This window comes from Pongo pygmaeus, chromosome 17 (assembly GCF_028885625.2).
Source record: "Pongo pygmaeus isolate AG05252 chromosome 17, NHGRI_mPonPyg2-v2.0_pri, whole genome shotgun sequence".
NCBI lineage: Eukaryota > Metazoa > Chordata > Mammalia > Primates > Hominidae > Pongo > Pongo pygmaeus.
The window spans coordinates 46,173,973-46,232,396 of record NC_072390.2 but is presented as its reverse complement, the minus strand read 5'-3'; the positions used below and the strand labels follow the sequence as shown (position 1 = coordinate 46,232,396).

The 58,424-nt window shown below is 42.4% G+C and overlaps 2 protein-coding genes and 1 pseudogene across 2 annotated transcripts; 1 reads left to right on the top strand and 2 right to left on the bottom strand.

The window, feature by feature from the left end:
- Positions 1-11,589: 11,589 nt before the first annotated feature.
- On the bottom strand, positions 11,590-33,969 carry LOC129018648 (putative uncharacterized protein FLJ43944). Its single transcript, XM_054460304.2, has 2 exons — positions 30,953-33,969; positions 11,590-12,339 (listed from the first exon to the last, which is right to left on the bottom strand). Exons 1-2 carry the CDS (start codon positions 31,438-31,440, stop codon positions 12,312-12,314), a joined length of 516 nt encoding a protein of 171 aa, XP_054316279.1. The 5' UTR covers positions 31,441-33,969; the 3' UTR covers positions 11,590-12,311.
- LOC129018646 (Golgi SNAP receptor complex member 2-like) lies at positions 29,670-31,483 on the top strand. The gene has a single exon (XM_054460303.2). The coding sequence runs from the start codon at positions 30,221-30,223 to the stop codon at positions 30,587-30,589; it is 369 nt and encodes a 122-aa protein (XP_054316278.2). The 5' UTR covers positions 29,670-30,220; the 3' UTR covers positions 30,590-31,483.
- On the bottom strand, positions 31,560-32,642 carry LOC129018771 (leucine-rich repeat-containing protein 37A3-like; annotated as a pseudogene).
- Positions 33,970-58,424: the final 24,455 nt, after the last annotated feature.

Genomic DNA, 58,424 nt, shown 5'->3' with positions numbered 1-58,424 from the left:
CTATTTGAGGTCTCTTTTCTTCTTGACTGGTTATACTGATAACTATGATCAAAGTTTCTAACTTTAGACATCAAATTTCATCTCAGGGTAATCTTAGAATCAGCCAGTTGACATGTTATTTATTGAAGAATGACTTGGAATGTACAGGCAACCTTTCCTGTTTTTAAAGAGCAACCTAAATGTCCCAGTTCCCCTGGAAGCCAATTTCTGAATGGTTACACATCTAAAAGAAGCACAAACTGGACTTTCATGCAAGTTTTTACCAAATGGTTCTTGAGGATTTGGAAGCAGGGAATTAATATTGCACAATGCACATACACCCACAAAAACTTCCTAGTACTCATATTTAGATAACTCTCCCTCTTCCCACAGTTCCAATCTTCACAGATGCTCTCATGTCCATTCTCTTTACTGTCTTATTGTCTCTTTTGTACATTCTCCTTTATACCACCGAACTAGTTCTCCTCTTCTCTCCCCGGTACTCACTTTGCCAAGCTCTTCTTACTTTCTCCAGTTCCCATATTTCTTATTTGAGTATCTCCACGCTTGCTCTTATGTGGAACAATTCAGGCATTCTTAGATTCTCCATGTCTTCTCTTCACCTTGTATACTCATTAATTCTAACACGGGCAAATACCTTACAAGTATGTCGATTCTTATAAAAGACTATAGGCCACTGCTACAGATTGAATATGTTCCCCCCAAATTTATGTGTTGTAAACTTAATCCTCATTGTAACAGTATTAAGAGGTAGAAACACCGGGAGCTAATTAGAATTAGATAAGGCCATCAGGATGAAGCCTCCGTGATGGGGCTGGTGGCTTTATAAGAAGAGGAAGAGAGACCTGAGCTGGCACACTCTTACTTCCTCACCATATGATGGCCTGTACCGCGTTGGGACTCTGCAGAGAGTTGCCATCAGCATGAAGGCCCTCACCAGATGCAATCCCTGAACCCTGGCCTTCCCAGCCTCCAGAACTGTAAGAAAGAAATATCTCTTCTTTATAATTTACCCAGTCTGTGGCATTCTGTTATAGCAAGAAAAAATGGACTAAGAAAACTACCCATGTCAACATGACTTTGTTTTTTTGTTCCTGAAAACACCTATTCAGAAAATATAAGGTTGCACACCAATAAGTAATTTTACTTTGTGCTTCAGGAAATCCCAAGACCAAGTAATTGGAGACAATACGTTGAATTCCAAAATTCACAGACCAATTTATTGGAGACAATGCATTGCTTATCTGGGCAAACCCTTGCTTTTTAACCACAGTTTATCTATTCAAGACCCTTGCTTTGCTATGACTGCCAACTTAAACTACTATATAAACATATATTTACATATAAACATTTTTATTTATCATTAAATATATAAACAATCATATGTATAATACATAAACAATTTTTATATATTATACATATAATTAACTTTGTATTGATACATTATAGAAATATATATATATATTTCCTTATATATATGTAACAGGTCTTTCAAGGCACAGAATATATATATTCCTTGAACAGCCTGTTTTAAAACACTTGAGCTCAGACCTCAGAGCCCTATAAGTATTCTATTTCTGATTCCCCTTGTGAAGTGCTGCCAAGATTGTCAAGGATGTATTCTTTCTTGGCAGAAAGAATTCTAATAAATTTAGCTTTGATTTATTAAATATTGATATTTTGGGGAGTTCAACAGAGCAAATAAATATTTCCTAATTTATTGTTATTTTTGGTAATTATGTGTATTTAAGGACTGCCTGTATTTATCATTTGCTTTTTGCAGAGAATCCTCCTCTTAAATGAGAAGAAATACTTAGCCCCATCTTACAGAATATCATTACTTGCTGAATGTGTTTAACTTCTTTTTTTAAATTTATTTTTACTTTTTTTACTTTACAAATAAAAATTATATACATTTATGATGTACAACATGATATTTTGATATATGTATACATTGTGAAATAATTAAATCAAACTAATTAATATATTCATCACCTCACATTTATCATTTTTTGTGGTGGGAATATTTATGTTCTCTCTTAGCAATTTCCAAGTATACAATACATTGTTATTACTACAGTTCACCCTTGAACAACACAGGTTTGAATTGCGTGGGTCCACTTACATGCATATTTTCTTCTGCCTGTGTCACCCCTGAGACAGCAAGACCAACCCCTCCTCTTCCTCCTCCTTCTCAGCCTTCTCAACGTGAAGATGAGGAAGATGAAGACCTTTATGATGATCCCCTTCCATTTCTTCCTTATAATATTGTTAATATTTTCTTTTCTCTAGCTTACTTTATTTAAGAATATAGTATACCACACATGTAACATACAAAATATGTGTTAATCAACTGCTTGTCATGGGCAAGGCTTCTGGTCAACAGTGAGATATTAGTAGTTACGTTTTTGAAGAGTCAAAAGTGCTACATGGATTTCTGACTGCACATGAGGTTGGTGCCCCAACTCCCAAGTTGTTCAATGGTCAACCGTATAATTGCCATGTTGTATGATAGTCTTCTGAACTTATTCCTCTTGTCTAACTTAAATTTCATGTCCTTAAGCCAACATCTCCCCCAAACCCTCAACCTAAACCTCAGTGGCCACTATTCTACTCTTTGTTTCTATGAGCTCAGCTTTTTAGATTCTACACGTAAGTGAGATCATGCAGAACTTGCTTTTCTGTGCTTGGCCTATTTCACTTAGCATAATGTCTTCTGGGGTCACTTATGTTGTCCCAAACGACAGAATTTGCTTCTTTTTTGAGGTTGAATAGTATTCCATTGTGTATATATACCACATTTTCTTTATCCATTCATCTGCCGATGGACACTTACGTTGATTCCATATCTTGGCTATTGTGAATAATGCTTCAGTGAACATGGGAGCGAAGATCTCTCTTTGACATACTGATTTCATTTACTTTGGATATACACCCAGAAATGGAATTGCTGGATCATGTGGCAGTTCTATTTTTACATTTTGAGGAAGCTCCATGCTATTTTCCATAATGGCTGTACCAGTTGAACATTCCCACCATCAGCGTGCAAGGGCTCCTGTTCCTCCATTTCCTCTCCAACACTTGCTATCTCTTATCTTTTTGATAATAGTCTTGGGATGTCCTTAACTTTGCATAGACATGAATGGATGTGATTACAGCTGGCTGTAGGAAAAGTCATGAAGTTCGTTAAGTTGAATTTCTATAAAATAACTTTGCTTTGTCTCCTAGTTCTCACTGAAGCTTTGGCAACCTGCCAGAGGTAACCAGTGCTCTCCTGCTTCCTAAGAATCTGCACTACAGTTCAGTCAAATTGTGTCCCAAGTTCGCATTTATCACCTTCCACCTTCCTCTTTACAACTCGTACCCCTCCTGCCATCATCCCATTAACAGTGATCATCACTCCCGGGCAAATTCTTGATTTTATAACAGTTATCTTAGGAATCAGAGCAGGAATTCTGGTCTGTTTCTCAGAGCTTATGCCCAGAAGAACTCAGCGCCCCTGTGGGTCTGTATTTAGCTTTATCCATTTTGGGAGTAGGGGAAAATGGGAAGAAAGGGCATGAGAGTGAAGGGTAAGAGGAAAAGGGAAGAGAAAGAGAGGACTAAGAAAGGTAGATGTGCATAGTACCTCCTGATATGTATCAAAATAATGTAAGGTGTAGCACATTAAAGCTTTAGGATTATGACCTTCCAGTTGAACCTTCTTGTTTAATATATGAAAACCAGAAAACTTGCCTAAAGCTCTATAATTACAGGCAGAACTGAAAAGACAGTGTACCTATGATTACTCAATGTCTAAAAAGGGGAGTTAACTAGGAAAAAATTTGGTAATCTGTTGGTCCTTGAAGAGTTAGTTTCAGCTCCAGAAAGAGAAGAGGCTCATAGTACTATTCTAGGAAGAATGAAATGATGGTAAGGCTAGCTAACATGAGGCTCGAGACATTATGTGAAAAATAATTATTTAGTGGCTACTCTGTACTAGGTAAGAGCAATGGAAGATGCTCTTGGAAGATGTTTCATTTCATTCTTTTTTCTCAAAGTTTATTAAGAAGTGAACATCATTAAGGATCACTGTAGTTTTCAACCTACTTGCAGTTTGTTTTCAATTGCATGTCATTTTAAGTTGTTATGATGGGGAATTGTAGTGTGCATGAGAATTTACATCTAATGTACTGACTCTGTATTATCATCATTCCATGTGCTACTTAATTATAGAATGTCATAGAGCAATTATTGTGGGATCTAATAATGAACTTCACTTATAATGAAGAAATTTCTTAATGACTTTTATGCTGCAGTCAATCTGCCTGATAATTTTGGAGTTTTATAACCCTTGAAAATTACTTGGGAAATAGCATTAATGTACTTTAGATAAAAATATGCTTCTCTTACTGCCTGTGCTCACAGAATTTATGCTGTATTTGCAACATTAAACTATGGTATGAAATCCTCTACAGTATGCTTAAATTATAACAGAACAAACTGTTCACTCTTCTCAATCCCTTGCTGACAGACTGTGTCATGTCAGCAGATGATGACTCTTCCTCCTATTATGTTAGAATGATAAAATGTGCTTCAATCATACAACTCTCATCAGCATAAGAAAGACTACTAGATTACATCTATTTTATTCTTACGCAGATTACTCTGCCAAGAGGAAGTAGTGAAGAAATTTGGGTGAGAATACAGATCAGAAAAGCATTAATGAGAAGATACGTGATGTGAAGGCTCTGTAGAGGCAAATGAGAGGAATAGGTGGCATTATAGAAGAGAAAATACAAGAATCACGCAAATTTGGAAAGTTCTATGTTGTAAAGGAAATGCGTGAAGGAGGCCACTACCTCAGGGAGTGAGACAATATAACCTGCCTTTTTCCTTCTAGCTTTTATTTTATGTTCAGGGGTGCATGTGCAGGTTTGTTATATAGATAAACTTGTGTCATGGGGGTTTGATGTACAGATTATTTTGTCACCCACGTACTAACATAGTACCCAGTAGGTATTTTTTCTGATCCTCCCCCTCTTCCCACCCTTCATTCTTAAGTAGGCCCCAATGTCTGTTGTTCCCCTCTTTGTGTCCATGAGTTCTCATTATTTAGCTCCCACTTACAAGTGAGAACACGCAGTATTTGGTTTTCTGTTCCTGTGTTAGTTTGCTAATGGTCTCCAGCTCCATCCATGTTGCTGCAAAAGACATGATCTTGTTCTTTTTTATGGCTGCATAGTATTCTGTGGTGTATATGTATCATATTTATGGTGTATATGTATTTTATATATATATATATTTTTATACAGAGTCTCTCCTGTTGTCCAGGCTGGAGTGCAGTGGCATGATCTCGGCTCACTGCAACCTCCACCTTGTGGGGTCAGCCTCCCAAGTAGCTGGAATTACAGGCACCCACCACCATGCCTGGCTAATTTTTGTATTTTTAGTAGAGATGGGGTTTCACCATGTTGGCCCGGCTAGTCTCGAACTCTTGACCTCAAGTGATCTGCCTGCCTTGGCCTCCCAAAGTGCTGGGATTACAGGCATGAACCACTGTGCCCGGCCTATGTATCATATTTTCTTTATTTAGTCTACTGTTGATGGACATTTAGGTTGATTCCATGTCTTTGCTATTTCTCTAATGTTTAGTAACGTTGAGCATTTTTCATATGCTTTTTGGCCACGTGTATGTCTTCCTTTAAAACCAACCACAGAATCGGACATAAAACAATCTTCAGCAAATTAAAAAAAAAAAAAAACTGAAATCATACCAACCACACTCTCAGACCACAGCACAATAAAAATAGAATTCAATGCAAAGAAAATTGCTCAAAACCATACAATTACAGGAAAATTAAAAAAAGGTCCTCAATAGCTTTTGGGTAAATAATAAAATTAAGGCAGAAATCAAGAAGTTCTTTGAAACTAATGAGAACAAAAGTACAATATCAGAATCTCTAGGACACTGCTAAGGCATTGTTAAGAGAAAAATTTGTAGCACTGAACACCCACATCAAAAAGTTAGAAAGATCTCAATTTAACAACTTAACATCACAGCTAAAAGAACTAAAGAAGCTAGAGCAAACCAACCCCAAAGCTAGCAGAAAGCAAGAAAAAACCAAAATCAGAGCAGAACTGAAGGAGAGTGAAACACGACAAACCATACAAAAGATCAACGAATCCAGGAGTTGGATACTTGAAAAAATTAATAAGATAGACCAGTAGCTAGACTAATAAAGGAAAGAGAGAAGATCCAAATAAACATACTTAGAAATGTCAAAGGGATGTTACTACTGACCCCACAGAAATACAAATAACCATCAGCAACTACTATGAACACCCTTATGCACACAAACTAGAAAATCTAGAAAAAACAGATAAATTCCTGGACACAGACATGCTTCCAAGACTAAATCAGGAAAAAATTGAATCCCTGAGCAGACCAATAACAAGCTCTGAAATTGAATCAGTAAGAAATAGCCTACCAACAAAAAAAGCCCAGGATCAGAGGGATTCACAGCCAAATTCTACCAGATGTACAAAGAAGAGCCGGTACCATTCCTACTGAAACTATTCCCAAACATTGAGGATAGACTCCTCCCCCAACTCATTTTATGAGGCCAGCATCATCCTGATACCAAAACCTGGCAGAGACACCACAAAAAAAGAAAACTTTAGGCCACTATCCTTGATGAACATAGATGCAAAAATCCTCAACCAAATACTGGCAAACCAAATCCAGCAGCACCTCAAAAAACTAATCCACCATGATCAAGTAGGCTTTATCTCTGGGATGCAAGTTTGGTTCAACATATGCAGATCAATAAATGTGATTCATCACATAAACAGAACTAAAGACAAAAACCACATGATTATCTCAATAGATGCAGAAATGCTTTTGATAAGATTCAACATCCTTCGTGTTAAAAACCCTCAATGAACTAGGCTATGAAGGAGCATACTTCGAAATAATAAGAGCCATCTATGACAAACCCACAGCTAACATTGTACTGAATGGGCAAAAGTTGGAAGCATTCCCCTTGAAAACTGCACAAGACAAGGATGCCTTCTCTCACTACTCCCATTCAATATGACCTAAAGGAAGTTTGCATGTGGTAGGGAGTGAGTCTGAGATGTAAACAGAGCCCGCAAAATTGTCAGGCTGCTGCAGGGGCTGAGGCTAATCCACAAGCGGCCAGGGCATTTGAGACATGGAGCAGCTGCCTCAGGGGCACCAGATGCTGCTCTTGCTGGACCAGAGAGTGAGGACCACAGGAACACAGGGCTCCCTGCAGTGAGAAGCCTGAGTGAGTCCTGTGCAAGCAGTTGGACTAAGCTATCACTTACACAGCTTTCTGCAGCAATGGTTGGCATCGTCATTGGCTTGAGTTCACATGCTCCCCGAGCTTCTCTCTTTTGAAAATGGCCTTTTCTACTTCTGTGACCAGACATCCCTCATCTATGGCTTGCTTTATCCCTCAAAGAATGGCAAGTGTTCCCCTGGAATTATTCCTTGGACCACAGGTGGCTTTGATAGGACATGTGGAGTCTGAACCTTGGATGGTGGTGGAAGAGGGGCTGTTGGTGTAATCTAGGGGGAAAATCACAAATGTTAGGCTTTTAGGTCACCGATAATCTGCAAAATATCAATCCTCACCCCATCCCTGAGCCTCACATGATTGTTGATTTGTATCCCTGGGGTGGTGGTCAGGGGCGAGAGTGGGGAATGAGGTGGCTCCAAATGGAATTAGGGAAGGAGTGATGGATCCGAGTGAGGAATAAGGGACAGAGCTGGGAGAAGACTCTGAGCCAAATTGTTGAAGGTTAGAAAGGGACTGGGGCAGGACTGCCTGGTAAAGTTCTGTAGTTAGTATTAAACTGTTTTGTAAAAAGTGACTTTATGCTTTGATAGGATCCTTTGATGTGGCACAGTGGCAAAATGAATCCTCTGTCAAAATATCTGCAGTAAAGTCACATTTTTGGAGCAAATCTTGTGGCAGCGTTCAAAAGGAGTTGAAGGAGGGAAAACACTGACTCATTAGAATAATCTAGATATGAAGAGATTGGGACTTAAATTGGAGATCCAAGAGAAGGTGTGATGACAGCATGTCTGAAAAGATCATGAAGGATAGATTAAAGTGGAAACCAGTCTGGTGACTCTTAAATGCTGAGGCATGTCTCAGTTGGATTATTTAAAAATATGGATTTCGGGGTTCATATTTTTAAAATTTCAGAAATTTTGATTGAGTGGGTGTGACATAATGAAAAATGGATATATTTGTTCTCTGCCCCAGTTACTGGCACAGAGCTCCTAAAGCACTTGTAATTTCCTGAGCAATAGTGGTGCTAAGTGTATCTTTTGTTCTAATAAGTCTTTGGCCCAGTTCCTGGCATAGAGCTTCTAATCTCTTGGAATTTCCTGGGTGATAGGAGTGTCTTTGCTCTAATGAGGTGCCTCTTGGTAGGCACCTGGATTGGGGCTGGTCTCCAGAAAGACCAAGCCGTGATTAGAGGCTTGAAACTTTCAGTCCCAACCCCATCCTCCAGGAAAGGGAGAGTGGCTGGAGATTTGAGGTAGTAATTGATTGTGCCCGTGTGATGAAGCCTCCATAAAACTTCCTGAACCATAGGGTTTGGAGAGTTTATGTGGCTGGCAAACACATCAATATGCTCAGAAGGTAGCACACCCCAACATTACTAGGACAGAAGCTGCTGTGCTTGGGACCCTTCTAGATTGGGCCCTTTGTGTCTCTTTTTCTGGCTGTTGATTTATATCATTTAAAATATCCTCTGTGGCTGGGTGTGGTGGCTCATACCTGTAATCTCAGCACTTTGGAAGACCAAAGTGGGAAGATCACTTGATCCCAGGAGTTCGAGACCAGTCTGGGCAACACTGTGAGACTGCGTCGCTACAAAAATAAAATAAAAAATTAGCTGGGCACAGCGGCATGCACCTGTAATCCTAGCCACTCAGGAGGCTGAGGGAAGAGGATTGCTTAAGCCTGGGAATTCAAGGCTGCAGTGAGCTATAGTCACACCAGTGCATTCCAGCCTAGGTGACGGAGCAAGACCCTGTCTCCCAAAAATAAGTAAATAACAAACATACAAAATTTCCTTGGTAATATATTGGCAGTTGTAGATAAACTATTTTCCTGGGTTCTGTGAGCCGCTCTAGCAAATTATTGAACCCAAGAAGGGGGTTGTGGGAACTTCTGATTTGTAGCCAAATCAGAGAGAAATTGTGGGTAACCTGGGGACCTACTACTTGGAACTGTCATCTGGACTGGGGGACAGTTGTGTGGGACTGGACCCTTAACCTGTGGGGTCTGCACAGATTCCAGTTAGTGTCAGAACTGAATTGCATTGTAGGACACCCAGTTGGTGTCAGAGAACTGATCAGTGTGGGAAAAACCCCACACATCTGGTCACAGAAGTGTATTGAGTGTGAGTGTAGTACAGGGAAAAACAGTGTTTGTTTTTCCAGTCTTATAGTAGGTCTGTTGAGGACCTCACTGGTGATTAGAATGTATAGTTAAGTTTAGAAGCCATTTACCACCAACTTTAAGGGTTTCAATCTTTGCTTCACATCAGAGCCACCCAATGAACTATGAACACAAAAGTACCTGAGATAGGTCTCAATCAATTTAGAAAGTTTATTTTGCCAAGGTTAAGGATACGCCCATGACAAGGCCTCAAGAGGTCCCGATGACATGTACCCAAGGTGGTTGGGGTACAGCTTGCTTTTATACTTTTTAGGGAGACATGCACATTAATATAACCTGTAATATTACAATGTAATATGTACATTGGTTCAATCTGGAAAGGCGGGGCACTTGAAGCAAGGTAGTGGGGGGCTTCCAGATTATAGGTAGATTTAAAAATTTTCTGGTTGGTGATTGTTTGAAAGAGTTCATTATTTTCTAACAACCTAGAATCAATAGAAAGGAATGTCTAGGTTGCGATAATCAGGATTTGTGGAGACCAAAGTTTTATCATGCAGATGAAGCCTCTGGTAGCAGGCTCCAGGGCAAATAGATTGTAAATGTTTCTTATCAGACTTAAGGTCTGTGTTGATGTTGACGCTGGTCAGCTTTTCTTGAATTCCAAAAGGCAAGAGCATATAACGAGGCATGTCTGACTACCCCCTTCTCATTATGGTCTAAACTAGTACTGCAGGTTAACTTTGGAATATCCTTGGTAGACAGGAGGGGTCCATCTAATACAGGAGTTATTAAGAAATAATATTTAGGCAGCTAGAAAGGGTGAAAGTTTTCAGTGGCATTTTCCTTTAATGAAAAGCAACCCCCAAAACATTTCTTTTCTAACAGAAAGTGGCTTGAAAAACCAGACTGGCAAGCATTGATATGCACATGCTGGTGGCTGGAAGGCGGGTACATTCAATATGGTGTCTCCCGCCCTCTTTTCCTTGTCACCATGTGTGCCAGGTGTCATGGCAGCCTCCGGATAAAGGCACATGTGCAGGACATCTGGCGACGCACATTTCCATATTAAAAGGCTGGGATGGGAGGGCCAGTTTTTTCGCTGGCTACATGAATGACACACCTGGTCAAACCAATCCCCTGGGCCCTGTGCAAATCAGACACTGCCTCCTCCAGCCTCCCAATATAACCAACTGCTTTTTGCTGCACGTGGGGTTTTTTCCATTCAGAGGCCCCCCTCCCTCTGTACAGGGGAGCTGTTTTCTTCTTTCTTGCCTATTACACTTTCTGCTCCTTAAATCCACTCCACCTGTGCCTGTGTCACTAATTTTCTTGGTGCAAGACCAAGGACCCTGGGTGTTTCTCCAGACAATGGAGCCATATCATGTCGGTGCATTGGCTGGGAATCCAAGGTACAACATTCATTGGAGCGGTAAGTAGAGGAGTGAACTCAAAATCTATCCCATCATTCCGAGGCTCTTGGCCTCTATTTTTAAATCAAATCAAATAAATTAATGGGCATCTGTCAGCTGTCTAGATATCCTTATTGTGGCTGACATTCTTATAAGACTTAAAGGACATCAGACTTGCTGGGGAGGACATGGAGAACCCCCCAATACCCCGTAGGTCATTGGGAATGTTGGCCATGCTTCAAACCAGTTTTTATTCATAGGGAAACTTTGCCATTGTGCGAGGCCAGGACAGGTTCTGAAATAACTGAGAATTTCTGGCTGGGGCACACCCTGGTGTTATTCAAAGGCTTCTGGACTGGACCCAGCCTCTGACAGCCTGCTCTGGGTGTTGGTAAAAGATCCCCAGCTACCCTATTGCAAAACTTTCCTTCTTTTTCTTTTCCTTTTTTTTGAGACAGAGTTTCACTCTTATTGCCCAGGCTGGAGTACAATGGCGAGATCTCGGCTCACCGCAACCTCCGCCTCCCAGGTTCAAGTGATTCTCCTGCCTCAGCCTCCCGAGTAGCTGGGATTACAGGTGCCGGCCACCATGCCTGGCTGATTTTTGTATTTTTAGTAGAGACAGGGTTTCTCCATGTTGGCCAGGCTAGTCTTGTACTCTTGACCTCAGGTGATCCACCCGCCTCGGCCTCCCAAAGTGCTGGGATTACAGGCGTGAGCCACCACGCCAGGCCAAAATTTTCCTTCTTTTTCTATCAGCGGTCGTTATGTCTCTTATTCTCTCTGTGTGTCAAATGTGTGGGAATTTTTACAGCCTAGGGAAGAAGTAATCCGTTAGGCAAAATCAGGAAATGCTGTAGTAACCATGGATATAGCTCAGGGAAATGCTCTTGTAATCTAGGAACAGAGGTCTCCCCTTCCCCTACGGCGAGGTCACTCACTAATATTCCTCATGGCATTTCTTTTTTTCGCTAATATTCCTCACTAACATTTGTTTTTCACTAACATTCCTCATGGTATTTCTTTTTTTCTTTCTCTCTCTCTCTCTTTTTTTTTTTTTTTTTTTTTTGGAGATGGAGTCTCGCTCTTGTTGCCCAGGCTGGAGTGTAATGGCACAATCTTGGCTCACCACAACCTCCGCCTCCCAGGTTCAAGCAATTCTCCTGCCTCAGCCTCCTGAGTAGCTGGGATTACAGGCAGGTGCCACCATGCCTGGCTAATTTTGTATTTTTAATGGAGACAAGGTTTCTCCACATTAGCTAGGCTGGTTTTGAACTCCCGATCTCAGGTGATCCACCCACCTCGGTCTCCCAAAGTGCTGAGATTATAGGTGTGAGCCACCATGCCTGGCCCAGCACATGGTATTTCTAAGCCAACAGTGTTACATAGTAGAAATAGAGATCCTCTTTATAAGACACTGTGCTGGTCCTCTGTGGTACACCGCAGCTTCCCAATTTTTCCTTTTTGCACCTTTCTACTGGAAACCAGGTTTCATGCTGCTCCTGTGAATGAGAAAATTCTGCCTTCAACAATTAGGAGTAGTATGTCCTCCGCAGCCAAATTTTGGTGCCAGTACTGTCCCATCAGCAGGAAAATCACCATTAGGTCCCCATGGCCCCTTAAGGCATCTACTCTGTCTCTGATTAAGACAGTACTTAATTAGTAATGGGATTTTAAGTCCAGAAATTAACTGGAACCACTTGTCTCAGGGTAAATGCTTTAGCACAGGCCACAAGAGCAGGCAATCTACCACATTCCCTCTATTAAAGGGGCCTTGCCTTTCCCAAGATCTATTTTTTTTAGGGAGGCACGCAGGTCACACAAGTCTAGGAAGTCAAAGGGAAATCGTAAGCAGAGGACTAGAGCTACCAGGGTGAGCATGACTAGCCCCCAAAGCTTAGTTTCTCTGGTGCCATGGCTTGGAGTGTCACGCCTACAACCATGGGCAGCACTTTTAACAGGGTGCCGGGACCAAGGAACCAGGGAGGGAAAATAGTTGAGGGGATGCTCCCACTGTCTTCTTCTCCACCCTGGGTCACTTACAGAAAGGAAGGAGACTACAGGGATGCCCTCTCTCACTTCTTTTTCTAGATGGGTAACAGATTATCTTCAGCTTGCACCCCTCTGGAGTGCACTCTGAAACACTGGAACTTCTTTAACCTCAGAACTTTGAAGAGATAAGTGGCTTTTTTTTTTTTTTTTGCACATGGGAATGACATTTTTACTGAACCTTTGCAAGTGTTGTAAGATCAACCCAGCTCTTTTAGCGGTCATATTGGGCAGGCCCAAAGAGATTAATTCCCCCAAATTAGAGAAGCAACTTCCAGGGGAACCATCTGAGAGTCCCCCTTATTTGGGGCCCCTTCAAGTTCCCTTCTTATTACAGGACCTTAGGCAAATAAAAGGAGACTTAGGCTGATTTTCTAAAGACCCTGATAGGTATATAGAAACTTTCCAAAATTTAACTCAGGTATTTGACCTCACATGGAGGGGTGTTATGTTGCTCCTAAGTCAGACCCTCACTGCAGCTGAAAATAACTGGTTGTTTAAAGGAAGGGTGTTTAGAACAGGTCAGAAAATTTGAGTATGTTGTAAGAGGGTCTGTGAAATTCAGTCATGAAAGAGTTTAGTAATTAAAGGAAAGGAATTATCAAGATTAACACTAAAGTTATCATAGCCACCCAATAACGTATTTCTCCCAATCATATTGCAAGTTACAAAATGGTCTAAGCCTAAAATTATTCTCTACTGGCAAGTCAAGGGGGAAATGTATGCTTTTCTCAAGGAAAATGTTACTTTTATATTAATGTTTCTGGTAACGTACAGCGCCATCTAGTGGAGGCCAGCCAGTATTACAACCCATTGGTGTAACCGGTATCAAACTCTACCGTCATAGTTAGGGTCTATAAGACTTCCACTAACAGTGGTAATCTTGTTTTTGTTTTTGTTTTGAGACAGATTCTTGTCCTGTCACCCAGGTTGGAGTGCAGTTGCATGATCTCGGCTCACTGCCTCTGCCTCCTGGGATCAAGCAACTCTCCTGAGTAGCTGGGACTTCAGGTGCATACCCCCATGCCTGGCTAATTTTTTTTTTTTTTTTTTTTTTGTATTTTTGGTAGAGACAGGGTTTCTCCATGTTGGCCAGGGTGGTCTCGAACTCCTGACCTCAGGTGGTCTGCCTGCCTCGGCCTCCCAAAGTGCTGGGATTACAGGTGTGAGCCACTGCATGCAGCCAACAGTGGTAATCTTAATATTCATGTTCTAACTCTACATTTTAAATCTTCTTGTAAAATGCATCTCTTTTCATCTAGAAGCAATCAAACTCCAAATGGTGCTGCAGACAGAACCACACATGGACACACCATTCTTCTGAGAACCCTTAGATCAACCTCAGGAGGAGGCCCAACTGCTGTCCCTCACAAGATGCCCCTTTTTCAGCAGGAAGTAGCCAGAAAGAATCGTCATCCAATACCCCCTAACAGCAGTTAGATTTACTTCCCCTGATGGTGGAAATAGTATGGGAGTTATTTAGAAATAATTTTTAGGCATCTAGAAAGCGTGAAAGTTCTCAGTGGAATTTTCCTTTAATGAAAATCAACCCCAAAAGCATTTCTTTTCTAACAGAAAGCGACTTGAAAAACCAGACTGGCAAACACTGATATGCAAATACTGGCAGCTGGAAGCCAGGTACATTCAATATGGTGTCTCCCGCCCTCTTTACCTTGTCACCATGTGTGCCAGGTGTCATGGCAACCTCCAGATAAAGCCACGTGTGCAGGGCATCATGGCAACCGGCATTTGCATATGAAAGGCTAGGGTGGCAGGGCCGGTTTCTTCACGGGCTACGTGAATGACACACCTGGTCAAACCAATCCCCTGGGCCCTATGCAAATCAGACACCGCCTCCTCCAGCCTCCCATTATAACTGACTGCTTTCTGCTGCACGTGGGGTTTTTCCGTTCTGAGCCCCCCTCCCTCTGTACAGGGGAGCTGTTTTCTTCTTTCTTGCCTATTAAACTTTCCACTTCTTGAAACCACTCCATGTGTGTCCATGTCACTAATTTTCTTGGTGAGAGACAAAGGACCCTGGGTGTTTCTCCAGACAACGGAGCCATATCACATTCAGATAGTTGGGGGTGGGGGAGGGGTCTTAGAAATTTAATTTTGGTTTACAGAACTTTAAACAAATATTTCTGTCCAGACTCTACCATCTACCATTTAAATCCGATCTTTGGGGGAGAATCAGGCACAGTATTTCTTAAAAGTTTGCCAAGCTATTTTAATGTGTAACCAAGATTGAGAACCCTTGCTCCAAAACATTACACGGTTGCAGTGATTCAGACTTTATGTTCTCAGAGACTAGATGAATGGCAAGGAGAAGCATTGCAAAAAAAAGTCATCTGGCTAATGATAATCTAGGGTGAAATATTTGGCATTTATTACTTTTTTTTTAGGAAGAATATAAAACAGAAAAAAAGGTTTTATGTATAATTCAAAATATCAGGATAGAGACATCTAGTATTGAATTTAGATGCTTCCTCAGAATTTCAGTAATCTGTTCTTCCCCCCTTGGCCAGTGTTATTTCAGGTTAAATGCAGAGATATAATTTCCAGTAGTCTTTTAATTTGGACTCTTCAAGACTATGAAGTGGGTGATTTGGTGATTGTGTGGGGGTTGGGGTGGGCCTGTGCCAACATAAATATACTTCTTCTGGCCTTCTAATAAATTTGGAAAAAAAATGACATAGGAGCCATATGAGGCTTGTTATAAATAAATTTTCGGTGCTGCCAAAGAAATAGCACTCTAACATAAAGTTAATTTTCTCAGCAAGGCAATTTTTACTTCTATAGAAGGGCATGACTGGTGGATGGAGCAATGGCAAGAGCACACCTGAACAAGGGAGGAGAAGGGGTTTTTATTCCTGACACAGGTAGCTCCTACTGCTGTGTTGTTCCCTTATTGGCTAAGGTTAGACCACACAGTCTAAGGTAATTCCCCTTGGCTATTTTAAAGAGAGCAGGGGTATGAGCCAGAGTGGCGGGGTGAGCAGTTTGGCGGGAAAGGCGGTTACAGAACAGGTGACTCAGGATGAGTCAGGACAGAGCAGGTGACCAAGGGTGACACAGGTTAAAGCCGGTGACCAGGGGAACAGATGTGAACTACTGATTGAACTGGCAGGAAAGTTGTTTATTGAAGCTAGAGGCAAGGGGGCGAAGAGAACCAGAAAGTTAAACTTTAAAATGGAGAACACAGAGTAAGAGAACTGAACATACTGACATACTGATTCTTTGAAGAGGAACATGGAGTTCACTATATTTAACAGGCTGAGAGAACAACATCAAATAATTGTCCCCAAACATAAGGCCTCTAGTATGCTGAGTTGGATTAGATCTTCCTATATTCCTGTCCTACCACAAATCTAGAGCTTTTGCACCCATTCAACCTGATTTGAGATTAAGATACTTGTCTCTCCAGTCATATGGAAAATCCTAGCTTGCCTCAAGACTTATCCACTGCACAGTGCTTTGGGCTCCTGGCAGCAGCCCTAGGCCCTTCCCTGGTACACTCACTGTGTAGCTCACTGTTCGTGGCTTGGCAGTGAGCTAGAAAAGAAATGAGTCTGCAGCAAGAGTGAGAGAGAATCAAACATGAACCCATTATTTGCCCCCTCTATCTCCAAACAGGTAAGTCTGTCTTTGTCTCAAGGAAAGCAGGGAGTTAAAAGCATTGAAAAGAAGTTTGAAATATTCTTCAGTACTGTGCCTTCTCTTTATAAAAATAAGCATTTCCCTTTCCTCAGATGCACAAAAAATATTTTTTGGAGCAAAATGTATCATTTCTGTAAATTAATATGCTTTAAATGTAAATGATAAAAAAAATAAAGCTTAACTTATTTGGCATTTTCCTGAAATTATGAAAAGCTATAGCAAATAGTGGAAATGTGTATAAAGGGTATACAATATAAGGTCTTTATGAAAATTTATCCTATTAAAAATAAAGGCTGGGTGAGGTGGCTCACATCTGTAATCCCAGCACTTTGGGAGGCCGAGGCAGTGGATCATCTGAGGCCAGGAGTTTGAGACCAGCCTGGCCAACATGGTGAAACCCCATCTCTACTAAAAATGCAAAAATTAGCCAGGTGTGGTGGTGTGTGCCTATAATCCCAGCTACTTGGGAGGCTGAGGAAGGAGAATCACTTGAACCCAGGAGGCAGAGGTTGCAGTGAGCCGAGATTGCGCCACTGCACTCCAGCCTGGGCAACAGAGTGAAACTCTGTCTCAAAATAAATTAATAAATAAATAAATAAAAATAAGATTCTGGCTGGGTGTGGTGGCTCATGCCTGTAATCCCAGCGCTTTGGGAGGCCTAGGTGTGAGGATCTCTTGAGCCTAGGAGTTTAAGACCAGCCTGGGCAACATAGGAAGACCCCATCTCTACGAAAAATAAAATACTTAGCTGAGCATGGTGGTGCATGCCTATAGTCTTAGCTACTTTGGAAGCTGAGGCAGGAGGATCACTTGAGCCCCGGTGTTTGAGGCTGCAGTGAGCTATGATTGCACTACTACACTCCAGCCTGGGCAACAGAGCAAGACTCTGTCTCTTTAAATAAAATAAATACATAAATAATAAATATTTTTATAATATGGGGAAGGCACTTTGAGACTACAGGTCTCAGAAGGATGAGTGCCATTTAAAGTATGCTGTGGGCTCCACATTAGAGAAAAAGTGAGGACCACGTGGAGATGAAAACCTGCAGTTAGAAGTTTCAAACTATGCTCAGATGGTCTTTATTTTTAATAATGATTTTTAAAAATAATTTGTGAATAATAGATTCTCTTTTTCATTTGACTTGTAACAGAAATAAGCCTCAATGAAACAATTTGGACCTGAATTTTTCATGCTGAGGAATAGGCCATTTTGCTAATTCCATAATCATATCAACAAATAAACAAATTAGTGTTTATTCAATTTGTTAGAAAATTTGGGATCTCACTTGAGCAGCTGGCTGTCTTTGCTTGCCAAATTAATTGTAATGAATGATCTAATTTCTTAAGTAAATGAATTTGAAAAAATGTTGGATTAAATAGGTTTGTGACTAAATGGTCGAATTATTAGGTTACCCTATGTTCTATTACAAGTATCCTGGAAACTGCATTTTAGAGTCTGGAACTCTATTAACAAATGTCACTTTATAGTAAAGTGTCCTTTGGTCATTAGTATACTCCCAAAATTAGCTAAATGAAGCAATTTGAGTATACTCTAGCAGTTTGAATTTGAGGGCCAATGCTATATTTGGTACATAAGCATGGGACTGGATTTTCACTTCCTATTTTTGAAGGCATGTCTTGGCAGCACAGGCCCTGTGCACTTGGCCCATCCAGTTTTGATCATATTCAGCTGTTCCCATAAACAGAGAAAGCCCCATGGCCTTTCTGGAACAGCCTGTAGTAATAAGACATGACCTTAATATGTGCTATTCTCAGATCACATCTTTTGAAGAACCTAAGCACATTTATAATCAAAATAGAAAAGGATATCAAAAAGGCTTTTCCCCATATTTAAACTACATATTTATTTCTCTTACTTTACCACATTATCTGTTATACTCCCTGCAATGACTATTGACCATTAGGGGCAGTAGCCACATTATCTGTTTTCTTTTGTTGTTGTTGTTGTACTTTTGTTATTATTATTATTATTATTATACTTTAGGTTTTATGGTACATGTGCGCAATGTGCAGGTAAGTTACATATGTATACATGTGCCATGCTGGTGCGCTGCACCCACTAACTCGTCATCTAGCATTAGGTATATCTCCCAATGCTATCCCTCCCCCCTCCCCCCACCCCACAACAGTCCCCGAAGTGTGATGTTCCCCTTCCTGTGTCCATGTGTTCTCATTGTTCAATTCCCACCTATGAGTGAGAATATGTGGTGTTTGGTTTTTTGTTCTTGCGATAGTTTACTGAGAATGATGATTTCCAATTTCATCCATGTCCCTACAAAGGACATGAACTCATCATTTTTTATGGCTGCATAGTATTCCATGGTGTATATGTGCCACATTTTCTTAATCCAGTCTATCATTGTTGGACATTTGGGTTGGTTCCAAGTCTTTGCTATTGTGAATAATGCTGTAATAAACATACGTGTGCATGTGTCTTTATAGCAGCATGATTTATAGTCCTTTGGGTATATACCCAGTAATGGGATGGCTGGGTCGAATGGAATTTCTAGTTCTAGATCCCTGAGGAATCGCCACACTGACTTCCACAAGGGTTGAACTAGTTTACAGTCCCACCAACAGTGTAAAAGTGTTCCTATTTCTCCACATCCTCTCCAGCACCTGTTGTTTCCTGACTTTTTAATGATTGCCATTCTAACTGGTGTGAGATGGTATCTCATTGTGGTTTTGATTTGCATTCTCTGATGGCCAGTGATGGTGAGCATTTTTTCATGTGTTTTTTGGCTGCATAAATGTCTTCTTTTGAGAGGTGTCTGTTCATGTCCTTCGCCCACTTTTTGATGGGGTTGTTTGTTTTTTTCTTGTAAATTTGTTGGAGTTCATTGTAGATTCTGGATATTAGCCCTTTGTCAGATGAGTAGGTTGCGAAAATTCTCTCCCATTTTGTAGGTTGCCTGTTCACTCTGATGGTAGTTTCCTTTGCTGTGCAGAAGCTCTTTAGTTTAATTAGATCCCATTTGTCAATTTTGGCTTTTGTTGCCATTGCTTTTGGTGTTTTAGACATGAAGTCCTTGCCCATGCCTATGTCCTGAATGGTAATGCCTAGGTTTTCTTCTAGGGTTTTTATGGTTTTAGGTCTAACATTTAAGTCTTTAATCCATCTTGAATTGATTTTTATATAAGGTGTAAGGAAGGGATCCAGTTTCAGCTTTCTACATATGGCTAGCCAGTTTTCCCAGCACCATTTATTAAATAGGGAATCCTTTCCCCATTTCTTGTTTTTGTCAGGTTTGTCAAAGATCAGATAGTTGTAGATATGTGGCATTATTTCTGATGGCTCTGTTGTGTTCCATTGATCTATATCTCTGTTTTGGTACCAGTACCATGCTGTTTTGGTTACTGTTGCCTTGGAGGCATCACACTACCTGACTTCAAACTATACTACAAGGCTACAGTAACCACATTATCTGTTATACTCCCTGCAATGACTGTTGACCATTAGGGGCAGTAGCCACATTATCTGTTATACTCCCTGCAATGACTGTTGACCATTAGGGGCAGTAGACAGCATTCTTCTTTTTTCTATTTTAATGAAAATAATTTGTGTTTATTTGAAATGTTTACGATTGATTTCTAGAAAATAAACTTCAACATGTTTGGAAGCTTCTCTTTATCTTAAATGAGTTTTAAAGAATGCAAAAATGTCTGGTTGAATTTGTAGCTTCAGTTATTATGATCATGTTTTTATTCTCTTTCCAGTTCTTAAAATATTAAATCATGTTCTTCCAGTGCTCGAACTATTCTTGAATTCCTAAATTAAATCCTATTTTGTTAAATTGATTCTTTAATATATTGTTTGATTTGATTTGCTGGTTAAAAAAATATTTCTGACCTATGTTCCTAAGTAAAAGTGATAGTCCGCTGGGCGTGGTGGCACACACCTGTAATCTCAGCACTTTGGGAGGCCAAGGCAAGAAGATCACTTAGGCCAGGAGATTGAAACCAACCTGGGCAGCACAACCAGACTCTGTTTCTACAAAATAAAAAGTGATCTTCAGTTGTCCTGTGTGTGTGTTTACTTTTTATTGATTTTTTCCCCAGCTTCATTAAGATACAGTTGACAAATAAAGTTATATATATTCAAGGTGTACAATGTGATATTTTGATATATGTATACACTGTGACACCATTAAACCAAGCTAATTAACATATCTATCACTTCACATACTTAGTTTGTGGTGAGAACATTATAAAATCTATTCTCTTAGCAATTTTCAAGTAGACAATACATTATTATTAACTATAGTCACCATGCTGTACAAGAGTTCCCCAGAACTTAATCCCTCTGTCTAACTGAAAATTCGTACTCTTTGACCAACATTTCCTCATTCCTATCCCAGCCCCACTCTGCCCCAGCATCTGGCCACCAACATTCTACTCTCCACTTCTATGATTTGAACTTTCTTGGATTCTACATATAAGTGAGATTATGCAGTATTTGTCTTTCTGTGCCTGGCCTATTTGACTTAGCATAATGTCCTCCAGGTTCATTCGTGTTGCTGCAAATAACAGGAATTCCTTCTTTTTGCTTTTTTTTTTTTTTTTTCTGAGACAGGAGTCTCACTCTGTCACCCAGGCTGGAGTGCAGTGGCATGATCTCCGCTCACTGCAAGCTCCTCCTCCTGGGTTCATGCCATTCTCCTGCCTCAGCCTCCCAAGTAGCTGGGACTACAGGCGCCCGCCACCACGCCCGGCTAATTTTTGGTATTTTTAGTAGAGATGGGGTTTCACCCGGTGGTCTCTGTCTCCTGACCTCATGATCCGCCCACCTCGGCCTCCCAAAGTGCTGGGATTACAGACGTGAGCCACCGCACCCGGCCAGGAATTTTCTTTTCTAAGGCTGAATGGTATTCCATTGCATAGATATATCCCGTTTTCTTTATCCATTTATCTCTTGACAGACACTTAGGTTGATTCCATATCTTGGCTATTGTGAATAATGCTCCAATGAACAAGGGAATGAAGATATCTCTTTGACATAATGATTTCATTTACTTTGAATATATACCCAGAAATGGAATTGCTGGATCATATGGTAGTTCTATTTTTACTTTTTTGAGGAAGCTCCATACTGTCTTCCATAATGGCTGTGCCAAGTTACATTCCCACCAACAGTGTGCATGGGTCCTGTCTTCTCCACACCCTTACCCACACTTACTATTTTTTGTCTCTTTGATGATAGCTATACTAACCAGTGTGAGGTGATATCTCTTTGTGGTTTTAATTTACATTTCTCTGATCATTAGTGATGTTGAACATTTTTTCATATATCTGTTGGCCATTTGTAAATGTCTTCTTTTGAGAAATATCTATTCAGGTATTTTGCCTGTTTTAAAATTGAATTATTTGTCTTTTTAATATTGAGTTGTTTCAGTTCCTTATGTATCTTGGATATTAACCTCTTGTCAGGTATACAGTTTGTAAATATTTCCTCCCCTTTCATAGGTTGCTTTTTCACTCTGTTGATTGTTTCCTATTCTGTGCAGAAGCTTTTAATTGTGATGCAATCTCATTTCTCTTTTCACTATGTTGCCTGTGCATCAAGGGTCACATATGACCAAAATATCATCTCCCAGACCAATGTCTTGGAGCTTTTCCCTTATGTTTTCTTTTAGTAGTTTTATAATTTCAGGTCTTACATTTAAGTCTTTATTTCATTTTGAGTTGATTTTTCTTTATGGGTGAGACAAGGGTCTAAGTTCCTTCTTTTGCATGTGGACATCCAGTTTTCCCAGTACCAATTATTGAAGAGACTGTGCTTTCTTGAACATTGTATGTTCTTGGTACCTTTGCTGAAGATCGACTGAACATAAATGCATAAACTTATTTCTGGGGTCTCTATTATGTTCCTTTAGTCTATGCATTTGTTTTTATTCCAGTACTACGTTGTATTGATTACTATAGCTTTGTAGTATAATTCGAAATCAGGTAGTATGAGACCTCCAGGTTTCTTCCTTTTGCTCAACATTTCTTTGACTATTTGGAGTCTTTTGTGGTTTCATACAAATTTTAGGATTCTTTTTCTATTTCTGGGAAAAATGTCATGGAATTTTGATAGGCATTGCATGGAATCTGTAGATTGTTTTGGTGCCAATGATCATTTTAGCGATATTAATTCTTCCAATTCATGTACATGGGATATCTTTCCATTTATTTGTGTCTTCTTCATCCTTTCATCAGTGTTTTATAGTTTTCAATGTACAAGTCTTTCATCTCCTTGGTTAAATTTACTCCTAAGTATTTTTTTTTTTTTTTGGATATAGTGTAAATGGGATTGTTTTCTTGATTTCTTTTTTGGGTAGTCTGTTGTTAGTATATAGGAACACTGCTAATTTTTCTATGTTGATTTTGTATCCTTTAACTATACTAAATTTGTCTATTCTAACAGGTTTTTTTGGTGGAGTCTTTAGGATTTTCTGTATATGCGATCATATCATCTATAAATAGAGATAATTTTGCTTCTTTTTTTCCAACTTGGCTTCCTTTTATTTCTTTTTCTTGCCTAATTGTTCTTGCCAGGACTCCCAGTACTATATTAAACAGAAGTGGTAACAGTGAGCATTCTCACCCGATTCCTAATCTTAGAAGAAAAGCTTTCAGGTTTTCACCATTAAGGGAGATATTAGCTGTGGGCTTGTCATATATGGCCTTGATTATGTTGAGGTATATTCCTTTGTACTTGATCTGTTGAGAGTTTTTGTTATGAAAGGATATTAAACTTTGTCAAATGCTTTTTATATATCTTTGAAATGGTCATATAATTTTTTTCTTTATTCTGTTCATGTGATCTTACATATTTGCATGTTGAACCACCCTTTCTCTGGGATAAATCTCACTTGATTATGGCATATGATTCTTTTAATATGTTGTTGAATTTGGTTAGTATTTTGTTGAGGATTTTTATATCTATGTTTATCAGGGATATTGGTCTGTAATTTTTTTTGCAGTGTCTTTATTGGCTTTGGCATCAGAGTAATAATGGCCTCCTAAAGTGAGTTTGGAAGTTTTCTCTTTCCTTCAATTTTCTGGAAGAGTTTGAGAAAGATTAGCATTAATTCTTCCTTAAATGTTTGGTAGAATTCACCAGTGAAGCTGTTGGGTCCTGGGCTTGTCTTTGTTGAGACGTTTTTGATTACTCATTCAATTTCTTAGCTCATTATAGATCTGTTCAGATTTTCTGTTTCTTCTTGATTCAGACTTGCTAGGTTTTATGTTTCTAGGAATCTATCCATTTCTTCTAGGTTTTCCAACTTGTTGGCATATAATTTTTAACAGTCGTCACTTATGATCCTTTTTTTTCTTTTTTTTTCTTTTTGGCACAGGGGCTAGAGTGCAGTGGTGTGATCTCAGCTCACTGCAACCTCCACCTCCTGGGCTCAAGTGATCCTCCCACTTCAGCCTCCTGAGTAGCTGGGACCACAGGGGAGCACCACCATGCCCGACTAATTTTTTTATAGTTTTTGTAGAGATGAGGTTTTGCCATGTTGCCCAGGCTGGTCTCGAACTCCTGAGTTCAAGCGATCTGCCCACCTTGGCCTCCCAAAGTGCTGAGATTGCCAATGTGAGCCACTGTGCCTGGTCTTTATGATCCTTTTTTATTTCTGTGGTATCAGTTGTAATGTATCTTCTTCCATTTATAATTTTATTTATTTGCACTTTCTCTCTTTTTTCTTAGTCTAGCTAAAAGTTTGTCCATTGTGCTTATCTTTTTTAAAAAATTAACTCTTAGTTTCATTGATCTTTTCTATTGTTTTTCTACTCTGTCTTTCATTTATTTCTGCTTTGATATTATTTCCTTCCTTCTGCTGACTTTGGGATTAGTCTTTTCTTTTTTTCTAGTTCTTTGAGGTATAAAGTTAGGTTTTTTATTTGAGATCTTATTTCTTCTTAATGTAGGCTTTTATTTGCTATAAACTTCCTTCTCAGAACTGCTTTTGCTGTATCCCTTAAATTTTGGTATGTTGTGTTTCCATTTTCATTTGTCTCAAGATTTTTTTATTTCTCAAAAGGGTAATAATTACGTTATGAATAAGACTACCTGATGTCAATATTGACCGGAGTCTAAGACTCTCCCAAATTTACTAACAGCTCTAAATCTGCCTGTCCCAAAACCTTTCACTAACCAGCAGGGCTGCTCTCAGATGGTCTTTGCAGGCAAAAGCCCTTCCATGTGAGTGTCAGGTTTGGAGACAGAAATTTTTTTGGACGTGAATCACTCACAGGTGGTCTGCAGCATGCCTTCTGACCTGAGCCCTCCTGCTCCTTCCCGGCAGCAACAACTCCTTCCAGAGACTCCTAAGGTCTCTGGAGACTGTAATGGAGGCTGCATAGCTCTTTCCTCTTTTGGTCAGTAACTAGTTCTTTGAGATAAGAATAAATAAACAGCAATGAAATGATTCCATCTGGAGATTTATCTTCTAAAAACTGCTGTCTGGACAAAGATGGTAGTGTTAACAGAGATCAAATAAATATTTCCCCTATAGTCATTGAAAATTCTCCAAAGAAGCAATAACAAAGCAGAAAATTATACCTGGGATGAAGCCAACAAAGTGCTGAAGAGTAGACAATAAACCACAAGGAGTAAAGCACAATTTGAACAAAAATGAAAGACTTCAGCAGTCAACTGGCAGCCGGACAGACGTTTAGTACATTGCTGGGTGGTAGGAGGCAAGTGGGGGTAATACTGAGGTCTCCTGCTAATTCCTGTCACCTAAGAGGCACAAGGGCTAGACGCACAGCTTTGGCAAAGATAGGAAATTCCCTGGAGTTTTTTTCTTCATGGAAGATGCCAAGACTGACAGAGCTGGAGGGTAGATTTATCCACCAAACAGTGTTGGAAGTAAAAGGAGCTCCTCAGCCAAACAATTTTTTCTTCTCCTTTAATCAAAGGAGCCAGTTTTTCCTCCTCTAAACCAAGGGAGCAGTGGAAGAGAAATGCCCAAAAGACTTCAGGAATACCAATCAAGGCCAACATATAGTGAAGCAGGTTATGGCATGGTCCCCTGGGCTCACCTGGTGCAAACAGCACAGATAACTGTGGCAGGCAGCCCTCTGCAGAGGAAAGATGGCATGAGGAAGAGGAGAGAGTAGGGCTTCATTCCGTGGTGCACTAACCTACAGAAGCTGAGCAAATCTGCACCAGCAGCCAATACCCAGAAGCCTCCTTTGGTGCTCCTCAAATTCTAGGGCATATAAGACTCCTCTAGACATTGTTTAAAATGCATGCTCCTGAGCCCCACCCCAGGAGGCTCTTGTTCAATAGTGAGGCCCTAGGAATGTTTTTTTTCCCCTCTTTTAAAAAAAGCAACTGATATTCTACCAACCACACTTGGGAAAATTCCTGACCTTTTATTTATTAAAATAGGCAATAAATGGAAAATAATGAGACATTTGAGCAAGATTAGCATTCAGAGGACAAAGCTGAAAATGTAGAGCAAATGGCACCTATGAATATAGAATCTAGAATATTAACAACCACCCCAACATACTAACAACAAGTACATTTTAAAAGATAAGTAGAAATGTATTATTTAAGGAGCAAACTACTGTGTGTGTGAGTGCGCACGCACACACACACACACACAAATATACGCTAGAACCAATGAAACCATGAGTTTAATAATACTTAAACAATATGCAGGTACCACGTTGGGAACTTTATATGTATAATTCATATTTCAATGTATGAATTCACTTAAAAATGATCACATCCTGGGAGGAAAATTCTTTGGTTATCTCTATACAATAGAAGGGGAATGGAGACTTAGAGAGGTGAGATAGTTTGTCCAAGACCATAAAGCTAGTAAGTGCTGAGGCCAGAATTCTAGCCAAATTTAGAGGTCTGTTCTAACCACTGCACTGTTCTTTGCACGGCACTGCACTTGGAAGAGATGAATTGTAACAATTCTGACCGAGAAAAGAGAGAAGATGAAATACTAAGACTGACAAATTTATTCATTAATTCCTTCAAAATATATATACATTTCATGTCTACTATATGCCATGCTGGACACTTTCAGTAGTGAAGGAGATGGAGAAATTCTTTATCCTCATAGGTCTCACATAACAGTTGAAGGAGCAAATAACAAATAACCTATATATTCACAATAAATATATGTTTTAAAGAAAAATATAGCAGAACAAAGGGATTAGATGGGTTGGGCAGGAGGAGGCTATTTTAAATTGGGCACTCAGCTGTGGTTTTTCTGCAAACAGAACAAAAGCAGCTATGGGAGAGTCAAGCAAAATCTTGAGATGTGCATGCCAAACAATAGGAATACACTAAGGTGGGCACAACCTTGGTGTTTATGAGCAATGGCAAGAAAGCCAGTGAGGCTGGAGTAAAGGTGCAAGAGGAATAACATTACAAAATGACTTCAGATAGTCAGCTTTATTTATGCTACTCCCTCAAAATATTGGAAATTGCATCTCAGGGTGTGTCCTATGACATGAATACGATGACCTACACAAGCAAGCCATGTCCATTGCTCTGGAGTGCTAGAGAAAACATCTGAGAATACATGTACTGGTAAAGATGGATATTATATAGCAAAGACATGGAATCAACCTAAATATCCATCAATGATAGACTGGACAAAGAAAATGTGGTACATATACACCATGGAATACTATGCAGCCATAAAAAAGAACAAGATCATGTCCTTTGCAGGGACATGAATGGAGCTGGAGGCCATTATCCTTAGCAAACTAATGCAGGAACAGAAAACCAAATACCACATGTTCTCACTTATAAGTGGGAACTAAATGATAAGAACTCATGGGCACATAGATGGGTGGGGCCTATTGGAAGTAGGAGGGTGAAAGGAGGGAGAGGAACAGGAAAAACAACTAATGGGTACTAGGCTTAATACCTGGGTGATGAAATAATCTGTACAGCAAACCCCCATGACACAAGTTTACCTTTGTGACACACCTGAACTTGTACCCCTGAACTTAAAAAATAAAGTAAAATGAATAATGCAAAAAAGATGGATATTATAGTTCATGTATTATAGTGCCTCCAGTGGACTTTTAAAAAAATCAAGTTAACATTAACCTGATTCTAAGATTCATTTATTTGGGCTCAAATATTGGTCGACCACACTCCAAACGGTCCCTGGTAAGTCAGTTCAGCGCACATTTTCCCACAGCCCATAGTGCTTCTGTAGTAGTTTAATTTTTTAGAATGAACCCAAAGTCCTATTTAGCACCTCTGAATTTATATATTTATATATTTATTTATTTATTTATTTGAGATGGAGTCTTACTCTTTTCGCCCAGGCTGGAATGCAATGGCATGATCTTGGCTCACTGCAACCTCTGCCTTTTGGGTTCAAGCAATTCTCCTGCCTCAGCCTCCCGAGTAGCTCGGACTACAGGCATGCACCACCATGCCTGGCTAATTTTTGTATTTTTTAGTAGAGACAGGGTTTCACCATGTTGGCCAGGCTGGTCTCGAACTCCTGACCTCGGGTGATCCACCTGCCTCAGCCTCCCAAAGTGCTGGGATTATAGGCGTGAGCCACTGCGCCCCGCCAGCACCTCTGAATTTAATGGTGGTAGTAGCAGTAGTACAAACCATAACCAGAATGACCGCATTATTTCTGGGAGGAAATTAATTCTGGGTTCCACTAAGTGGGGCCAAATCACAGCTCCTTATACAGCCCACTCTGGTTCTGCTGTTTTTATAGGGTCTCCACAGCAGCAGTGAGGTTCCTAGAGTTCTTGTGGCATCAGAGGGAGCCCTGTGCAGTTAAAGAGGGTCCTGGTGGATCCTGGTGACCTAAGTGGTAGTAGGGAATCACACAAGAGTCCCCAGAATATCAGGAGCAAAGGCAGAGAGCCCCAGTGTTCTCAGCAGTGGAAGGAAAAGGAAAGTAAACATGATGGGAAGGCGCAATTCTGGCACAGAAGAGGGGGCCTCCAGGCAGTACTGCTCTGCTGCCGATTCTAAGGGGAACTGTTGGCACCCCTCAGAATTCAGTGAGTCTGGAGTTGTTCAATGTGGAGGTGAACTCCTGAATAGGACATCTCTGTCCAGGTGAGAGACATTTATGCATCAGGTAATGGTATGTAGAAAACTGTCTTAGAAACTTCTGCTTATATACTACAAACTTCTCCATATATTGAAATACACGTATATTTAATAAATCAGAAGATATAGTAGGGTTATTTGGCTTCATGCTTTTTCATATACCAAGTTGTGTGACCAGAAGTGATAGTTTGTCTCCAGAACTGCATTTTGGATCCATCCTTCTGGTTATGTTGTGGATGAATGCAGAGGGAGCAAAGACTGAAGACAGGAGGAAGAGTTAAGAAATCAGGAAATGATTGAAATAGTGCAGGTAAGAGGTGTCTAGGGTCTGATCTAGGACAGGATAATTTGACATTTTAGGTAGAAAAATTGGACAGGTGTGAAGCATTTGATATGAAGGCAAGGAAGGAGAATAGCACGGAACCCAGTGCCTGGTTGACTAAGTGGGTGATAGTGAATGAAGGAACAATTTTGGGGGAATGACAGTGATTTCACTTTTAGACACACGGAGTTTGTTGTTTTGTTCTGTTTTTTAGAGACAAAATTCCAGCCTGTAGCCGAGGCTGGAGTGCAGAGACACATTGAGTTTGATACTCCCAGGGATACCCATATTGGAAGCTCCAGCAAGCCTGGAGTCCAGTGTCACCAGCATGCAAGTGACCACTGAACCAGGAGAATGCAACAACCATCACTGAGAGTTTGTAGAGGACACAACATCTAGGAAAGAACTTTGATGAACAGCAATGGTTAGAGGGAGGGGTATTAGCAATGAGAGTTTATGTTCTGGAAAATCAAAGGGCATGTCATTAACTTGATTTACAGAGCACCATAACCCCAGTATCTCTGCTCCTGGCTACTTAATACCGTTCAATGATGATTATTAGAAACACTTAAAATGAACATAAAATAGGCTGCTTCTTCCTCCTTTAAATCATTACTAAAATATATCCTATGTAATAATCTGCAAAGAATTTAACATCATTTAAAACAGGATTAAATAAGCTCTTTGGTTATCATTTAGAGACTTAAAAGTTATAAATATTTGCATTGACTTAAAATTTTTAATTGCCAAACAGTCCACTTATTTTAGTCAATTTCATATTGTTTTAGTCAACCCTACTAATACTGTCAGACTTTTCCTGTTTTTGAAATTGTCAGTAATATGTCAGAAATTTTTTTTTTTTTTTTTTTTTGAGACGGAGTCTCGCTTTGTCCCCCAGGCTGGAGTGCAGTGGCGCGATCTCGGCTCACTGCAAGCTCTGCCTCCTGGGTTCACGCCATTCTCCTGCCTCAGCCTCCCAAGTAGCTGGGACTACAGGCGCCCGCCAATACGCCCGGCTAATTTTTTGTATTTTTAGTAGAGACGGGGTTTCACCATGTTAGCCAGGATGGTCTCGATCTCCTGACCTCGTGATCCGCCCGTCTCGGCCTCCCAAAGTGCTGGGATTACAGGCATGAGCCACCGCGCCCAGCCATATGTCAGAATTTTTGATCAGCAAAAACCAATGCATCTTAATTTAAAAAAATAAATTAGAAGCGGGGCTGCGAGGACATATTCCAAGGAAGCCAGAGCTGGAGTTGGGGCCAGCTGGGCCGGTGACATGGAGCCCCTGAACCAGCAAATGCACAAGCAGGTCCATGAGATCCATTCTAACATGGGACACTTGGAGACGGCAGACAAGCAGTCTGTGCACTTAGTAGAAGGTGAAATCCAAGCAAGCACAGACCAGATATTCAGCCATCTAGAACGTCTGGAGATTTTGTCCAGCAAGGAGCCCCCTAACAAAAGGCAGAATGCCAAACTTCGGGTTGACCAGTGTAAGTATGATGTTCAGCACCTGCAGACTGCTCTCAGAAACTTCCAGCATCAGTGCTATGCAAGGGAGCAGCAGGAGGGACAGCAAGAAGAGCTTCTATCTCGAACCTTCACCACTAACAATTCTCAATTGCAATCCTCTGACAACTATTGAAGATTATTATCTGTTTAACTTACTGGCATTAAAATATCTCGACATGGAAACAACACAAGTCCCACTTACAACAATTGAGAACATCCCCATGATGATTCTTGAATTGGAAAAACTAGCTGTCAGCTTCTCAGTCTGCACAATTAATCAAGAAACAATGTGGAGCCACTGGTACAAATAATGAGGCATCTCCCAGAAGTTTAACTTCCTATCCATCCAATCTCTTGGACAGATAATGCCAGTTAATTACTTTGAATGTGGCTCTAAAAGCTGAGTTGGGGCCTGCTTTACGACTGCAGATGGTTTGACCTTCTCAGGTGGCTCTGATGGCTGAGCTGGTATCTCCTGCTGCAGTGGAGGACTGACCTTTTCAGTGGACTTCGGAGGATGACCTGAGGCTTCCTGCTGGGTTGCAGATGGTTCAACCTCCTTAGGGGGCTCTGGTGGCTCAGCTGGGAACTCTGCTGGACCAGAGAAGGTTCTACCTCCTTCGGGGGGTCTGGAGTCTGAGCTGGGGCCTCTTGCTGGGCTGGAGATTCAGTCCTTTCAGGAGAATCCAGAGGTGAGGAAGGGGGATCAGGCTGGGTTAGAGAAAAGTCAGCCTGCTCAGTGGGAATAAAAGGGTTGTCCTGCTGGACTGGAGAAGGTTCAACCTCCATAGTGACTGCTGTAGGTATAGTAACCGCCATATCCACATTTTTAACTGTGGTATTAGGTAAAGTTGAATTACTTCCGAATATTGAAGACAGATTTAGGGGTGAAAATACCATCTCATCATTCAACGAACTTACAAAGTCAGAGGAGAGCTGAATTGGAGGCTGAGTTGTGGGCTCTTGATGGAGGAAGTTCATCATTTTCAGGGGTATTTAGCTGCCGAATTATAATCTCTTGCTAGTCTTTCAAATGTTGAAACTGCTCAGGGGACATTAAGGACTGAGCTGGGGCCCCCTATTGGGTTAAAATTTCAACCTGATTAGTGAACTCGAGTCATGGTAACCATGTGATCCACAGGTTTAACAGTGACATTGTGTAATGTTGGAGGCAGAACTTGATCATGACTTAGAGGAGAGACTGTTACCTCATGATGGTCTGGAGGTTGAACTACAAGTTCATTAGGGAGCTCTGAAAGCTGAGCTGGGGCCTCTTGCTGGGTTGGAGAAGATTCAACCTCCTCCGAGGTCTGTGGATGCTTAGCTGCAGCCTCCTACTGGGTTGGAGAGGGGTTCTCATCCTTAATAGGTTCTGGAGATTGGACTGACGTCTCCTGTTGAACTGGTAAAGGTCCAGCTTCTTCCGATGACTCTGGAGGCAGAAGTGGGCCCTGTGCTGGGTGGCAGATGGTTCTACATCATTAACTGGCCCTGAGAGCTGAGCTGTAGCCTCCTGGTGGGTTGGAGAAGTTCCCACCTCTGCAGTAGGCTCTGTTGCTATGGTGAGCTGCATATCTGGAGGCTTAATAGTGACATTGGGCATATCTGAATGCTGAGCTTGATGGTGACCTGGATGTGAAACTGTGACTTCATGATGTTCTGGAGGCTGAGCTGGGGCCTCCTGCTGGGTCTCAGAAGTTCAACCTCCCTGGAAAACTCAGAAGTCTTATCTGGCTGCTCCTGCTCACTTGTGGGGAAAGTTCAGGCTCCACAGGAGGGACCTGGAGGCTCAGTTGGGGCCTCCTCTTGGGTTGCAGAAGTTTCCATCTCCTCTGGAGGCTGGGTTGGGGCCTCCTGCTGGGCTGGAGAAGATTCAGTGTCCTTGGTAGGCTCTGAAGTTATGGTAACCTCCACATTCACAGATTTCACTGTAACATTGGGCAAGTTATAATGAGCTTGATCTTCACCTGGAGGGTGAATTGTCACCTCATGATTCGGTGGAGTTTGAGCTGCACTCCCCATAGAGGACCTGGAGGCTGAGCTGGGACCTCCTGCTGGGTCTCAGAAGGTTCAACCTCCCTGGGAAACTTAGAAGGCTTCTCCTGTTGACTGAGGGAAAGTTCAGGCTCCGCAAGAGGACCTGGAGGCTCAGCTGGGGTCCCTTGCTGGGTTGCAAAGGGTTTCATCTCCTTAGGGTGCTCTGGTGTCTGAGCTGGGGCCTATAATTGGGTTGAGGAAGAGCCCACCTCTTTGGGGTGTTCTGGAGGCTGAGCTGGGGCCTGTTCCTGGCTTGTTGTAAGTTCCTTACCTGGCTCTGGAGTTACCGTAAGCTCCATGTCCACAGGTTTGACTGTGACACTGGGCAAATGTGAGTGCTGAACTTCACTCCAACTTTTCAATGGAACATGTACCTCATGATGTATCAGTGGTGGAGCTAGGATCTCTTCAAAGGCAGGTAGCTGCTGTGCTGCAGCCTCCTGCTCTGTTGAAGAGTGGACCCCCTCAAGGGACTGTGAAGGCAGAGCTGGGGCCTCCAGCTTTGGTTGAAGAAGGTTCTACCACCCCAGGGAGCTGTGGAAGCTGCGCTGCAGCTTCTTGCTGGAGTAGAGGAGTGGATCTCTTCAATGGTTTCTGGATTTTGAGTTTCAGGCTCTAGATGGAACTGAGAAAGTCCAACTTGCTCAGGAGGCCCTGGAGGCTCATCTGAGTTCACCTGGAGTTCTGGAGGCAGGCTACCCAGATACAGTATATCCATACTTGAATCTAAATACCCATCCTGCAGAGTTTGTTTCTGACGCTGAGGTTTTGATACAAATCGGTATGGAGTTCCAACAACAACCTTGGCAAGCCTTTGATGCTGAGCTAGATCTTTCTTCCGGTTCTTGGGCGAAACAGTAAAGTTCCTTGCTTTTGATTTCTATCTGGAGGTGGAACAAGTATTTCATATGCCTGATGATCTGCAGCCTGATCTAGATCTACAGTTAGAAACTTACTTTTGAGGCGAAGAGGCCGAGTTAGGGCCTGCTTCTGATCCCAGTCTAGCATTGCAACCACCTCTGGGAGACTTCTGCGCCGAGTCAGCTTGCCATTCAGATCCCGGTGTGCAGCAGCGAACTGCTCTGGCCCCGGGGCAGCTCTCCAGCTGAATCCGTGTCCAGGAATGGAACCAAACTCTGAGCCAAAGTCTCAGTCGATTCCTGAAGCGGGGCTGACATCTGGGAGGAAGCAGAAGACCCCAGGTAATCAAAGCTCCCCAGGGTCTGCCCGGGGGCGGGGAGTTAGCTCATGGCGGCGATTCGCGTGGGAGATCGGAGGAGAGGGAAGACCAGGGCTCAGTTGGCCCCAGGGAGTCAGAGGTCAGCTGGAGCGGGTCCTGGACCCCCTCCAGAGGCTAAGCCGCCTGGACTAGTAGCCACAATAGTTGCCATGTGAGGAGGGGCTCGTGGGGCCCAGAGACGCAGCCGGGACAAGACAAGCGCTGGCGCCGCGCACTGAGCGGGAGCCATTAGGGCAGCCCCGAGACGCTGGCGCCCCTGGCAACCGCGCGCCCCGTCCCGTCCTTTATTAACGACACCTTTATTTACGCAGCCTTTATTAGGCTCGGGTCCAGATCCGCTCCGCGTCACCAGGGCAATCTTATCCCACAATTCGGCCCAAGCCTCCCTTCCGCCCCGCTCCGCCGGAACACCCCTCCCCTCCCCTCTGCGAGGAAGAATTTGGGCCGCGGGGTCTGGGGTCCCAAGACTCCAGCAGCCTGGTGCGGGGGGGGGCGGGGGGGCCGGGAGGGGGGTCGGGGGGGCCGGGGGGGGCGGGGGGCGGGGGGGGCGGGGGGGGCGGGGGGGCGGGGGGGGCGGGGGGGCGGGGCGGGCGGGGGGGGCGGGGCGGGCGGGGGGTGTGGGTGGGGGTGCGGTAGAGCTTCCCGAGGAAGTTATGGGACCTTGCCTCGGGATATTCAGAAGTGCCAGTCCAGTTCTGGCAGCCTGAACCCTTCCTCCTCCAAGCTGAAATCCGACAGATGCTTTTCCTCCTCTTGGCCATAGGGAAAGCCACTGACCTGCAAAATGTACGCTAGTTAGGGTGGCAGGCAGAGCACACGTTACGGTCATTTATTCCAAAATGTTGCCATTTTCGCCAAACCTTTGATATCCTTTGTTGCATGTTTGGTAATTAATTCACCACCTTATTAGGCAGGGGCTACCAGGGAATAAACGGGGACTCCAAATTTTCTGTAGGAGGGGTTTTGGGGGGTGAGCAATTCAGTCTGGGAGAGAAGGCTTTAATCCTAGTGAATAGCCTTTTGCACTAGCCTGGGAGGAAGCTGAACTGTCATCCTGCCTTGACTTAACACAGCCTTTACCCTAGAAGCTACAGCGCCACTCTTCAGAGGTCTACCCTGTGTGCACACATGGAGAAGACCCTTAGGTTGTTCAAGTCAGCATGTTAAATTATTTTCGGAAATGCGACTATAACTAGAACCCAGTTGACTTCCCCCATAGCCATTCTTACCTATCTTATTACTGATTGTCTGGCACAATCACAAAGTGCGGTGGTACTGACACCTACCTTTTAGGGTTGTTTGAGGATTTCATGGGATAATAAATGTAGACTGCTTTGCAAACAGTGAGCTCTCAATAAAAGGGATCTATTATAAAATAATAATTAAAAAAGAAATTAGAAGCCAATAAGAAAAATATTAACATTGTGTGATGGTGGAAATATGGATGCTATATTGCTAAATTATATGTTTAAATTTCAAAAAATTAAATAGTTCAAAAAGTATTTTTCATATTTCATTATTCAGCTGCAGCCTGCAGTGAAAACATGTCTTTTCTGTACATTTTGAGTATGCCAAGATTTAAAATCCAACCCCATGATTAGTATGTAATTCATTTATACGTCAGAGGCTACACTCATAAATATACGTGAATAATCATTCCCAACTTTCTTTTCTAGTTGATATTTTTTGACCCAAATTGAGTAATAAAGAGGTCTTGGTATTTCATTAGTGACTGAAGACCTCAAAATCTCTTTTATTGTGTGTGATTCTGCCTCTAAGAACGGGATCATAGTAGCGCTGTGGTTTATTCAAGTTCTGATTCTTCCCACCGTGATAGCCACTGACTGCCAACATTACCGGAACCACTGTTGGCAGATGAAATGAAGGCAAGTAGCCGGAGGAAAACCATCCTGTGAGCACCCACTTCAGGCCTGTGCTCCTAGACTAAGCTGATGAGGGGGTCACAGAGACGTTCATCTCAAGCACTTCTCAAAGCCGCCTCTAGAGGGCAGAACAATCACAAACCCGAGAGCACTACTGAGGAAGACTCATTGTAATGTGAGCGGCCACCCAGGATTCTGCATCCTTTCTTTATAAATGTTATGTGGTGTGCCTTTTAATTCCACTCACAATTGATTTGTTTTCATGATATATGGTACCAAGCTCTAAAGTTACAAAAATATATTCTTATTCTCCAGAATCAATATTACCCAATATTACCAATTCCTTATATATTCTTCCAGAGAATACGTGTGTATATGTGTGTGTGTGTGTTGTGTATACAATACCCTCGCTCCTTCCTCCTTCTATATGAATGGTTGTATCCATATACTCAATTCTGTATCTTGGTTTCACTTAATATTATCTTGGATGAGATTCAATAAAAGAATACAGGAAGCTTTTTTTGTTTATGGTTGCAAATTATTCTAGCTATATGTGTACCATAATTTTTAAATACTTCAGTAAAGGGCATTTAATTATTTCTTCAGTATTACAGAATCTTGTGTATGCATAATTTCACTTATGCATGAGTACATCTGAGGGTGGAATTCCTAGTGTAGAATTCCTAGTTCGAAGGGAATGTGCCTTTGCAACTTGATAGATATTGCCAAGTGTATCAATCAGGGCTTTCCAGAGAAACAGAACCCACATACACACACACACACACACACACACACACATGCACACACACACAGAGAGAGGGAGAGAGAGAGGGAAAGAGAGAGAGAATTGGCTCACACAATTGTGAGGGATGATAAATCTGAAATCTGTAAGGCAGGATGCCAAGTTAGAAACTCAGGCAAGAGTTATTGTTGTAGTCTTGCGTCTGAAATTTGTAGGGCAAGCTTGCAGGCTGGAACTCAGGAAAGACACCTGTGTTTCAGCCTGGAGGTAAATTCCTTCTACTCTGGGAAACTTTGTCTTTGTTCTTAAGACCTTTAATTGATTAGATAAGACCCATCCACATTATCAAGGGTAGCCTGCTTTACTTAGTGTCAACTGCTCGTAGATGTTAACCACATCTACAAAATATCTTCATGGCAATGCCTAGACTAGTGTTTAACCAGACAACTGCACACCCTTGCCTAGTCAAGTTGACACACACTATTTTTTTTGTAAGTTTTTATTTTTATTTTTTATAGTTTTGATTTATGATGGTTTATAATGTATATGTTAGGCATTCTACTATGGAAATGTAACACAGATGTTTAACATGAAGTTGCTGACATCCACTTTTGTTGGTTTTTTTTTTACACTTTAAGTTCTAGGGTACATGTGCACAATGTGCAGGTTTGATGCATAGGTATACATGTGCCATGTTGGCTTGCTGCACTCATCAACTTGTCATTTACATTAGGTATTTCTCCTAATGCTATCCCCCTCCCAGCCCCCCACCCCCTGACAGGCCCCGGTGGACATACGCTATTACAAAGACTTTCTGAAGGACTCTCATGCACATACGCTTGTAACGAGAACTTCTACCAAGAACTTCCTAAACTGCAGCTTGCTACATGAGTCACAAGGACAGCAAGCAGGATGCACAAGAACACTTGCCTGACACACTGTCTCCACAAACGAACCAGTGTCAACACCTGTGATGATCCCCTGTAACCAACATTCTCTGTTTTAAAACAAATGATGTATACTTCTCCCTTTTGCTTTTAAACACTTCCCCCTGCCTCAGCCACTTTGGATGTACCTACGGTCTCCAAAGCCTGCATATCCCAGGTTTGCAAATCCTCTGTGCACACCCAAATAAGCTCATTATCTTTGGAGAGTCTCTTTCTGTTTGTTATTTAGGTTGACAGGCCTAACTCTGGTCATGAGGACCCTATGGCATGGGTGGTGAGCAGGGTGACACACATGCCAAGGTGAGCAGGGTGACACATGTGCCAATTCACATTATTTCAGTTCATTTCAATCCACAGAGTCTCATTCAGGTCAATGTTCCACCTTCAAATTTCTTTCCCCCATTCAAGGGGCCTCATGGGGACAGGGAATTGAGGGAACTCTAATCCACATGAGTGGGTGTCAGTCCTTTTGGGACCTCTCTGGTTCCTGCTCCAGGTCTGGTGTCCTTTGAAGCGCTGCTGATTAGTTGTACCTTGTGGTGTTGGATATCACAATGGCACTCATAGCTGAAGTCCTGCCATTTGCCCACAATTTTGCAGTCCTTGACATCTCTCCAGCCCAGGCCTCAGGGAGCCCGCTGGTTATCTCAGCACGTCTTTGCCCCTTCCCAGGGAACACACCAGTGTCTGGATCCACAGCACACTCTGCTCAGAAGTGAGGGACTGGGGTGGTATTTCAGGTTCATCTATCTGTCTTTCTTCATATTGAAACCACCTTTGCAAAATTATAACTGAAGAAATTACGACAGTGAAAGAAATTAGACCTAAGCAACTCCATCTTGCTTCTAAACTTTAAGCTGTCCTTGTTCATTCCTGGGCATAGGCCAAACTAACTTTAAGAAGAAATTCAGTTCATGGTGACTTTAAAACAAAATTAATAACAGCTCTTTTCTGAAAATACCCCCTTCTTGCCTGGGGACCAGTCTGCCTTTGCAGGACTAACAAATTAGCTACAAGTTTAGAAATTACAGTTTAGGAGTCATGCAGCCTCTGGCTCCAAGAGTCTGAACCTCCCCAAATTGTTCCTGGGGATAACATCACTATTGTAAAACCAAAGATCAGTGCTTGAGATATTTTGCCGACCCTGCACTTGATGGATCAGCTGACACCACCCAGACCGGTAATCTGGCTCAACCAGTTCTGCCATATCTACCCAGGAGCAGAGGATAGCAAGAAAAACTCACTTTGACCCACTATGATTCCATCTCCAACCTGATCAAACAGCACTCCCCACTTACCCTATCCCTACTCGCCAAATTATCTTTAAAAACTCTAATCCCAGAATGCTCAGGGAGGCTAATTTCAGTAATAATAAAACTCTGGTCTCCTGCACGGCTGGCTCTGCATGAATTACTCTTTCTCTATTGAAATCCCCCTGTCTTGGTAAATTGGCTCTGTCTAGGCAGCAGGCAAGGTGAACAGATTGGGTGGTTACACCATCAGACAGGACATGATCTTTTTCTGGAGGCTCTCAGCTCCCTTAGGTTTTATAGGGTGAAGAAAATAACTAGCCCCAAGCTTCCTTCATATTTGCCTAGATGTGTCCATTGATTTTTCCCCTCTGGGAATTTGGTCTGGAGCAGGTTGCCAGATGAGTTGCCTCTTTTTTGCACCCCCATCTCTTTTCTCCTTGCCCCCTGCTCTGGGAATAGAGTATGTCAGCTCTACCCTTCCCACGTGGCAGAGGTCTCCCTTACAGCATAGCCTGAGTTCTCCCTATTCCTGGCTTAATGGCGAAGTCAGCAAGGTCTGAATCTTGATATACTGATTGGAATTTAAAGAATGCAGAAAACTATTTATCTCTCCAAAAAACTCTTACCTTGAGAGCTTGTTTGGAGGTTTTAGCAGGGGAGTGCAGCTACTCGTATACCCTTGACCAAAGACCGGTCCTCCTGTATTGGGGATGGTCATCCTCTTGGACCGAGCATGCAGCTTCAGGAGGGACGCATATGGAGGGCTGAGGGAGGAAGGGGACACCCGCCTAGCCAGCCAGATCAGCCAAATCAATCCTGGCCATTAATGGGGTGACATATGTCACAGCCAGATAACCCTCACATTCCCCAAAAAACTCTTATCTATCTTGGTAACGTCTTGCTAAGGATTCAAAAAAAGCTACTTATGCTATCAAAAACCCAACATCTCAATCTCTTTTCTGGGAAGCAATTGGTTATGAGGGCTCATAAGGAGGTTAATGCGACGAAGTTGGTACTTCCAGGAATCAGTGCCCTTCCTGGTAGCGGCTTCTTTTCTCAGGAGTGGAGAGGAGGCAGGGGGTGGAATATCACACCCTCCCTTTTGGCTATTCATGGCCAGTTCAGAGGTTTCTGCCTCTATAAATATTCTTTTCTGATATGGAAGTTGGGGCTGGCTCTTAGTGACTTTGCACAACTGATTCTTCAAGTGCCATCCTTCCAGATATGTGGAGAGCATTGTGTTAGGTGCAGGAGAAGGCTGGTTGCCACTGGGATTTATGGAGATTCTGAATCATAGGCAACTTCTGAACTGTTTGAAATAAAAGAAATAAGTCAACACTGTACCACTTCTGTCTTATAAACAGGCCCTATCTTACGTCCATTTAGATAGACCTGGGTTTCTTAACCTTGGCACTATAAACATTTTAGTACAGATGGCTGTTGTTGGAACCATCCTGTACACTGTAAGATGTTCAGCAGCATCCCTGGCCTCTACCCTAAATGTTGCTATCACTCCGTCCTAGTTGAGACAACCAAAAATATCTCCAGACATTGCCAAATGTCCCCTGGGGGACAAATCACCTCTGTTGAGAAACACAAATTTAGACCTTGGTCTTATTTTGATGTTGTTGCAATGCTTTAATTTTGTGCTTTTAAAGAATGTGGAACTATCTTAATGATTTCTGTTTGAAGTAGTAAAGCTCATCATAAAATGTTAGTAACCAGTTTTAATATCTCGGCAGCTTTATTTGTGCATGACTCCCTTTTCCTGTCCATACTCATATCAATATGTCATATCATATTTTTTACAAAAATGGTATTCTCCATTCTGTTTTGGATTCTGCTTTTATATTTAATAATATATTGTAGGCATCTTACTATGTCCATAAATATAGATCTACATCATAATTTTAAATGCATACTATTTCCTTGTATGAATATATTGTAATTTTATTATTTTTTAACTAGCCATTTATTTCCTTTATTGAGGTATATGTTTTATATGCAGAAAATGCAATTTGATAAGTTTTCACAAGTATATGTACTGAAGTTACCATCACCCAAATCAAAATATAGACATTTGCAGCACCCAGAAACTTCCCTTGTGCCTCTTTTCAGTCAATTCCATAAGGTACCTCTCAAAGAGACAACTGCTATTTTAATTTTTTGAGTTTATTGCTAAATAGTATTCTTTTGTTTATTCTTTATTTTTAACAGCTTTATTAAGGTATAATTGATTACGTAGTTTTTTTTGTATATAAATATCATAATTTATCCATTCTCCTACGTTGAACATTTGGATTATTTCCATTTTTTTGCTTATTTTGAATAAAACTGCTATAAACATTTCTTTCTTTCTTTCTTTTTTATTTTTTTTGAGATGGAGTCTCACTCTGTCATCCAGGCTGGAGTGTAGTGGCACGATATCCTCTCACTGCAACCTCTGCCCCACCCCCAGATTCAAGCCTCAGCCTCCCAAGTAGCTGGGATTACAGGCGCCCACCACCACGCCTGGCAAATTTTTGTGTTTTTAGTGGAGGCGGGGTTTCACCATGTTGGCCGGGCTGGTCTCTAACTCCTGACCTCAAGTGATCCACCTGCCTCAGCCTCCCAAAGTGCTGGGATTACAGGCGTGAGTGGCACCCCACCTACTAATTTTATTTCTTAAAGTTGAATGAATCTTTTCTGTTAGCACATTAATGCCCCATGTAATTGTGGATGTGTGATGACTTGGGGTACCTCCAAGAGATTGCTCTCAACAGCAAAGAGCTTATGGAGATGAGTTCTAGGGTAGGTCAACTTCTGCCACCACCCCCAGGAATTCAAGTGGGGCAGAGTAGTTAGTTATCTGCCCTCTGGACCTTAGAGCCTAGGTTTATGCTTTCTCTCTACTTCCATTCCTTTTATAGTGGTTACCTTTCTCTGACCCTGTTCACTGCAGTGTGGCACGTGGAGTTGGATGAGGCACACAGCTTACTCATTATGTTACTGTAAGAAAATTCCAGGGTATGAACTAGGTGGTGGAGGTAAATTACAGGTATAGTATCTCAGCACATAGTTTAACAACAGTTCTTTCAGACATTCTCTGTTGTCACTGCCATAACCAGTCCAGAAGCCAATTTCCAGATTATTTTGATTGCATTATCCAGTTTGAACTTTCTCTCAGACTCCTTGATTCCTGGAGATGTGGGACTTTTTGAATTCTGGATCCCTGGTCTTCTCCTTCTGCTTCAGAATTGATTGGTGGGCTGGAAAGGTGTGAATCAAAAGGGTGGTAACCGGTGAGGTAGCCATACTTTTAATGAAAAATTCTCTTCTCTTTTTCTCTCCCTCATTATTGCCATCCCCTTTCACTCATAGCACCGAATAGTTCAATAAATATTGAAATGGGAACCCAGAAGACATGAGTTTGGGTCCTAAGTATGCCATTTATTAGAGTTTTACCTGAAAAATTTAAGTATCTGAGCCTCAGTTTTCTCATTGACAAGGTAAGGAGACTTTTTGCCTCTTTTACTCTACCAGGTTGTTGTGATGATCAGATGACATAATGAAGGTAATAGTCATGAGTAGCTTAATGTTCCACTACAGGAAACTGTGATTCCAATAAAAAAGACAGTTCCTGGCCGGGCATGGTGGCTCACACCTGTAATCCCAGCACTTTGGGAGGCTGAGGCGGGCAGACCACCTGACGTCAGGAGTTCAAGACCAGCCTGGCTAACATGGTGAAACTGTTTTCTACTAAAAAAAAAAAAAATTAGCCAGGTATGGTGGCACATGCCTGTAATCCCAGCTACTCGAGAGGATGAGGCAGGAGAATTGCTTGAATCCAGGAGGTGGAGTTTGCAGTGAGCCGAGATCGTGCCATTGCACTCCAGTTTGGGCAACAAGAGCGAAACTCCATCTCAAAAAAAAAAAAAAAGGCAGGTCCAGACCAGGCACTGTGGCTCATGCCTGTAATCCCAGCACTCTGGGAGGCTGGGGCTGGAGAACTGCTTGAGGCCAGGAGATCAAGACCAGACTGGGCAATATAGTGAGACCCCATCTCTACAAAAAAGTTTTAAAAAATTAGCCTGGTGTGCTGGTACATGCCTGTAGTCCCAGCTACTGGGAAAGCTGAGGCAGGAGGATCATTTGAGCCCAGGAGTTTGAGGCTCCAGTGAGCTGTGATCATGCCACAGAACTCCAGCCTGGGTGACAGAGTGAGACCCTGTCTCTAAGAACAAATGAATGAATAAATAATAAAATAAAAAGACAGTTTTAAGGAGACAGATTGACTAAGAAATGAAACACTTCCCAGAGGCAGATGAGTTAAATATGATCAGGGTTCCTAAACCTGAGTGAGCTTGAGAATCTGTGGGTCCAGCAAGGAAGTATCTTTATAAAAAAGGCCATAGGTGTAAAATTTCCAGATAAAATACACATTGCATAGCATTCTGGACATACTTATAATAAACAAATTCATTGTTTATCTGAAACTCAAACTCAGATTTAACTGGGAATCTTGTATTTTCACTTGTTAAAGCTGGCAAGCCTATGGAAGTGATCCTCACGAACAACCTGCTTTTGAGACTACTGACCCAGATCCTGAGTAGGGCCTGCCATAGAGCCAGGGACATGAGCTGACAGCCTACAAGGTAAGATTTCAGATGCTTCAGGGAGATGATTGTGGCCTTCTGCTATGAGAATATAAAATCCTGCTTCACCATCTCCCCTAGGCCTGACATCTTACTCTTAGAATTTTCTACATTGTAAATATCAACTTCCAAGGCAGGGGTAGAAACTTCAGGTACATATCCATTATTTATGCTTTACTGTAGTTGAATGACCTAGACATAAGTTTTCAGAGTGGGCAAAGAGATTATTAGGCCCTGGTCTCTGTAGAGAGGGGAGGGTGGTGGCCTGACTGTAAGTCCCAGAGTCCCAAAGCAGGGACTGGGAAATGCTAAAGACACTCTTTGCCTTCTTCCCAGGCTTGCCCGTCTGTGCATCCCCACCTGGCTTCATGTCAGACCCCAGGGGAGTAGGTGGGATTGTCTGTGCAAACTCTGTCTGTTCAGATGAAAGAGAAGGGTCCGGAGTGGTCCTGGGGGAGCAGTAACTTTAGCATTCTAGTACAAGCTGGTGATCATGATGAAGGGCAAGAAAGCAGCTCTGATTTTCTTGTTGCTCCAGTTCAGTGCTGCCTGATAGAACTTTCTGCAATGATGGAAATGTTCTGTATCGTCCATTATAGTCGCCACACACCACGTGTGACTACTGAACACCAGAAATGTGGCTAGTGCAACTGAAGAATTTAATTTTTAATTTTATTTACACTTAATTAAAATGTAAATTTAAATAGTTGCATGTGGCCTATGGCTACCATATTGGACATGTGCTTTATGGGCCAAGGTCAAGTCCATACTAGAGCCACTCACTGGCTGGCAATTTGTGGGCTTCATAGACATGTTTAGTTTGCACTGTTGGAAAAACAAACAAATCTGATTTAGATGCTGACATTTAATAATTGAGAGATTTCAAACGAAAACTTGAATTTCTGTTTTCTTTTGAAAATAATAGGCTACCTGGCAACGCCGGGCCAACGATACTGTGATGCACCAATTAACCTGAGCTTGTCAGCGGTTATTTTGCTTTTGTTTTGCTTTGCACTTTGCCTGCTTTCCCATTTATTTTACCTGCCTGGCTGCCACAGGCATTTGGTTTGGGGAATCCTTGCTTGAAAAAAATTCGGTTTCATCTTTATGAAAAAGATTAAACGCCTAATTTTGCTTTAGGAATTTGGACCTTAGGGGGTGTCTGAGATAGATATCAACTAGAAGGTGCCTCTCTCAGACTGACTAAAAAAGGCCAAGTACAGGAAGGCAGAGGCTTCAAACTGTCTTAGCAGGCTTGCATGCTGGATCCATCACATTCTAAATGGACAAGTTTGGGCAAGTCCCTTCACCTCTCAGAAACTCAGTTTCTCCATCTGCAGCATCAAACCTGTAATGGTAGGGACCTTGTATTGCTATTATGAAGCCCTAATGAAATGAGGTGTATAAAGTGCTTAAGGTCCGTGCTCAGTAATAAACTTAAAATTTAGAAAGTAACTTATTTTTGTATATATTTAAAGATGGAGTCTCACGCTATTGCCTGGGCTGGAGTGCAGCGGCATGATCCTGGCTCACTGCAGCCTCTACTTCCTGTTCTCAAGCCATCCTCCCACGTTGGCCTCCTGAGTAGCTGGGACTAAAGGCATGTGCCACCATGCTTGGCTAATTTTTGTGTTTTTGTACAGACAGGGTTTCACCATGTTGTCCAGGCTGGTCTTGAACTCCCAGGCTCAAGTAATCCACCCGGCTCAGACTCCCAAAGTGCTGGGATTATAAGCATGGGCCATTGTGCCTGGCCCATTTATAATTTTTATATTTAGATAAGAATGTTACTTTTGGAAAGAAACTGGTAAGAACCAAACAGTGCAAGGAAAACAGACTTTTTTTGTTAATACATCAAAAATAAATTGCTGCAGCCTATACATAAGGAATAAAATAAAATATTGTTTTTATATGATTTCTGGGTTAATCTCATGGGTCACATGAGATTAACCTCTTTTACTCTACCTCTTTTACTCTACCAGGAGTAGAAGGAGAAGACCAGGGATAAATAAACCATGCAAAAATGTAACTGCGTTTTGAGCTTGTCAAGATGATTTTCGCTGCTTAGTGGCATTCTTAATTTGGAATTGGAAAGGAACCAGAAATGAAAAAGAAATCAAATTCAGAAGGAGCATAACATCACCAAAAGCCCTGAAAAATAGGGCAATGGATGTAAATGTGAGCACAACCAAAGGATTAGGAAGGAAGAAATGAAAGTGTTCTTGCTAAAAGATACTATGCGAGCAAAGCAAAAGGAAAGATGTCAAAGTGACTGGACAGGAGCGGTGGCTCACGCCTGTAATCCCAACACTTTGGGAGGCTGAGGCAGGTGGATTAGGCAGGCAGATTACTTGAGGTCAGGAGTTCGAGACCAGCCTGGCCAACATGGTGAAACCCTGTCTCTACTAAAGATACAAAAATTGGCTGGGCATGGTGGTGGGCACCTGTAATCCCAGCTACTTGGGAGGCTGAGGCAGGAGAATCGCTTGAACCCGGGAAGTGTAGGTTGCAATGAGCCAAGATCACGCCACTGCACTCCAGTCTGGGTGACAGAGTGAGACCCTGTCTACAAAAAATAAATAAATAAATAAAAATAACGTCCCAGTAGAAGTGCAAAAAACAAGGGCAACCCCGAACTACTGCAGAAATCTCATGCAAAAAAGAAAACGACTCCATTATAGCTTTTGTCTAAGTCACTAGAAAGAGTGGTAGCCAGCAGAATTTGTCAGACTTTTAACGTTATCGATTTTTAGAAAATGACAGGAATTTAAACTTGATTATAGTCATTTGACTACAATCCTCTTAGGATATCTGATTACGAGAAAAGTGCTTAGAAAACAAACATTTGAGTGTGTGATTAAATGCAGGGTGGGAGCAGCAAGTAGTCAGGACTGTGCTCTTAAAGAGCTATCATCCAGTTGGGGAGAGGTAGGAGAGAACAGAGGCCCATCTGTGGGAGATAGACAATGACTGGTGAATTTGTGGTCTTTACTTTTTAATAATTCAATTTCTTTCATTTTGCAATAGTGTTTGAAAGATAAATAGACAAGAGTTTATTTCTGAAAAAGGGATAAGGAGCCTGCATGTTCAAAGGCCCTGAGACTTAAAATAGTGAAAGAAGATGGGGAAAATTTTATTCTCCAGAAGTGGTGCACAGACAGAGTTGATGGTATGGCTTATATCAGTAGGAAAGTCATGTATAAGAATTTCAGGACATTGGAAAGGAGAGAACACGAATGAAAAACTTAACTTGATGATGAAATTGTATGGTATGTGATGTAATTTCTGTGCAACCTCTGGTAATCTCACTAGGTTTAAAAATTATTTGTGCATTATCCTTAGCAAACTAACTCAGGAACAGAAAATCAAATACTGCATGTTCTCACGTATAAGTGGGAGCTAAATGATGAGAACACATGAACACAAAGAGGGGGACAACAAGAGACACTGGGGTCTACTTGAGGACGGAGGGTGGGAGGAGGGAAAGGATCAGAAAATATAACTATTGGGTACGAAGTTAGTACTTGGGTGATAAAATAATCTGTACCACAAACCCCTGTGACATGAATTTACCTGTATAATGAACCTGCAATGTACCCTGAACCTAAAATAAAAATTTAAAAATTTAAAATAAAAGAATGATTTATGGATATCAGTCCTGGGAGAGCTGTGGCAAGGATCAGTGGCAAGAGAGAGGACAGGGAGAACCACTGCTGGTGACATGCCATTTTTGTCCAAATTTTAAGAGATACCTCTTTGGGACAGAGTGACACCTTTGTGTGAAAAACATGCATTGCAGCCCCATGGCAGGGTGCATAGCTTTGAGGGCAGAGTGCTGGTAGATTGCAGGCTGTGCATTACAGAAGGTCTTCTAGCCAGGGAGTCTGTACAACTCAATGTGGCAGCCCCAAACATGAGGATCTATGCGTGGAAATTTACAGGACACATGGAGGAGGGTTTTGGCCGTCACAGGTCATAGAAGTAGGATTTAGGCCAAGATCACCTAATCCTTAAAAGATTTGGGGATTATAGTGTGTGTGTGTGTGTGTGTGTGTGTGTGTGTGTGTGTGTGTGTAGTGTATTCAGGAAACTGAGTAGATTAGTATTTTTGGAAACTATATTTTTAAAGAGGTGCGTTAGTTTTCTGGGGCTGTCAGGGCAAATTACCACAGCTTGGATGGTTTAAAACAGAAATTTATTCTCTCATAGTTCTGGAGGCCAGAATTCCAGAAGTCCAAAATCAAGGTGTCTGCAGGTTGGCTTCCTCTGGTGGCTACGAGGAGGGAGTGCCTAGTCCAGGCTTCTCTCCTCGTTTCTTGTGGCTGTTGGCAGTCCTTGGCACTGCTTGGCTTGGAGTGCATCATCCAATCTCTGCCTCTGTCTTCGCGTTGCCTTCTCCTCTGATATAAGGATAGTTGCCATTGGATTTAGGGCTACTCTAAATTGCAGATTACATCTCTAAAGACCTTTTTTTGCAAATTGAGTAATGTCCACAAGTTCCAGGTAAACATATTTTTTTGGGAGGCCACCATTTAACCCACGTAAGAGGAGTCATGGTAAGACATTAGGCAGAAATCTCCTAGCTGATATCATGTGATCACTGAATTTCTTATTTATATCAATTTATGCTTCACTGTTATTCAAGTATTTGTCACTTACTTGGTGTCTATTTTAGCCTTGGCAGGACTTCATTTTATTCTTGTGTGACTTGGTTTTATTGTTACCAGACAATTATCTGAATCAGAAAAGCGTAGTTATCATGAACACATTTCTTATTTTTTTCTTTCTTTCTTTCCTTTTTTTTTTTTTTTGAGATAAAGTCTCTCTCTGTTGTCTAGGCTGGAGTGCAATGGCACGATCTCGACTCACTGCAGCCTCTGCCTCCCGGGTTCAAGCAATTCTCCTGTCTCAGCCTCCTGAGTAGCTGGGATTACAGGCGTGCACCACTACACTCAGCTAATTTTTTGTATTTATAGTAGAGATGGGTTTTTCACCATGTTGTCCAGGCTGGTCTTGAACTCCTGACCTCAGGTGATCGGCTTGCCTCGGCTTCTCAAAGTGCTGGGATTCCAGGCGTGAGCCACCACACCTGGCCACACTTCTTATTTCTGAAAGGTGAGAAGTCCCTGACTACTGTCTTTGAGTTTGAGCCTAAATTTCCTATTTGTCTGGAACTTGTTTTAAATTATCGGTATCTTAGAGCATCATTTTCCCATTTATTAGTCTTTGCAGATTGATTTCCAATGAAGTATTAAAACCTTCATGCAATCAATGCAGGATTACATAGAAGGATATATATATATATATATATATATATATATATACACATATACACACACACACACACGCACACATATATATCCTACTGATCCTACTGTAACCCTTCTCATCCAAGGTACATTGGATACCATATGTTATTCTGAAACACAGAGTGCCAAGAGAATATAGCATATATATATATATATATATATGTATGAATTGCAGAATGCTCATTGTCACATATTCTAATGCCCATGGGTTTTTAAATTAGCTTTAGTCAGGTATGGTGGTGCATGCCTGTAATCCCAGCTACTTGAGAGGCTGAAGAGGAAGGATTGCTTGAGGCCAGGAGTTTGAGACCAGCCTGGGCAACATAGTGAGACCACATCTCTAAAAAATAAAAAAAAAAAATGCATAAATTAGAATTTTTAAAAAGTTCTTTTTCTGAAATGGGGTTGGTTACAAAATGAAACAAAATGTTCTTTCATGGAATTAAAGAATGATAGACCTGAAAGGGACTGTAGATTAATCTAGCTCACACATTTTACACACAAGGAAACTGATGCATAGAGAGGTTGACATATCAAAGGTCACACAGCTAGAGAGTGAAAGAGACAGCACTAAAGTCTAATGCTTGCTCCATTCACCTCTATTGCTTACAATTAAATTTGCAACAATTGTGAAAGTTAAGTACATAGACAGAAGCCCTGATGAAATGAAAATTGGCATTCCTTTTTCCTAATGGCCCACTTAGAATGAGAAACCTGGCTTCATCCTTTTTCATTCACTTATTCCAAAACCTGAGGATGGCCTCTCTCCCCCACTGCCATCACCATTTTGCATTTTTCTAATTTTCTCCCCAGATCTATCAATCTTTTCTTATTTTTCCTTCTATGGAATGAGAAGAAGTGGGAAGTTCATACTCTGGGAGGGAAACAGGAAGAAAGGTGGAAAGAAATAAAGGGAAGAGAGAAAAATATAATTTCTCCTTCCAGCTTTCTACTTTTTCTATTTTCAGGTGCCAATGTTATTCTAGTGGTTTGTTTGTTTGTTTGTTTGTTTTATTGAGATGAGTCTCACTCTGTCTCCCAGGTTGGAGTGAAATGGCACGATCTCAGCTCACTGCAACCTCTGCCTCCTGGGTTCAAGCAATTATCCTGCCTCAGCCTCCCAAGTAGCTGGGACTACAGGTGTCCGCCACCACACCTGGCCAATTTTTGTATTTTTAGTAGAGGTGGTGTTTCACCATGTTGGCTAAGGTGGTCTTGAACTCCTGGCCTCAAGTGATCTGCCCGCCTTGGCCTCCCAAAGTGCTGGGATTATAGGCATGAGCCACCGCACCCAGCTGTAGTGCTGTGTTTTTAAAAATTAGAAAGAAATGAAATGCCTCTCAATAGCAAATTCGTTAAATACATAGTTCTCAAAATTTGGTGTGTTTCAGAGTCTCCTCCAAACACTCCTAAAAATATGAATGTTTGAGCTTCATGCCAAACCTTCTGTAGAAGCTGGACACTGGCAAGAGGAGAATGACCAAATTTCATAGGTGATCATAATGCACACTGAAGTCTGCTGATTAATGCACCAACTCATGATAAATTTATGCAAAAGAATACTATGCAGCCATCAAAAAGATAATATAGATCTATATGAATTGACATTGGTAAATGTCCATAATATGTTGAGTGAAAAGGTCATGTGAAAGAATAATAGATTTAAGATGATTTCATTTATTTTGTAATATATATCACATAACATATACATGCAATTATAGCATATTGTGAATATGTATGTATATATGTATAATATCAGAAAGAATATAGAGCCATTGTTCTACAGTGGTATTAGGGACTTCCACTTTCTGCTCAATATAGTTCCATTTTTGAATTTTTATACTGAGTCTGTTATGAACCATGCATAATGTGGGGGGGAAGTGTTAAAATAAGAAACTGCCTAGGAGCTTCTGTCCTTAAATGACAATGTCAGGGAAGATTAAATTAATTAACACTATTTAAATAATTTACCACTGTAAATATGTTTTATTCATCTTCTCCTTGAGCTTACTCTTTTAGACCATTCTAAATTACAGATAGCACAGGTTTAACTTAACTTGTAAATTAACCTCTTCATCTAGAACAGGAAAGAAAACAAAATTCACTGCCCACCTTTTTTTGTGGCAAAAGCTACAACTCGTAATGAGACCAGTTGACTAGTGTTCCTAAGAGAAAGAATAAAATGATCATCTTTCAAGACAGATACACTGTTTGGGTCACAGGCACTCCTGAAATATATTACTACATACTAACACTGGAGTATCTTGGAACGTGAGTGAATATTTTATTGGAGACGGAGAATAGGTTCAGTTTTCCTACAAGTCATTAAATGTTTAAAAAAAAAAAAAAGAAAGAAAGAAAAAAATTTTAAAATAAATTTACCATTTCTCACAGATAGGGCATGGTTAATAACTTTGAGTCCCTGGGTAAAAAGTTTGGAAAAAGTTGACCATACTTTTATTTGCAAGGTAAATAGTTTCCCAGACACTCTGCTGTGTGGTCCCTCTTATGAAGACAGAAAAACGACAGAGTAGTAGAGGTAATGTATGTTTCTCTGTGTTGTTTCCTTCCGGCGTTTACACCTCCCACCCCCTTACATATAAGGGGCAGACAAATGTCCATTCAAGATGTGTATTTATAGATACACAACTCCTGCAATTTAGGTATATTAACATGGTTAATGTCTTAGAATTCTCACAGAGCACTCAGTAAGTTTCTCTGATGAAATAGCATAGTTCTTAGTAAGTTGTCTTTATGACACTGCTATTGCTGTTTCTGATTTGGTCTATTTAAGCTCTTTCAGCTGGGCATCTTAAACCGGAAATCAGGCTGGAGTACATTGTTGCTGGTTATTAACGTTACATTTTGCTAGAAAACATTAACCATAAAATTATGGAAATGAAGAGAGTCTTTAGAAGTTATATGATGTTCTTTTTTTTCTTTTCTTTTTTGAGATGGAGTCTCACTCTGTCGCCCAGGCTGGAGGAGTGCAGTGGCGCCATCTCAGCTCACTGCAACCTCCACCTCCGGGGTTCAAGCGATTTCTCTGCCTCAGCCACCCCAGTAGCTGGGATTACAGGTGGCCACCACCATGCCCGGCTCATTTTTGTATTTTTAGTAGAGACAGCGTTTCTCAATGTTGGCCTGGCTGATCTCAAACTCCTAACCTCAAGTGATCTGCCTGCCTCAGCCTTCCAAAGTGCTGGGATTACAGGCATGAGGACTGCGCTCAGCCAAAAAATTATATGATGTTCTTGATAGTAAATGTTTGATAAATATAAATACATCTATATATTATACACATACATATGTAATATATATTATATATACTCCTCTTGCCTATATTATGAATATATCTATGTATATGTACATCAAACACATTTATACATATACATATGTGTATTTATTCCCTCTGTAAACAGAGCTGTATTTTTTGCTTATAATGTTGGACGGATTAGGGCATGAAACTTAAAATCCCTCTCCCTCTCCCTCTCCCTCTCCCTCTCCCTCTCCCTCTCCCTCTCCCTCTCCCTCTCCCTCTCCCTCTCCCTCTCCCTCTCCCTCTCCCTCTCCCTCTCCCTCTCCCTCTCCCTCTCCCTCTCCCTCTCCCTCTCCCTCTCCCTCTCCCTCTCCCTCTCCCTCTCCCTCTCCCTCTCCCTCTCTTTTTTCGGTCTCCCTCTCCTTCTTTTTTCGGTCTCCCTCTGTTGCCGAAGCTGGACTGTACTGCCGGGATCTCGGCTTGCTGCAACCTCCCTGCCTCGGGCTCCTGTGACTCTCCTGCCTTGGCCTGCCGAGTGCCTGGGATTGCAGGCGCGCGCCGCCACGCCTGAATGGTTTTTGTATTTTTGGTGGAGACGGGGTTTCGCCGTGTTGACCGGGCTGGTCTCCAGCTCCTGGCCTCGAGTGATCTGCCTGCCGCGGCCTCCCGAGGTGCTGGGATTGCAGACGGAGTCTCGCTAACTCAATGCTCAATGGTGCTCAGGCTGGAGTGCAGTGGTGTGATCTCGGCTCTCTGCAACCTCCACCTACCAGCCTCCTGCCTTGGCCTCTTAAAGTGCTAAGATTACAGCCTCTGCCCCACCGCCACCCCGTCTAGGAAGTGAGGAGCGTCTCTGCCTGGCCGCCCATCGTCTGGGATGTGAGGAGCCCCTCTGCCCGGCCGCCCTATCTGGGAGGTGAGGAGCGCCTCTGCCCGGCTGCCACCCCGTCTGGGAGGAAGTGAGGAGCGCCTCTGCCCGGCTGCCCCGTCTGGGAGATGAGGAGCACCTCTGCCCGGCCACCCCGTCTGGGAGGAAGTGAGGAGCGCCTCTGCCCTGTTGCCCTATCTGGGAAGTGAGGAGCGCCTCTGCCTGGCCGCCACCCCGTCTGGGAAGTGAGGAGCGCCTCTGCCCGGCTGCCACCCCATATGGGAAGTGAGGAGCGCCTCTGCCCAGCCGCCCCTTCTGGGAGGTGAGGAGCGCCTCTGCCCAGCCGCCCCGTCTGGGAGGTGAGGAGTGCCTCTGCCCGGCCGCCCCGTCTGGGAGGTGAGGAGCGCCTCTGCCTGGCCGCCACCCCGTCTGGGAGGAAGTGAGGAGCACCTCTGCCCAGCTGCCCCATCTGGGAAGTAAGGAGCGCCTCTGCCCGGCTGCCACCCCCTATGGGAAGTGAGGAGCGCCTCTGCCCGGCCGCCCACTCTGGGAAGTGAGGAGCGCCTCTGCCCAGCCGCCCACTCTGGGAAGTGAGGAGCGCCTCTGCCCGGCCGCCCACTCTGGGAGGTGAGGAGTGCCTCTGCCCGGCCGCCCCGTCTGGGAGGTGAGGAGCGCCTCTGCCTGGCCACTCCGTCTGGGAAGGGAGGAGCGCCTCTGCCCGGCCACCCCGTCTGGGAGGTGAGGAGCGCCTCTGCCCGGCTGCCACCCCGTCTGGGAGGAAGTGAGGAGCACCTCTGCCCGGCTGCCCCATCTGGGAAGTGAGGAGCGCCTCTGCCCGGCCGCCACCCCATATGGGAAGTGAGGAGCGCCTCTGCCTGACCACTCCGTCTGGGAGGTGAGGAGCGCCTCTGCCCGGCCGCCCCGTCTGGGAGGTGAGGAGTGCCTCTGCCCGGCCGTCACCCCGTCTGGGAGGAAGTGAGGAGCACCTCTGCCCGGCTGCCCCGTCTGGGAGATGAGGAGCACCTCTGCCCGGCCGCCCCGTCTGGGAGATGAGGAGCACCTCTGCCCGGCCGCCCCGTCTGGGAGGTGAGGAGTGCCTCTGCCCGGCTGCCACCCCGTCTGGGAGGAAGTGAGGAGCACCTCTGCCCGGCCGCCCCCTCTGGGAAGTGAGGAGCGCCTCTGCCTGGCCGCCACCCCGTCTGGGAGGAAGTGAGGAGCGCCTCTGCCTGGCTGCCCCATCTGGGAAGGGAGGAGCACCTCTGCCCGGCCGCCACACCGTCTGGGAAGTGAGGAGCGCCTCTGCCTGGCTGCCCCATCTGGGAAGGGAGGAGCACCTCTGCCCGGCCGCCACACCGTCTGGGAAGTGAGGAGCGCCTCTGCCTGGCTGCCCCATCTGGGAAGGGAGGAGCACCTCTGCCCGGCCGCCACACCGTCTGGGAAGTGAGGAGCGCCTCTGCCTGGTCGCCCCGTCTAGGAGGTGAGGAGCGCCTCTGCCCGGCCGCCCTGTCTGGGAGGTGAGGAGCGCCTCTGCCTGGCCGCCACCCCATCTGGGAGGAAGTGAGGAGCGTCTCTGCCCGGCCGCCCCGTCTGGGAAGTGAGGAGCGCCTCTGCCCGGCCGCCCCCTCTGGGAAGTGAGGAGCGCCTCTGCTCGGCCGCCCCCTCTGGGAAGTGAGGAGCGCCTCTGCTCGGCCGCCCCGTCGGGGAAGGGAGGAGCGCCTCTGCCCGGCCGCCCCGTCTGGGAGGTGAGGAGCGCCTCTGCCCGGCTGCCACCCAGTCTGGGAGGAACTGAGGAGCGCCTCTGCCCGGGCGGCCCCGTCTGGGAAGCGAGGAGCGCCTCTGCCCGGGCGGCCCCGTCGGGGAAGTGAGGAGCGCCTCTGCCCGGCCGCCCCGTCTGGGAAGCGAGGGGCGCCTCTGCCCAGCCGCCCTGTCTGGGAGGTGAGGAGCACCTCTGCCCGGCTGCCCTGTCTGGGAGGTGTACCCAACAGCTCCGAAGAGACAGCGACCATCGGGAGCCGGCCATGAGGACGATGGCGGTTTTGTTGAAGAGAAGGGGAGGAAGTGTGGGGAAAGGAAGGAGAGATCAGATTGTTGCTGTGTCTGTGTAGAAAGGGGTGGGCATAGGAGACTCCATTTTGTTCTGACTAGGAGAAATTCTTCTGCCTTGGGATGCTGTTGATCTATGTATGGCCTTTCCCCCAGCCCCCTGCTCTCTGAAACATGTGCTGTGTCAACTCAGGGTTAAATGGATTAAGGGTGGTGCAAGATGTGCTTTGTTAAACAGATGCTTGAAGGCAGCATGCTCTTTAAGAGTCATCACCACTCCCTAATCTCAAGTACTCAGGGGCACAAACACTGCAGAAGGCCGCAGGGTCCTCTGCCTAGGAAAACCAGAGACCTTTGTTCATGTGTTTATCTCCTGACCTTCTCTCCACTATTATCCTATGACCCTGCCATATCCCCCTCTCCGAGAAACACCCAAGAATGATCAATAAATACTTCAGAAATTAAAAAAATAAAAAAAAATAAAATAAATAAATAAATAAATAAAATTGTTAAAAAAAAAAAAAAAAGAAACTTAAAATCTAACATTTATTGAACATTTACTATGTTCTAGGCATGTTGTCTCATTTAACCAGCATAACTACCTGTCTAAATATAATTTCCAAAAAGCTAAAAACATGATTCTCATTCCAATGTAGAAGAAGTACATGTTAAAGATTTATTAACTCATTAATGAGGGAATCAGCAAAATGACAAAGTGGTTTAAAGAGTATTTTGAGGAAATGGGTGTTTATAGGCATTAGAGAAAAACATTAGAATAAGATTGTTCTATAGGGCAATAAAAAACCATAACATTTGAGGTTATCTTTTCTACCTTACCGAAATTACTTGTAGCTCCACTGAATCTATCTATTACTACAAGTTACCATAAAATTCCACAGAGTCTAAGCTCTTAATTTTTGTACAAATCATACAAAAAGGTCCATATAAAAGTCAAAGGGGCTGAGCGTGGTGGCTCATGCCTGTAATTCCAGCACTTTGGGAGGCCAAGGCGGATGGATCACCTGAGGTCAGGGTTCAAGAACAGCCTGGCCAATGTGGCGAAGCCCCGACTCTACTAAAAATACAAAAATTAGCTGGGCATGGTGGCGGGTGCCTGTAATCCCAGCTACTTGGGAGGCTGAGACAGGAGAATCGCTTGGACCCAGGAGGTGGAGGTTGCAGTGAGCCGAGATTGCACCATTGCACTCCAGCCTGGGCGACAAGATTGAAACTCCATCTCAAAATAAATAAATAAATAAATGAAAGTCAAAGGAAAGTTGTCCCAGTTAATTAAGTAATCCATGAGTGAGTTGGTTAAAAAATGCCCTAGTAGGACTTTGAAAGCACATGTGGTACTCTCCTTGCCTTATATTCAAGTTTTAGATGATAACCTTTTAACATACCGTAAGTACATTTATTATCCTCTTTCACTTGGTAGTGTTAAGCAAATAAATCAGATATAAATATGCTAAATCACATAAACTTATATGGCAGTAAAAAGACATGAATTTGAGTAGGTCATCTGTCGTCTATGTTGCTATCTATAAATACAGACTAACTGTATCTGTCTAGTTTCATATTTATTACCTGGCTTTTGTCTTATTTGTCTTGTTTGCCTGATTTGGCATTATATCGTGTCTGTGATTTTTTTAAATTACAGGTTATGTAAAATTCTTTTGGTAGGTAGATAGAATATTAATATAGTTACCTCAAAAAAGATTTAGCTTTGTATGCCTATGTACATTTCTCTACATATATCTCTCAAACTGTAAATTAATTATTAACCATGTGAGTCTTTTCATTTTCCTAAGACTCTGAGCCACTTACTCTATCTAGTTGATTATTGTATGTATTGTACACTTGAGCCTATTATAGGTTGTTTAACTTTAATATAAAAAAAACTCTTCCATGGCCATTGCTAGTATCCTTAAACCAACTGGTTAATTCACAAGTATGTATTGTTGGTGAGGAGAGAGCAAAACCCTACGTATTGTATCTTCTAAAAATGCAACCCATCATTACTCTTAGAAAAACAAGTCCAAATACCTGAGTGTTTGTCAGAGATTTTATATATTTGGAATATGGTATGACAAAAGTTGTAGTAAAAATAGATGCAGACCTTTGATATAAGAAAGATTGCAGCCAGGTGTGGTGGCTCACACTTGTAATCCCAGCACTTTGGGAGGCTGAGGCAGGAGGATCACCTGAGGTCAGGAATTTGACACCAGCCTGGTAAGACCCCGTCTCTACTAAAAATACAAAAAAAAATTAGTTGGGCGTGGTGGCGCATTCCTGTAATCCCAGCTACTTAGGAGGCTGAGGCAGGAGAATCGCTTGAACCTGGGAGGTGGAGGTTGCAGTGAGCTGAGATCACGCCAGCCTGGGTGACAGAGTGACACTCTGTCTCAAAAAAAAAAACAAAACTCATGTTCTTTCATAAAAAGATATTGGTTTTGCCTAACCAATTGTATTATTTCTAGATATCTTGAAGTCCTCTTCAGATTAGTAACTAATTACAAAATTATTATTATATGTACTTGATGTTTTTATATTTATTGCAAAACTTTTAAGACCAATTTTTCACATTCAGTTTTTGCTGTTGTCATTAATGTTGTTTTTGTGGAAAATGGAGATAACAAAAAAGGATTTAAATCCTGGATTTATTGTGATCAAAGACAGTCTGATGGTTAGCCTCTTCTGAATCATAAAGCACTGACTATTAACTTTCAGAATAATATTTAAACCTCTCACCCCTGCTGATACATATGCAAAAGAACCAATGCAAAATACTTGAGCTCAGAGCTTTACATATTTCTCCATATGGATTCTTAGACATCTGTGGGAACACCCGAGACAGATCTGTCCTTGAATGCATTTGTTTGGTTCTGCTTTAATTATCTGTATATCACACAGCTCCCCAGGCATGCTCAAAGCACCAGCTATTTAGGCTCATTCTTTTCCTAATACTGGCTTAACCTTCGACCTCAAATATGGTGAAAATCCGCATCTCTCCTATACTGCTGAAGACTTTCTAGGGGCTTATGTTTTCTGAAGTCAGGTTCTGTCCCAATTTCTGGTTGAGGATGAAATTTCTCTTTCTCATTGATCTAACAGTAGCTCTTTTTGATTTTCAGTCCTAAAACAATCCAAACAGGAAGCAGAGTCCCTATTCCTTTAATTTCTCCCACTGACCCTGACTGACCACATACTATAAACAAGGCAGTAGATGTGGTTGGCTTTTCTGAAGGATAGGCATAATATAAAACTGAAAAATCTTGTCCTTAGAAATCTGTGTCATTCTTGTATTTTTTTTTCTCCTCAGACCCCAGCTACCCACATTTTCTGAGCCCTTGTATCTCTCCTCAAATTTTTCACTTTTCCCCACTTTCTGCCCATTCTTATGAAGAAAGAATTGTTTTTTCCCCTCTTTTCCTTGCTCCTTTGCTTTTCAGACCTCCCTTTCTTCAGCTGACTATCAAGATGCTTTGTTAAACTAAAGAGTTTTCCCTCTAAAAGAAATTCTGCCACCAGCTATTTTTTTTTAATCAAAAGAATAATGCATGCATAAGATTTAAAAACTTTCAACAGTAAAAAAGAGAATGCAGAGAAAGTGTGATTTCCTTCCATCCCATACTGCAAAGGCCCTAATTCTCATGGTTCTTACTCAAAGGCATCTCCTCGTGGCAGTTTCTTGGGAACATAAGTGTGTCTATATCCCTATGTTTTGAAAAGTATTGTGCTGCATACCTCCAA

Bases quoted from the DNA above. Each gene is read 5' to 3' on its own strand.
- LOC129018648 (XM_054460304.2), bottom strand. From the start codon at position 31,440: ATGATGAACTTCCTCCATCAAGAGCCCACAACTCAGCCTCCAATTCAG. The intron at 12,340-30,952 runs GTCAGTCCTCCA...TCTCATTCACAG, and splicing joins CTCCGAAGTCCACTGAAAAG to GAGCAGCATGAAACCTGGTT.
- LOC129018646 (XM_054460303.2), top strand. From the start codon at position 30,221: ATGGAGCCCCTGAACCAGCAAATGCACAAGCAGGTCCATGAGATCCAT.